Here is a 72089-nt window from a genome sequence, read left to right as displayed (position 1 = left end):
GTGACTTGGAAGCAAAATCACTCAATCAGAACAGCAAAAAGAAAAAAGAATAAAAAATAAGAAGATAGTGTAAAAAGCCTCTGGATCAACTTCAAGCATACCAACACTCACATGGTGAGGTGCCGGAAGGAGAAGAGAAAGGGCAAGAAATTGAAAACCTATTTGAAAAAATAATGACAGGAAACTTCCCTAACTTGGTGAAGGAAATAGACATAAAAGTCCAGGAAGCACAGTGAATCCCAAACAAGATGAACCAAAGAGGCCCACACCAAGACACATCATAATTAAAAAGCCAAAGGTTAAAGACAAAAAGAGAATCTTAAAAGCAGCAAAAGAAAAGCAATTAGTTACCTACAAGGGAACTTCCATAAGACTGTCAGCTGATTTCTCAAAGGAAACTTTGCAGGCAAGAAGGGATTGGCATGAAATATTCAAAGTGATGAAAAACAAGGACCTGCAACCAAGATCACTCTACCCAGCAAAGCTATCATTCAGAATGGAAGGGCAGATAAAGAGTTTCCCAGGCAAGAAAAAGCAAAAGTTCACCACTACCAAACTAGTATTACGTGAAATGTTAAAGGGTCTTTCTTTTCTTTTATGTTTTTATTGATTTCAGAGAGCGGAAGAGAGAGGGAGAGAGAGATAGAAACATTGATCAGCTGCCTCCTGCACACCTACTGGAGATCGAGCCCAAAACTCTGGCATGCGCCCTGTTGGAAAATCAACTGATGACCTCATGGGGCATGGCACAACGCTGAACCAACTGAGCCACACCAGCCAGACTAAAGGGTCTTCTTTAAGAAGAAGGAAAAGAGGGCCTATGTCACCACCACTGGAGGAAGAATTGGTGTGGTTGTTGCTCCCTCTCCTCCCTCAACTGGCTCCTGAGGCATGGGGGCCCCACAGTCCCTGTGGCTGCTTTGCTCCCCCGATGTTCTCCTCCATGGGCTTCCACGCCCTTGCTCCTTCCTCAGGCTGCCTCTTACTCCAGGGTCTATGGAAGTAATGTCACGACCCCTCAACCTGGCTCATCAACAGAGCAGATAAGATCATTTATTAGCTACAGGAAAATAGGAGGCTATTTCTTATCACTACAAGACTACAGCATATCTTCCTGAAGCCATGCAGCTGACACAGCCTGAGCAGGCGCATCTCTCACTGGAAGTGCAGAGGGACAGGCCCAGGAAGCAGCCCCCCTCACTTAGGAGGGTGGAGGAGGCAAAGCGGGAGGAGAGGCTGAAAGCCCAGCAGAGCCCTGACGGGGATGCCGCTGCCCAGTTCCAGGCATCTCTCAGGCCCTCTGCTGAGGATGCGGAAGGCCAGAGCTGCCTTCTCTCTCAGAAGCACAGCCCTTCCACTGAGAAACACCTGCCTGGAATTCCAGGGGTCTGTGACAGGGATCCAGACTCACTGCCGTTTTTACTTCAGCAAAAGTGTGAGCCAACAGAACCAAGCATTGGAAGCAAAGCCCCAAATGATGACAAAACAATTCTAGAGGAGCAGGCAGCCAAAACTGCGGATTTGAAGAGGCATGTGGAATTCCTCGTGGCCGAGAGAGAAAGATTAAAGAAAGAAAATAAACAGCTCATGGCTGAAAAGGCCAGACTTCTAAAAGGCCCAATAGAAAAGGAGCTAGATGTAGATGCTAGATTTTGTAGAAAAATCAGAGTTGTGGAGCTTGCTGCCACATTATTCAGAACCTGCTACAGTTTCTTCAACCTGGCAGAAGTTTGCAGCAAATACTGGGAAAGCCAAGGATATGCCAATACCCAAACTTCCTCCCTTGGATTTTCCATCTCCAGAACTTCCCCTTATGGAACTCTCTGAGGATATTCTGAAAGGACTTATGAATAATTAAAATGGAAGGCCACAGAAGAGGTGAGAAGGGGAAATAATAGTTAATCCAGAAGAAACAAAAAAGGGAAAAGCACGTGCAAGGGTAATCCCAGAGATGCTTCATCATCTGGCACACTGTGGAGAGGAGGCATCACCAGGACTTGGGAAACGGCCACTGTGAAACATGTCACATATCTGGCTTACTGACTTGAGCTAATGATTCCAGACTTGGCAGACGCTAAACTCTCGGAGGTTCGCTTTCTCCTGATACAAACCAAATGGCCACCTGGAATAATCTTTCAAGCAACAATTCTTATCTTCAGAGTTAAGATGTATAAAAGTATGTGTAATTAATCTATAATGCCATAAATGACAATGCAAAACCTAAATAATATGATGGTCTGAGGGGCTGCCTTGTGTTTGAAACATGTTTTCTATCATGCAGTGACTGCATGTGTTTTGTTATGCAATCTTCATTTGTTTAATAAAGTGTGTAAGACAACTTTCTAGATGAAACTCTGTGTGCCACACTTTGCACTACCCATAACATAATGATAACCTCAAGACTAGCAGGAGAAATATTTAAATTTCCATCTTATGAAGAACCAAATTATTAGTTATGCTTCTAAAAAACTCTACCAGCTTACATAATTAATCAGGGTGCATGTTAACGTTACCTGTGAATATTACCTTATGTGGTAAAGGGACATTACAGGTGGTAAATGTAAGTGGGGGATTTTGAGATGAGATTAGATGGGGTTATCTGGGTGGACCCAGTGCAGTCACATAGGTCCTTACAAGGGAAGGCAGGAGGCCACAGGAAGTAGTAGGAGATCTGAGGATGGACAAGAGAGGTGACAGTGATGTGTGGACGGGATCATGAACCACGGGATGCAGGTGGCCCCTCGAAGCTGAGAAGGCAAGGGAGTGGATTCTCCCCTCAGCCTGCAGAAGGCACCAGCCCTGCTGACACTGTGACTTTCATCCAGTAAAACTGATGTTGAACTTTTTGATCTGAACTAAAAGAATAAATGTGTGCTGTTGTAAGCCACTAAGTTTGTAGTAATTTGTTAGAGCAGCAATAGGTCACTGATACACCATCTTTGAGAAAGGACAGAACTGACCTAAACTTCACCAAAACTGAAAGGAAGCTTAGGGCTGTGGAGGGGCTTGATTTAGAGCCCTTGGAGACCACGCCTGCTCCCGCGGCAGAGGTGGCGGCAAAGGCACACCCGGGGCGTGCGGAACTGGGCTCTGACATGGAAGGCGGGCAGATTCAAAGGATGCAGAGGCTGACTCCCTGGTGGGCCCCAGCACCTCCAGCGGATTCCAGCAGCCAGGAAAGACTCCATAGGCCTTGGCTCTGCACAGCTCAACAGGGCAATGACATCTTCATTGACTCAAATTAAAACTTTCCAAGTTCTGTTACCTCTGTATTCGCCACATGAGGGTGCTGGTCTCCCACTCACGCACATGAAGGACTCGGGTTTCCTCCGGAACCCAGTGACCGCTGAATCGGCTGGAACCTTCAAAGTGAGATTTACTGAAGTCTGAGAGAAGGAAAGGAAAATAAATGTTTAGTGTCACAACCCAGTTAATCTGATTTATATGTCAGTTTATCACCTTCAGCTAACACTTTACAGTAAACAAGGAGCCTCTGGTCCTCGTTCTGGGGCTGCCCTCCGAGAGGGAATCGTGTTTAGCCCCCACCACCCAGAGGGTTCCTGATGGACACTTCTACTCCCACCTTCTCCCCTCCCCTCCTCAGGAGGGTTTCCTGTCTGCAGATTATACCACTCAGGGGTCGGCCCTGAGCATGCCTCTCCCACAGGGTGTGAAAAGGATCACTGGTGTTCAAACGTGGTGAGCCACACTCTTCCGAGCAAATACGGTTTCCAGGAGGTATGCACGTCTATCAGGAGGTTTATAACTGGCCTGGAGTGACTGAGGCACACGTGGATGTGTGTGAATCACGATGCCCAGGAATGATGACAGACCCCCAGGCACTCTCAAATATAAGGGGAAAACTGAAACCATTTTGCTACTGGGTCTGAGTGAAGATTTAGATAATACATGTTTTCCAAACTGGGAATAATTAACAGGACTAAGAAGTAGGTCTCCTTCAAAGTCCACTCTAGTCCACTCTTAGATTTCCTTCCACTGAAAACATAATGCAAATTGTCTTCTATTTATAGTGTATATAAGAAAACAGCACTATCTAGTGTACTTCTCGTGTGACTTCATCAAACGAGATTATTACTTGCAAAATATTTGCCTGTTCTAGACAAAGGTTGATTCTTTACCACATTTGCATTTTATCTTCTTGTCTAATGAACCAATCTGACACATAAAACATGATAGGAATTCTAATTTATTTTTCCAACCTGACAGATGCAGATAAACTCATCAAAACTTAGGTTTGATTTTACTTTTGAGCTGTTTCCATTCTGTTTTCAACAACAAGCGAAGGAAATGGTGAATTGCAACTTCACTTTGTCCTAACGTATGTGAGGTATCTTCAGGAAGGAGACCTCTGTTCAAGGCGCAGGGGTTACAAAGAACTAGGTATGTGACTGAATCTCCTCGAGAATTAGCTCTAGGCGACCCCAGTCACCATCGTCCATAGAATTAATATGATTTCTACATTTAGAGCATTTTTGGTGACATGTAGGAAAACAGCATACAATCAGCTTAAATCAAAGGGAAATTTTTTATCAGCATTTAAAGGTGACTCCCAAAATGTAGGAGCAGAGGTGCAGTCCAAGCTCGGTAATGAACTGAAAGCAAAGCCTCCGTTGCCCTCAGAAATCTTTCTCCTTCGTGGACTCTGCATGTGTGCCGCTGTCTCTCTAGCAGCCTGGACTTCTGTGCTCCTCACAACAGAGCAGAAGGTGTCTTCCCAAAGGTGCATTCGCTTCTGCCCTGTCTAGGAGACCAGCCGGGCTAAGAGAGTGGGAAGCCTGGGGGACCAGCCCAGTAGGTTATGTTCCATAAAACTGACAGAGCCCATGGTCTGTAACATGATGTGGCAATAGAAATGAACAAAATGTTAACATCAAATATTCCTAATCAAGTACCAAGAGGCAAGGTCCGGTGTGACCTTGTATTTGATACCTTAGAACAGTTTGTGTAACTAATGAGTATAATGAGATTGGCTGGTTGCTCCTAATTGCACTGGACAAAGTGGAGAAAGACAAGGAAGCATGCACGGATGTGAAATCCCAGCTGAATAAGTAACGTGAAGTTTTCTATGTCTGCCCTGAAAACCCTTATCTCCTGTAGCTGCAGAGCTGAGATTGCTGAAAAACAGACCTAGCGTTTCATCCTGAGGTAGGTGAATTACAACACAAATGGAATTCCCAGTCTCACAGGGTGTCTACCATTAACGTGGAACACTGACTGGAAAGAAATGGGATCCTGAAAATGGAAATGGGGATGCATGGGAAGATGCTGATGAAATGGACTATTGGCCCCTAAATTCTGTTGAGTCTTCTTTGCCAGTAGAAGCAGCCACTTCACCTCCATCTGAGATTAACCCTACTTTGCCCAAGGAACCTGTAATGGCCTCAATGGAGGTAGCTGCCTTGAAGACAATGCTGATTCTCCTCAAGGCCCCCCACCACTTGTCTCTGCTTCTAGACTTATAATTGGACCCAAGTCCAACAGGCCCTAAAGTTGAAGTATGGGGTCTGATTCATGAGGAAGCACACCACACACCAAAAGAAGTACATGATTTTTCTAATTTATACAGACAGAAATTCAAAGACTGTACGTGGGAGGAGGTATTAAGAGTGTGGGATAATGGTGGGAGGAACATAAGGTTGGATCAGGCTGAACTTATTGATGTGGACCCAGTGAGCACAGATTCTGGACTTAATGTTGCAGTTCAAGGACTTAGAAATGCCACTAATAATATGTTCAGCTGGTTGGACCAAAAGTGTGTCCTACACCAAATGAGACTGGAATTACAGAACTGCCTTGGTGCACTTAGAGGGAAGGATCCAGAGGCCTAGGGAGACTAGAGTACTAGAGTGGATTCATCATTGTAGACCTGCTCACCCACCTGGGTGCACCCAGAGGACACAGCTTCCACCATGACTATGAGAAATAAATTCGACAGGGAGCTTGGCGTCCGTGAAGGGCTCTAGTCATTCCCCTCCCTGTGTTAGAAATGACAGTGGGAGCTGCTGCCACCAAACCTGGGAACCTAAATGCGGTGGGGTTATTGGATCCTGCCAGGGGGCAGGCATCAAGTGGTGGCGTTCAATCACTGAAGGCAAGGTAGGCACAGTCGCCGTATGGACAGCAGATCCAAGCAGCCATTAGACTAATCGGACTCGCAGAGACTTATGACCTTAACTGATCATGAGGTCTTTAGACGTGAAATAGACCGACAAGCTACCAAATTTTTACTTGACCTGTATAAGCGGAAGAGTTCTAGGTCAGTGAACAGAGGTCTAATGAATTTTTTTAAATGGCCCCCCAAACAATTCCAAGATGTTAGCCAGCTTACGACCCATACCCCTTGAATGAAGAGGAGGCCAGGTCCCATTGAGGAAGGACCCTGCTATTGTTGACAATGTGTACTGTTTATCTTCCTCCCAGCTTTCCCCAGAGAAGCCTAAGGCCTGTTACCAGGGTGACTGGCACTGGGATACAGAAAATAATCAGACATTTTGTGGATTGTTGGACACTGGCTCTGAGCTTGAAATGATTCCAAGGGACCCAAAATGTCACTGTGGTTTACCTATCATAATTGAGGCTAACGGAGGTCAGGTGATCAATGAAGTTTAAGCTCAGTTCCAACTAACAGTGGATCCAGTGGGTCACCAAACCCATCTTGTGGTTATTTCCCCATTTCTAAAACTCCTAATTGCAACAGACATACTCAGCAATTGGCAGAATTCCCACGAAGGTTCCCAGATCTGTGGAATGAGGGCCATTGTGGTAGGAAAGGCAAGCAGAACTGCCTCTACCTAGAAAAATAGTGAACCAAAAGCAAAGCTATACCAGATGAGGTTTCATCGATTGAGCAAATTAATACATCCCTGTTGTCTAGCAGCAGCTACTGATCTGGCAAATCCTTTTTTCTCAATACTTATTAGAAAAGACCACCAGAAGCAGTTTGCTTTCAGCTGGTAAAGCCAACATTACACCTTCACTCTCTTACTTCAGGGGAACAATAATTCTCCATCTCAGTGTCATAATTTAGGTCCCAAAACCCTTGCCCTCCCTTGCCTTGCCCTCCCACAAGACATCACACCGGTCCACCACACCGGCATTATGCTGACTGGACCGAGGAAGTAAGAAGTAGCAGCTTCTAGACTTACTGGTAGGACATTTGCATGCCAGGGGTGGGAATAAACCCAATGAAAGTCCAGGGGCCTTCCGCCTCCATGAAATTTCTGGGGTCCAGTGACCTGGAGCAAGTCAAGATATCTCTTCTAAGGTAAAGGACACGTTGCTGCATCTGGCCCCTCCCACAACCACAAAAGAGGCACGCCTGTGGGACTCAGTGGTTTTCAGACACAGCATGTTCTTCATCGGGATGTGCTACTCTGGCCCATTTACCAGGTAACCTGGAAGCCACTGTTCTGAGAAGGGCCTGGACAAGAGAAGGCCCTGCAACAGGTCCAGGCTCCTGTGCAGGCTGCTCTGCCTGTTGGGCCACACGGTGCTTGGAGGAGCAGCGGCACACAGAGATGCCGTTCGGAGACTTCGGCAGAACCTTAAGATTTTGCAGCAGAGCCATGCCTTCCTATGGCTCCCGATGCCTATTATGGATAACTGTTCTCATTTTGAGAAACAGCTTTTGGCCTGCTACTGGGCCTTAGTAGAGACCAAACACTTAATCATGGGTCATCAGGCTGTCGTGCACCTGAGCTGCCAATCATAAAGGGGTGTTACCTTTACCCGGCACGATAAAGCTGGGCACTCCATCGCCAAAAGGAAGCACATGTGAGATTGGGCTTGCACGAGGAAGCCGCCCCAACGCCCACAGTGCCCTTTCCTTCTCCACTATCTCTGTCTCCCAGCCTCCACTTACGGCCGCATGGGAGTTCCCCACAATGCACCGGCTGGGGAGAGACTGCACGCTGTGCGGGCGCCACCCAAAGAGAGGACAGCTGCAGCACTCGGCACTTTCTGGGACACACCTGAGGGAGAGTGGTGAAGGGGAATCCTCCAGGGGGCAGGACGGCAGGACGTGCGCCTGGCTGTTCGCTTTGCTTGGAAGGACTGACCAGATGAGCACTTGGACGCAGATTCATGAGCTGTGGTCAGTGGTTTCGCCGGATGGTCAGACACTGGGAAGGAATATGATTAGGAAACTGGTGACAAAGAGGTGCGAGAGCAAGTGGACCCACCTCTCTGGGGGCGGGGAGGGAGTTGTGTCCCATGTGAATGGTTAGCAAAGGATGACCCCAGCAGAGGAGGATTTTAATTAATCAAATGGATACGATGACCAATCCTGTGGATACCAGTCAGCCTCTCTCCCAGCCACCCGTCATCACTCAGTGGGCTCATGAAAAGAGTGACTATGGTGGCGGAGGGGAGGTTATGCATGGACTCAGCAACACCAAGGCTGACCTGCCTCAGACACAACTGAGAGCCCAATGTGCCAGCACCAGAGACCAACACTGGGCCCCAGTACAGCACCATTTTCCAGGGCGGTCAGCCAGCTGCCCAGGGGCAGGCTGATTACATTTGCACCACTTCCCTCATGGAAACACTAGCATTTTGTTCTCCTGAAGTACACACTCTGGATACAGATTTGCCTTCCCTGCATGCAATGTTTCCGCCCAGCCCACCACCTATGGACTTCTGGAACACCTGAGCTACCATCATGGTATTCCACACGACATTGCTTCTGATCAAGGAGCTTTCTTCACAGCAAATGAAGGCCGGTGCAGTGCACACCACGGCCGTTCCCTCTCTTGGCACACCCCCTCCCAGCACCTCAAAGCTCCCCAAACCCTGTCAGTTAGGGATTTTGGAGGTTCCATTACACAGACATGGTTGATTAAACCACTGATCAATGGTGATTGTCTCGGTCTCCAATCCCTATCCCCTCTCCAGAGGTCAGGGTGGGAACAAAAGTTCCAACCTTCTAACCACATGGTTGTTTCCTCTGGTAACCAGCGCCCATCCTGCAAGTCACTTCATTACCATCAACTCAGAATGTTAGGAAGGGGCTTACTATGAACAAATAAAGATGCTCTTCTCATTGCCATCACTCCAGGAATTACAAGGGTTTTAGCAGCTCTGTGCCAGGAACTGGAGATCAAGACCAAATATATATTACTTCTTATATCACAGTTTCACAGTGCCTCTAAGTACTACCATGCCCTGTGATTAAAGTTAATGGAAAACTCTAACAACCCAATTCAGATAAGACTACTAATGGCCCAAACTATTCAGAATGGAGGTTTGGTTCATCCCCCTGATAAAGAGCCACAACGAGCTGAGGTGCTTGCTGAGGGTAAAGGAATATGGACTACGTAATGGAAGAAGTGGTCCTAATACCAGCTAAAAACCCGTGGGAAGCTGCAGAAATGAGGACGGTAATTGTCATGAATGTATCTTATTTTGTTACGAATATGCTTGTGTATGTGTGTGTGTACACATGTCTATATTTCTTTGTTTTCTTCCCTTTCTTACCTCCTTATCATATAGCATGGCAAGCATTAACTTTAAATAATAGTATTTAAATCACAGGATATCAAGAAGATCAAGGAAGTTAGGACTTTGCATAATCCTCTGGGAAAAGCGTTAGTTTTTTTTCAGTTGCACAAAGGGTAGTTGTATCATGTTAGGCAGAAGTAGGACTTTGTTATTGTCTTCATTTGAAGATTATGTATGTCTCGGGGGATATGTACAGGCACCAAGCTGACACAAGGCAGACTGTGATGCTTAATTTTGTCAATTTGACTAAGCTACGAGAGCCCAGCAGCTGGGTCAAACATCAGTCTTGATGTTGTTTTAAAGGTACTTTTTTAGACGTGACTAACATTGAAATTAGTAGACTTTGAGGAAAACAGACACCCTCCATAATGTAGGTGAGCCTCATCCAATCAGTTTAAGAGCAAAGATTGGCTTTCTGAAGATAAAGTGCTTCACCTCAAGACTGCAATATAGACATTCTGCCTGTGCTTCCAGCCTCCTGTTCTGCAAAATTCTTATTCAAATCTTTTTTAAAAAATATATTTTTATTGATTTCAGAGAGAGGAAGGGAGCCAGAGAGAGATAGAAACATCAATGATGAGAGAGTCACTGATCGGCTGCCTCCTGCACGCCCCCTACTGGGGATCAAACCTGCAACCCGGGCATGTGCCTGGGCCGGGAATCAAACCTCGATCTCCTGGATCCTAGGTCAGTGTTCAACTGCTGAGCCACACCAGCTGGGCCTGATTCAAATCTTACCTGCTGGCCTGACCTACAGATTTCAGACTTGCCAGCCCCACAATCATGAGTCAATTCCTTACAATTGATTTTCTCCTCTCCACCCCCCCCGTTTCTCTCTCTCTCTCTCTCTCCCTCTCTCTCTCTCTCTATATATATATAGATAGATCATGTTGACTAATACAACATTCAAAAAATTAATGAATTGTACACGCATGTTCATGCCAGCATTATTTGTAATAGCCAAAAGGTGGAAACAACCCAACTGTTCATCAACAGATGAATGGAAAAGTAAAATGTGATATATGTACATACAGTAGAATATCACTCAGCTTTAAAAAGGCAGGAAATCCAGTCATATGCTAGAAGCTGGATGAACCTTGAGGACATTATGCTAAGTGAAATAAGCCACACAAAAGGACAAGTACTGTATGATTCCACTTATATGAGGTGCACAGAGTAGTCAAATTCAAAGAGATAGAGAGCAGATGGTCAAGGGGCTGGAGGTGGAGGAAAAATGGGGAGCTATTGGTTCATGCGTATAGAGTTTCTGTTTGGAAACATGAGAAGAAATCTGGACATAGATGGTGCTGATGGTTGAAGAGCAGTGCAAATATGCTTAATGCCATTGAACCGTATACTTAAAGTGGTTAAAATGGTAAATTTTATGTTAAGAATACTTTAGCACAATTTTTTAAATGGGAAAAAAGATTTTTAAAAATTCAGCAATTAAGAAATAACTTACACATCCTCTGTCTCATCCCCTCAGGGCTTTACTCCTTGCAGTTGAATCTACTGTTGAACTTGTCAGAAGATATTTTGGGGCAAGAGGCTTTTTTCTTGGGCAACAAAGTGGTTCATATAGGCAACTGCACTCACAGGTGGAGCTGTCTCTGTGTGTATGTGCTTTTCAAAGCTAGCCTTTGTTTCAGTTTAGAATCATGGACACACGAGAAGCATTTTCCTTAGTTATACCACCAAATACTAGCAGATCATTGTTAAATAATAACAGAATGGAAACAGTAGTTCACATTTACACTTCCTTTATCATAGTCTCTAAGGCGCTGTGTCAGTCCAGGCCCAATAAGGAGACTGAAGCCACAGTGTAGGCTAAACAGGGGAAGTTTAATATAAAGAATTATTAAACTTGGATTAAAGCGTGATTAGAAAATATAAGGAAACTAAGACTTGAGGGAGAGTACCCAAGGAAGAGAACCTTGAAATGGGCCCCTCCCCAAAAACGTCTGGGGTGCAGACCTCAGTGGAGAAGATGCAGTTCGGCCTACCAGATAGCAGAGAAGCTTGCAGGCTCCCCCAAGACGGTCAGTGTCCAAGGTGCAGACAGTGCACAAGCTGGAAGTAGCCCCCCTGAGTGCAGGTGAGGCTCAGGTGGTCAGCCACCAGGGGCACGAGTGGGCGTGCAGGAGCAGCCAGAGTGCTGGAGAGTGACGCAGGCCTGTAGACAGAGTGGTGGCTGGATCGGAACCCTCTGTGGCACAGGTGAGGAACTGGGCCACTGCTGGGGGCAGGAGGGCTTCCGGGAAGTTTCCATGTCAAATGAGGTACAGGAGGGTTGTTGCTACATCAGGCCATGGCTGCAAGGTTGCTGAGGAAATGCGTGTCCTGGGCACAGGGCTGGGGCGGAGCTCCACCCAAGAACCCAACATGCAGCTGGAAACAGCTGGAGACCCCTTCCTCCTGCAAGCCCCCTCCAATCGCCCTCCGCTGAAAAGGCTTGAACGCCACACTCACTGTAAAGGAAAGCCGCTTGCAGGAAATCTGTTCAGTAGCACAGAGTATATACTGAAGGATTCATTTGGAGCTGAGAGGCAACAAAGGGCTGTCGCAGGCACTTTACCTCTCAGAGTCTCGTTGGTTCAGTAACGTGCTGGCGCTCCCCACCAATCCCTTCTAATTCCTGCATTTGCACGTGGCTACCATTCCTCCTACAAAATTGCTTTCTCATGATGTCTGAGTTTATTGCTCTGCTAAAATACCAGTGACTAAGTCATATGGCTCTTTATATTTGAAAATGAAATTGTCTAATCTGTAATTTGTACTTCACATGAAATACAGCCCTGAGAGCAGTAACGTAAAAGAAAACTTTCATTCATTTATATTAGTAATTAATTAGAGCTTGTCAAAATACAAGCAGCTGTTTCCTTTTTTAAATTTTATTTTATTGTTGACAGTATTACAGATGTCTCCCATTTTCTCCCTTTTTGCTGCCCCCCAACCCCTGCCCCACCCCAGGCCTTCCCCACGCTATTGTTTGTTTCCCTGGGATATGCATCTACGTATATAAGTTCTTTGGTTGATCTCTTCTTCCTCCCCACCCCCCACTGAGATCTGTCATTCTGTTCCATGCATCCATGCTTCTGGACATATTTTGTCAGTTTATTTTGTTCTTTAGATTCCACATATAAGTGAGATTATGTGATATTTGTCTTTCTCTACCTGGCTTATTTTGCTTAGCATAATAGTCTCCAGGTCGCTCTCTCAAAGGGTAAGAGATCCTTCTCTGTTATAGCAAACAGCTGTTTTCCTCTTTTATTTTTTTAACCCTCACCCGGTGAAATTTTTTCCGTTGCTTTTTCAGAGCGTGGAAGGGGGGCGGAGAGAGAGAGAGAAACATCTATGTGAGAGAGAGACATCGATTGGTTGCCTCCCGCACGTGCCCCAACCAGGGCCAGGGACCGGAATTGAACCCGAGACCCTTCAGTCCGTGGGCTGACACGCTAACCACTGAGCCAAACTAGCCAGGGCTTCTTTTTTTTAAATATTTTTTTATTGATTTTAGAGAGAGGGGAAGGGAGGGAGTTAGAGAGATGCAAACATCAGTAAGAGAGAAACATGAACCAGTTGCCTCCTGCACATCCCCTACTGGGGATCAAGCCAGCAACCCAGAAATGTGCCCTGACCAGGAATTGAACCGGTGGTCTCTTGGTTCATGGGTCAGTGCTCAACCACTGAGCAATATTGGCCAGGAGCAACTGTTTTCTTATTTGCACAACTATTCTGCTTTCCAGAACACTGCTTGAAATAAATGTGGTCATGTCTTTGGCACACTGACTGTTGTCAGTGCTACCCATCAGCCTATTACTCTCTTCTGGTCATGCATTTATTCCCAGAAATTCAAGACACTCCCTCTCTACTGACCAAAGGCTTTGGTGCTGAAATCCCTGCTGGCGAAGAGACTTCAATGTAAGCTCACTATTCTCTTTCCTTAATATCTCAAATTAATGACTCCCAAATGAGACAGAGGATGCAGATGTCAATTTGAAATCCCACACAAGCCCCATATGGAATTAGAAGTTTTGAAATAAACTCACACTGGCTCCTGGTCACCATTTTAAATGATCTCGGTTAATTTTTTAAAAATTTTTATTTATTGATTTGAGAGAGAGAGAAATATCGATTTGTTGTTCCACTTATTTATGCATCATTGGTTGATTCTTGTATGTGCCCTGACCAGGGATTGAACCTGCAATGTTAGTGTATTTGGACAATGCTCTAACCAATTGAGATACCAGGCCAGGGCCTATCTCAGGTAATTTGATAAGGGAATGGGAAAACAAGCTCTCAAGGCTGCCTCTGCCATGATACAGTTGTCAATAACCCTCACTTAAAATGAACATATCCTGTCTCCTTAGGCAAGGGAAGCAAAAAAAATAAACAAATGGGACTACATCAAACAAAAAAGTTTTGCACACCAAAGGAAACCATCAACAAAATGGAAAAGACAACCCACCGAATTGATGAAGATATTCCCCAATGATACATCTGATAAGGGGTTAATATCCAAAATTTATAAGGAACTCATACAACTCAACTCTGAAGAAAAAAAAATCCAGCCCTGGCTGGGTAGCTAGGTTTATTGGAGTGCTGGCCATGCACCCAAAGGCTGTGGATTTGATTCCCAGTCAGGGCACATACCTCCTAGGTTGCAGGTTCCATCCCTGGTCAGGGTATAAGTGCGAGGCAACTGATCGATGTTTCTCTTTCTCTCTCTAAAAATCAATAGAAATATATCATTGGATGAGTATTTTTTTAAAAAAAGATACTTCTCCAAAGAGGACATACAAATGGCGAATAGACATATGAAAAGATGCTCAGCATCACTAATCATCAGAAAATTGCAAATTAAAACTACAATGAGGTATCACATCATACCTGACAGAATAACAAGTGCTTGTGAGGATGTGGAGAAAGGGGAACCCTGGTACACTGCTGGTGGGAATGCAGACTGGGGCAGCCACTATGGAAAGCAGTACGGTGGGTCCTCAAAAAATTAAAAATGGAGCTGCCTTGTGACCCAGCAATTTCATTTCTGGGTTTATATCCAAAGAAACCCAAAACACTAAATCAAAGCAATATGTGCACCCCTATGTTCATTGCAGAGTTATTTACAATAAGCAAGATATGGAAGCAACCCAAGTGCCCATCAATAGACAAGTAGATAAAGAAAGTGTGGTACATATATACCATGGAATATTATTTGGCCATAAGAACACAATTTTAACATTTGCAACAGCATGGATCGACCTCTAGGGTATTATGCTAAATGAAATAAGTCAGTCAGAGAAAGACAAATGCCATATGATTTCACTTATATGTGGAATCTAAAGAACATATAAACAGCCCAGCTGGGTGTGGCTCAGTGGCTGAGCATTGACCTAGGATCCAGGCGATCAGGGTTCGATTCCCAGTCAGGGCACATGCCCGGGTTGCGGGCTAGGCAACCGATCATCATTGACGTTTCTATCGCTCTCTCTCCCTCTCCTTTCCTCTCTCTGATATCAATAAAGATATATTTAAAAATTTAAAAAAATTAAAAATAAATAAAGAACATATAAACAAATGAACAAAACAGAAACAGGCTCATAGATGCAGAGAACAGACTGATGATTGCCAGAGGGGTTAGGTTTTTATTTGCATTTCCCTGACAATTAGTGATATTGAACATCTTTCTGTGTATGTGTTGGCTATTTACATTTGTTCTTTAGAAAACTATCTTACTTAGTGCCTCTGCCCACTTTAAAATCAGCTTGTTCGAATATTAAAATTATTTGATATATGGTTTGCAGTTGACATTCAATAATTATGCTGGTTTCAGGTGTATGGCATAGAGGTTAGACATTTATATGTTATGAAGTGATCACCCCATAAGTCTAGTAGGTACACTTGTAAAATAGGTTTATTATACCAGCTCTTAAATAGTAGTACTGGAGGAATTTTATCCAGTGATGAAAATGTTCTATATTTTCATAGGGGTGTGGATAGCGGGTGGATAATGGGGCAAAACTCACCTAACTGGAGAGAGGGTAGATACCTGTTAGAGAAGCGTAAAATGTTAACAAGCATCTAGGTGGTAGATATAGGAGGGGTCACTGTGAAATTCTTTAAACTTTTTGGATATCTTTTCAAATGCCATGCTTAAAATGTTGGAAGTTTTTATTTAATTTAACAATAAAATTTAACTCTGCACTTAAGATCTGTACATTACACTGTTAATGATAACTCAGAAGAGAAAGCGGGGCAAAGCTGAGGAGGGGGTTGGGTTAAAAACAGAATATAAACTAAAACAGTAGTAACTCTATTGGAATCTAGACATGGTTGTCCTGGGTAAAATAATAATAATGAGAGAAAAAACCGATCCCTGGTAACCGGTGCTCCTGAATAGATAAGAACTGACGTCAGCCAAGCGGCTGGGGAGGGCAGGCACTGCTTGCTTCCTCCTCAACCCTGTCCTCGCCTCCGACCCTTCTCGCTTTTCCCACCAGGAGTGCTCGCGTCAGCGACGCTCCGGCGATCCGCTCTCTCCCGCGGAGCCGCGTGGAAACCCGGACCCGCGGGACCCCCCCTCGGAGCCCCGCACCGCCCGCAGCGCGCGTCCCCCCCGCGCGCCGCCTCCCCCCCTGACGCCACCCCCCCCCCCGCGCGCCGCCTCCCCCCCGCGCGCCGCCTCCCCCCCTGACGCCACCCCCCCCGCGCGCCGCCTCCCCCCCTGACGCCACCCCCCCCCGCGCGCCGCCTCCCCCCCTGACGCCACCCCCCCCCCGCGCGCCGCCTCCCCCCCTGACGCCACCCCCCCCGCGCGCCGCCTCCCCCCCTGACGCCACCCCCCCCGCGCGCCGCCTCCCCCCTGACGCCACCCCCCCCCGCGCGCCGCCTCCCCCCCCTGACGCCACCCCCTCCGCGCGCCGCCCCCCCCAGCGCGCCGCCCCCCCCGCGCGCCGCCTCCCCCCCGCGCGCCGCCACCCCCCCCGCGCGCCGCCTCCCCCCCCGCGCGCCGCCCCCCCCGCGCGCCGACCCCGCTGAGCACCGCCCCCCCCCGCGCGCCGCCCCCCCCTGAGCGCCGCCGCCCCCCCGCGCGCCGCCTCCTCCCCGCGCGCCGCCACCCCCCCCCCGCGCGCCGCCTCCCCCCCTGACGCCACCCCCCCCGCGCGCCACCTCCCCCCCTGACACCACCCCCTCCGCGCGCCGCCCCCCCAGCGCGCCGCCCCCCCCGCGCGCCGCCTCCCCCCCGCGCGCCGCCTCCCCCCCCTGACACCACCCCCCCCGCGCGCCGCCCCCCCGCGCGCCGACCCCGCTGAGCACCGCCCCCCCCCGCGCGCCGCCCCCCCCCTGAGCGCCGCCGCCCCCCCGCGCGCCGCCTCCCCCCCGCGCGCCGCCGGGACTGTGCCCGGCCCCGGTTGCCCACCGCGGCAGGCAGCGGTTTGGCACCGCCTGTGTGTTCCGCCCGCGCCGGACCTGCGCGAACCCGGGCCCGCGGAATCAGGAAGCGATGGCCGCCCCGGCCGTGGCCCCGATCACGCGGCAGGTCGGCGGCCCCACCGCCGCCACCCGGGTTGCGAGCTGCCCCACCCCTGTCACCGGCGGCGCCGAGCGCGGGCAACCACTGCCCGCCGCCGTGGCCGAGCTGCCGGTGCTGGACGCGTCCGGGCGACGGGTGCCGTTCGGGGGGCTGTTCCAGGAGCGCCGGGCCATCGTGGTGTTCGTGCGGGTGAGCGCCGGCGGCGGGAAGGCCGAAGCAGGGCGCTCGCCAGCAGGCTGAGATGCGGTTCGCCTCCAAAGCCCGGCTGGGAGGCACCCCGGGGCCCTGGGAGGGTGGGGTCCAGAGCGGGGGCCACCCGGCCCTTCCCAGGGCTGCCCACTAGAGGCGTCCAGATCGCGAGGCGCCCTCTCGCTCCCCGTAAGGGGAAGGGACAAGTAGGCCGCCGAGCCAAGGCCGCTTTCTCAGCAGGCGAGGAGCGCCGGCTGGGACTGGGTGCGCCCTGGGAGCCCGGGACACCTTCTTCTCCTCAGCTTGGGTGCTGGGTTAGAGTCATGCGGAAGGAAGCCCTTGGTCCTTTCTGAACCTGAGGGTGTTGGTTGCTAACTTGTTCTTTTCGCTGGGTTGGGATTTCAGCATTTCCTGTGTTACACGTGCAAGGAATACGTAGAAGATCTGGCCAAAATCCCCAAGAGTTTCTTACAGGTAAGTTTCCTGAGAGGGAACAGCCGCGTGCCCTGCCCCAGGGGACCTTGTGAAAGCCGCCTGACGTCTATAAGCAGTGCTGTGGGGGCCGGGTGTGGAGCGGCCTTAAACCCAGATTCTCACCTCCCCCCCCCCCCCCCCCCCCCCCCCCCCCCCCCCGTCTCTCCAGCACCTCCTAAAAGGGGAGAGCACCTCAGGGATCTGTTTCTGCATAAAAACATACTAACCAGAGCAATGATTTTCACTTACCCAGTGACCTGCCTCTTCACAGATGTTGACTGGTAATAACCAAAACCCAAATGCTGGCAATGAGTGACATTTCTTTCCTTTGTTTGTGTAATAAAAGCACTCCCAGTAGTTGCTCATTGTAGGAAAATGCTAATACATGTCCAAGGTGAAGCCCGTGTGTGCACCGGTGCGCATTCCCGCCCCTGGGACAGCCAGATGCAGTGTCGCGCTGCAGGCCACACAGGCCTGGCCCGGCAGCTTCCGAGAAGGCACCGGGCAGCCTTGTGAAACTCAGCTGTGCTCAGCAGACCTTACCGCCTGGGCTGGGAGAAATAAACTGGTTAACTAACGCTACGTTTAATAGCTTTATTCTTTTTTAAAGTACACTTTGGGGGGTGTAGAGAATTACTGACTCTATTATGTTAAAGTCCTTGCTTAGCGAAAGATCGGCGTCATTAGACCTTTGCCACACATCCTTTCTTGGGCTCACCCTGTGCGCTCTGCTCCATTCCTCTAGGAGCCCACACGCGGCATCAGAATGGAAGGGAAGAGCTGGAGGGGAGCTGTAGAAACACGATTGCTAATAGCGTGTTCCTGTGTTTTCTCCTAAAGGAGGCAGATGTCACCCTCATAGTGATCGGACAGTCATCCCCCCGTCACATTGAGGTAAATGCACAACCAACTGAGAACTACCCGGTTTCACTAACACATAAAGTCACATGGTTTGAACCACTGAGTGTAGGTTTTATCTACTGAAATTCAGACTACAATTACTTTTCTCTCATTTCTTCTTATAAAAATCCCAAATATTCTCTTTTTGTAGCCTTTCTGCAGACTGACTGGGTATTGCCATGAAATCTATGTTGATCCTGAGAGAGAAATTTATAGAAGATTGGGAATGAAAAGAGGTGAAGAAGTCACCTCCTCAGGTAACACATGACATGTCTCCAGTAGAAAACACTGGTGATGTATTTTTACAGTTGAATCTATACACATAGAGGAACACATGGTAAGTTCAAGAGTCAGACTGTTCTTCATGATTCTACTAAGTGGTCCAGATACACCAGAGGCTCCAAGATTCGTTTCTGGGGTGTGATGACGTGGAGAGCTGTCAAGTACTAAGTGAAGTAAAAAGCAGGTTGCAGGGCAGTGTTTTCAGTATGAGTCCAGTTTTGTAAAAGCAAAAACCATTCCATAAACAAAGCTCTGTATTGTGATTGTGTGTCTGTGTCTGTGTGTAATGAAAAAGGTTTGTTTGTTTTTTAAATATGTCTTTACTGATTTCAGAGAGAGGAAGGGAAAGGGGAAGAGAGAGAAACATCAATGATGAGAGAGTCATTGATCGGCTGCCTCCTGCATGGCCCCCCTGGGGATTGAGCCCGCAACCCGGGCATGTGCCCTGACCAGGAATTGAACCTCAGTCTCCTGCATCATAGGTCGATGCTCAACCGCTGAGCCACACCAGCTGAGCATGAAAAGGGTTTTAAAAGACATTGCAGTGCTAACCCCAGGGAATGGAAGTGAGAGAAATGGTTTTTATGTTTTTAAATGAGTACACTTTACTTTTGTAATTAAAAGAAAAATAATTGCAGAGCTAATATATTTTTATACCTCATCTTCATGACTTGGAATACTCTGTTCTTTAATTGATGAAATCTTAGTTTTCATTTGAAGCTTAACTCAAAGGGGCCCTTAATAGCTCTTCAAGCAGAAGCAGTTGCTTCCCTCACTGTATTTTAACAGCTCTTTGTTAGCTATTGCATGTAAAGTGGCTGGGAGAGTAGATAGTTGAAGAGTTTGATATTCTGTCTACCTTCGTGTGGTCCATATTCCCTGCCCTTAGCACATTCTTTATAATTAATAGATTTACTAAGCTTTAGGTGAACTGTTAATATGTGTTTTAGGAAGAACTTGGCTTCTGAAATGCCAAGTAAGAGAACTCAACTCGAACTCAAAACATTCATTCTCAGCAAATGTTATTGAGCTCTGGTTCATGGCAACCACTGTGCTGGATGCTCCAGGAGGATGGTGATAAATGAACACAGTCCCTGCCATCCCGAAGCTCATGATCTACCCTGAGGGACAGAAGCAAGCAGCTAATTACATTCCAGTTTAAAGATCTGTAATTGAGGAAAACATGTTCTGGGAATACCTGTGCCAGAAATGCAAGGGGAGAGAGTACCTGGGAAGGCTTCTCAGAGGAAGCGTTGTCCAAGCTCACCCTTAAAGAACTTAGCTGAGTGATATGAGGCTGGAGAAGGGTGCTGCTGACAGAAAGCATGTGAAAAATCATATAGGCTTTTGAAAAAACTTGATTCTTGGAGAAGTACAGGTCCCTGCATCTGGCCAGAGTCTAAGAGCCAGTTTGGGAATTGGTGAGCCAAGGGACAGGTTGTGGCCAATTCGTGCCAAGTATGGGGTGACATGCCAAGGAGTTTGGATTTGTTCTGGGGGCAGTGAGGGGGCCTTACAAGTATCAGAAGTGGACAAGTTATGATAGTCATGTATCCTGGGTGGAGGAGGAATTGGAACCCACCAACAGAGCCAGTGATATTTGTGACAAGGTTGTGGCAATAGGCTGGAAAGAAATGACAGGGCCTGAAGTTCTAGAGGTGGATGGATAGGAGGTGATGGATTGCGGAGCTATTTATGAGATAGAGTTGACATGATCCATTTACTGGGGTTTTTAAAGAAAGCCACTTAAACTTTACTAACACTCTTGGGGAGCCAGCATAAACACAGAGTTCGCTCTTTCTCTCCTTAGTGGAGGAAACTTCAACAGCACCAGCTGTGGACCTTCCCCTTTGCGTGACAGATTTCCTGTGCTGTAACAGAGTCTCAGCAACAGGCAGGTCTGAGGCAGCAAATCATCGAAATAAGAAGTTAAAAGTAAGTCATAAAAGACAGAGAGAGGAGAGAAATAAGTTACAAGGATAAAGTGACTGGGTTTCTTCAGTCCAAGGGGGTGGAAGTGAAATACCAGCCAGAGTGAGAAAGGAAATGGACACACTGAGCCCAGGGAAGGTGGTCAGGCAGCTGCAGTGGCTACAGCTAAGCCCCGAAGGCTAAGAGCATAACATGCTCGAAGGTTCTTTCTTTTACCTTTCAAAAGGGGTGCATCTGTTCGGGTGCCCTGCCTCCAAGCAGCCATTCGGGGACACGATATGGAAGGGCCATCTTGTGGCTCTGCCATCTTCAGCCCAAGGCTTCCCAGAGTGTAGAAAGAACATGGAGTCACTTGTGGCACGTTGTTGGGGCTGGGGAAGCAGCACACACCCCTTCCCTCGCTGGCTGGAACAGTGACATGGCACAGCAAACTGCCAGGAAGACTGGGGATGCAGTTAGCTGTGGGCCCAGAAAGAAGAAAGAGGTTTTGACCAGCACGTAACAGTCTGTGCCACAATGTCTCTTGAAAAGGAGGGTAACTACCTATTTATAGGTTAGACACTAAACAATGTATAAATGGGGAATTAAAAAGGAAAGCACTGCCAGTTTGAGAAGTCTATAGCGGATAGTTTTCTGTGGCAGAAAGTGACCTAGGTCTGTCATCACATTTTCCATTAAAGCAGAAGTCATCACCCTGGCCAGTTAGACCAGTTGCTCAGTTGGTTAGATGATCATCCTGATAAGCCAAGTTGCAGGCTCCATCTCTGGTCAGAGCACATATGAAAATCAACCAATGGCCCTGGGTGGTGTGGCTTCTTTGGTAGGGCATTGTCTTGTGCACCAAAGGGTTGTGTGTTCAATTCCCAGTCAAGGCACATGCCCAGGTTGCTGGCTTGATTCCCCATACAGGGCATGCCAATCAATGTTTTACTCTCACAATGTTTCTCTCTCTTCCTCTCTCTCTAAAAATCAATAAAAAATCTTTAAAAATGGAATTAAAAAAAAAAGAATCAACCAATGAATGCATGTATAAGTGGAACAACCAACCGATGTTTCTCTCTCTTCCTCCCTCTCTCTCTAGAATCAATCAATCAATCAATAAAACCAAAAAAATCCTTAACCAGGGACAATTTAGTCCCCCAAGGGACATTTGACTTTGTCTAGAGATATTTTTAGTTGTCACGACTTGGTGCTTGCTATGGCATCTAGTGGGCGCAGAGGGCAAGGATGCTGCTAAACACCCTACACTGCACAGGACAAGGAATTATCTGGTCTAAAACATCAGCAGTGAAAGGCTGAGAAACCATTCTGGGCAGGGAAGAAAGACAAGTCAAAAGTTAAGATGACACACAAGAAAGAGAAGTACTAACATTGTCTTTTTAATATCTAATCGAATATAAAATGATAACATCTAAAACACTTTCTAATATTTCAGGACCGAGCCCGCATATAAAGTCAAATACACTCTCAGGAAGCATTTGGAGCCTGTGGCGGGCAGTGACGGGCCCTCCTTTTGACTTTCAAGGAGATCCAGTTCAGCAGGGCGGCACCCTCATCTTAGGGCCAGGTAAGCGTCAGGGCCCAGGCCGTCCCGAGGCCACCTGCTTTCCTCATAGAGTAAAGAACACGTGAAAAAGGGCAGCTTGACACTGTACCATCAGGATGCTGTGCTTCCTTAGGGGCACCTTTTGTTTTCAAAGCTTGTGTGTATTTTGACGTCTGCCTGTTGGATGTAATGTGCCCATCATTTTATGCCCAGTGTTTTCAGGTGTTTGGGATGGGAAAGTCGGTGGTGCTTTGGTGAACCGTATATGGCTGGAACACTTGAAAAAGTTCACTGGAAGCCCTGGTGAGGGGGCTCAGCTGGTTGGAGCATCGGCCTGTGCACCAAAGGGTTGCTGTTAGATTCCCAGTCAAACCACATACCTAGGTTTCGGGTTCGATCCCTGGTCTGGGCGTGCATGGGAGGCAACTGAGTTTCTCACAGCAATGTTTCTCTCCCTCCCTCTTTCTCTCCCCCATCCTCTCTGTCTCTAGTCAACAAAGACATATCCTTGGGTGAGGATTTTTTTTAAAAAGTTCAATGGCGGTGAACGTTCCCAAATAGGAGAAAGCCATCAAGCACTTTTTGGGGGTCAATAGATGAGTCAATCTAGTTATTTGTATCTAACAAAACTAGGACACTTGCTCAGTGTCAGAAAGCAAGTCGGCCCAGAGACAGCTCGTTCAGCAACAATTACTAAAAGCCACATGCTTTAACTAGCTTTATTGGCCGGTTTCAGTTCGGAGCACCTGAAATTCCTTCGGCTCCACGCAGCTAAACGGTTGAGTGTTGAATCTCTACCATGTTCAAGTCTGCAGTCAGGGACAAACAGCCATACACGACAGTGCCAAAAAACACATCACTACGTTGTAAACGGTTTTTCTTCGTTCTTCTTCCTCTTTAAAATTGTCCACGTTAGTGTAGCTTCCAAGAGTTATAAAATTTACATTACTTTAATAAATTCCAGATAGCAAAAAGGAATTTAGAAAGAGGATTTTGACCAAGCGTCTGACTTTTGGGCTTTTGCATCTGGGACACTGCAGCTGGCTAACGCCTGTTATTAATCTCCCTTTCCCTCTCATGAATTTACACATTCGAGTGGCCCCAAGCAGCCGTGTGGTGTGGAGACGAGCACTGTGCCTTGGCCCAGAGTTACATGGAGCCGCACTTCTCGCTGGCTCCTTTCCACCCTCCGAGCCGCTCAGCGTTCTTCCAGTCCCTCCTCCCCACGTCTAGGCATCACCGGGCCTCTCCCTCAGCTGAGCAAGGAGGAAGCGCCCAGGGAGAGTGGCATTTGCGTCCCAAGCTGGGGACATACGAAATAAGGAGATTTCGATACTGCCTACTGGAAAAGATGTAGCTCCTCTAAGGAAAAAGCTAGGTGTACTTATTTATACAAATCTATATCATGGTTAACCTAGTATTTCATTTTGCCTGATTTGTATTATTTGATAATAAGCCAGTTTATGATATTAAACCTATAGTGTTGACTGTAGAGAGCAGATAAATACAATGCAGAAAACAGGCCTCTAACAATGTTTCCATAATTTAATGTTTTAAGTTAAAATTCTGATCTTGAACCCAAAAATCCAAGTAAACAGATTATGACTTGTTTCTGTTTGAGAAGATAAAAGGATTGTGGGCATGTAAATGTATCCTCATTGTCTTAATGTCCTTATTTACTCAGCCTATATGGTCTATAGCTATAATGCAGATAGCCTTTGTTTAAAGTTTTTTATTGAGGGTGGGTGGAGTTGGACAAAGGGAGGGGTAAGGGGAACACCTGCAATAATGTCAACATTAAAAATTGTTAATAAATAAAAAATAACTTAAAATAATAAAAATATATTTGCAAAGTGAAAAGAAAAAAGATTTCTTATTGATTTTTCGAGAGAGAAAGGGAGAGGGGGAGAGAGAAACATCAGTAACGTTGACCTGAGAGTGAAACATCAGTGGCTGCCTCCTGCACGCCCCTACTGGGGATTGAGCCTGAAACCCGGGCATGTGCCCTGGCTGGGAATTATATGGGCAGCCTTTGGGGCATGGACAATGCCGAACCAACTGAGCCACACCAGCCAGGGTGCAGACAGCCTATTAAATCCGTATTTCGGAGTGAATTTTTTTAAGCGAGTGATTTATTCTATTATTACATTTAAGAAACAGATGTGATTTTCCAGCTTGATATCTATGTTAGTTCCATTTTCTGCCGATCTCTTTGACAGGACATTTTATTTAATTACATTGAATAAAACCTAAGACGTTATAATTTAAGAATCTTTCCCCTTGCATCGCATAAAACATTAAGTATCACTCTTATTTAACCATATCCTTGTCATGCTTTATTACCTTAATTAAAAATTATTATGGCCTTACACATACAATATAATGTACTCTGGGTAATTAATTTTTCCCTTTGGACTAATTATAGGTTGAAGAGCTTCCTTGATTCTAGTAAGCCATAAACCTAATAGGTGATAACATATGCCAACCTCTGCCTTTTATTCCTGTTGTCTTCTAGGTCACTACATCCATTTCATACACCGGGACAGGAATAGGTTGGATCAGAAACCCATCAACTCTGTTTTACAGCTTGTAGGAGTTCAGCAGGTGGACTTCGCAGGCAGGCCTTCCATTATCCATGTGTGACAGCACAGACTCTGTCACTTCCAGATGGCCCTCGAGACAGGGTGTGAAACGTCAGAGTGCAGTGTCCTTGTGCGTGTCTAAGTCAGACGCTGAGGAGTCCTGAGGACTTAGAGACATGCACCAGCTGAATTGCATGCTGGGAAGTATCAACTGTCAAAAATGTGATGTATGTTTATAATGTTATGGCTTTTAAAGTATTAAAATAAAATTTTAGTTTTACAAAAAAAAAACTTTAAAAGCCATAACATTATAAATGCCATTCTTTATCTCATATCTGGTATATCCATTCAATGAAAGGGTTTTTTTGGCCATGAAAATCTTAAATTCTTATGAACATATAAGGGGAAGGTTAAGCAACTCAAAACCATTTTATCCATTGGAAAAGTAAAAAGATATTAAATTCTGATTTATGATTATTATATTAAACAATATAATCACGTTTTTATATGTGTGTTTATATTTTTACATGCTTAGAAAAAAAGACAAAAAATAAACACATGAGAGTCTTATTTAGAATCTATTCTTATTGTTAATTCTCACCCAAGGATGTTTTCCATGGCCTTTTTAGATAGAGTCGGGGGGAGGGCGGGGGAGAGAGAGAGAAACATCGATGTGAAGAGACACACATCATTTGGTTGCCTCCCTCGTGTGCCCTGACCAGGGCCAGGCAGCGAGCCTGCACCCCAGGTACGTGCCCTTGACCGGGAATCAAACCCGACACCGTCCGGTGCTCAGGCTGACACCCTAACCACGGAGCACCACCCGCCAGGGCAACATACTGGAACCTTCTTTGTAGGTATCTCTGTGTGGTAGGATTTATTTTCTTTTTCACACTTTTCAATATCTCCCAACTGTTGTCTAGTGAGCATTATTAATTTTTTTGGCCAGGAAAAGGTCCTTAAAAATCACATGAAGAATATATTCCTACCCAACAAGCTCTAGCTCCACAAAGGTGCCATTATATAGGCTGCAAGGCCACATATTTCTATCCTAATTGCTCTACTCAGAGGAAATGGGCAAACCACACCTTTCACGTAGTCTGTTCAAAGCAGCTTGTCACCGCTCATCCACTGTCCATTTCAGTAGGACTTTCGGGGGGCGGTGGGGGGAGTGAGCATTGGTCCATAAGTTTATGGACACTCAGGTTATTTCACTATGAATCACCCATTCACATCCGTTGCCAATTTTCCACTGGGTTGCCTTTTAGTTACTGATTTGTAAATCTGCATATATTCTGGATGCTAATCGTGTGTCAGCTGCATGCCTTGCACACATCTTCACTCAAGTCTACAGCTTGTCTTCTCACTTTGGTTGTAATGTTTTAGTATTTGCCAGGTTTTGATTTTAATATTGTCAAATCTTCCTTTATGATTTATGGGGTATTTTTGTTTTGTGTGAGAACTCTCTCTGTAAAAATGTTGTTCTGTGTTTCTTTTTAAAGTTGTACACTGTTCGTCCCCGTTTGGTCTTGAATGCATATGAGACTCACTGTGTGTGCTCCGAGAGAGGGATTTAATTTTGTCCACAGTGAGCCCTGGCCCGGAATACTTACTGAGTAGTCCACTGCTCGTTAGTACTCATAGCAAAGGCCGTGCCATTAAATTCAGCTTCCTACATACGAGTGGAGACCTCAGAAACCATGCCTCAGGATTTTTTTGAGGGGGAGGAGAAAAATATATTTTAGATATTTAAGACACATATTTAAAATATGGTGGGCATGCTTTTTCTCGTTGTTATTGTTAATCCTCACCCAAGGATATTTTTTCAGTGATTTCTTAGAGAGAGTAGAAGGGGGCGAAGACAGAGAAACATCGACATGGGAGAGACGTGTCGGTTGGTTGCCTCCCACGCGTGGCCCCGACCCCGCAACCACAGCAGGCGCCTTGCCTGGAACCACACCTGACTCTTGGTGCACAGGCCGAGGCTCTAACCACTGAACCAAACTGGCCGGGGGTGGGGTGTGACAGTAATGGCCACCTGAAAACTGGAGGACAGCTCTGTAAAGAAGCAACATCCCCTGCTTCACAGTTCGTAGTTATTTAAGAAGAGTGTCCCAGTGATGATTAGGACGTGCGGTTGCGGAAGGTACATTGACCTCATTCTGTGAATAATGATTCCGCATTAGATGAGCGTTCTGCTAAATTACTTTCACTCACTTTCAACTCCTCTATCCAGAAAGACTGTCATTTAAAACTGAAGGTGAAATTAAGAGCGTTCCAGACAAAAAAAAGACTAAAGAGTTCATTACCACCAAAGTAGCACTGCAAGAAATGGAAAGCGACCTGCTTTAATAAGAAGAAACAGAAAGAGAGAAACATAGGTACATATTGCAAAAATAAGTACATATCAATAGTAACCTTAGGTGTAAATGGATTAAATGCTCTAATAGAAAGGCTTAGGATAACTCAATGAATGAGAAAACATGACCCATATATGTGCTGTCTACAAGGGACCCACCTCAGAACAGAAGATTCAAACTGGCTGAGAGTAAAGGTATGGGAAAAAAACATTCCATGCAAATGGAAATGAAAAAATCTGGGGTAGTATTACTTATATTTGAAAAAATAGACTTTAAAACAAAGACCATCACAGGATCAAAGAAAGTCATTATCTAATACTGAAGGGATCAATCCAACGAGATATAACACCTTAAAATATATATGAACCCAATATAGGAGCATCTAAATATATTAAAAAACAACAACTCTTGGTGGACTTTAAGGGAGGGATCGACAGCAATACAGTCATAGTAGGGGACTTTAACATCCCAATGACAACAATGGAAAAATCTCCCAGACAAAAAAAAATCAACAAGGAAAGAGCAACCTGAAATGACACACGAGAACACATGGATTTAATTGATATTTAAAGAACATATCATCCCAAAGCAGCAGAATATGCATTCTTTTCAAGTGCACATGGAACATTCTCAACGATAGACCACATGTTAGGACACAAAACAGGTCTTACAAATTCAAGAAAACTGAAATCATGTCAAGCATCTCAGATCACAATGGCATGAAACTAGAAATCAATTATAATTTAAAAAAACTCCAAAACATTCAACAAATGGAGGCTAAATAGCATGTTATTAAACAATGAATGCCTTACCAATGAGATCAAGAAAGAAATATAAAATTCCCTGGGACAAATGGAGATGAACACACAACCCAAAGTCTATGCAACACAGCGAAAGCAGTCCTGAGAGGAAGTTCATGCATTACAGGCCTACCACAAGAAGAAAGAAAAGTCTCAAGTAAATAATCTAATTCTACACCAAAAGTAACTAGGAGAACAACAACAAACAGTCTAGAGTAAGTAGAAGGAAGTAAATAATAAAAATCATAGTGGAAATAAATGACAGTCTAAAAAAAATACAAAAGATCAATGAAACAAAGAGTTGGTCCTTTGGAAAGATAAACAAGGTTGATAAAATTTTAACCAGACTCATGATGAAAAAAGGAGAGAGGACCAAATAAATAAAATCAGGAATGAAAGAGAAGTAACAACTTACTCCACAGAAATATAAGGATTGTAAGAAAATACTATGAGCAACTCTATGCCAACAAATTGGACAACCTGGGTGAAATCGACAAATTCCTAGTAGCATACATTTTCCCAAAACTGAATACAGAAGAATCAGAAAAACCCAAATAGACCGATAACAACGAATAAAATTGAAGCAGAGCAAAAAACTCCCAGCAAACAAAAGTCCTGGACCTGATGGTTTCACGGGGAAATTTTACCAAACATTCAAAAAAGAACTAACCCCTGTCCTCCTCAAGCTATTCCAAAAAAGTGAAGAGGAGGGAAGACTTCCAACTCTTACTATGAGGCCAGCATTATCCTAATTCTAAAACCAGATAAAGACACGACAAAGAAAGTAAATCATAGGCCAATATCCCTGGTGAATGTAGATGCTAAAATCCTCAACAAAATATTAGCAAATCAGATCCAGCAATATATTAAAAACTATCATACAACATGACCAAGAGGGATTTAGTCCAGGGATGCAAGCCTGGTACACTATTCGCAAATCAATAAATGTGATACATCACATAAACAAATTGAAAGAGAAAAATCACATGATCATATCTGTACGTGAAGAAAAAGGATTTGATAAAATCTAGCACCCACTTATGATAAAAACTCTCAGCAAAGTGGGAATAGAGGAAACATACTTCAAGATAGTAAAGGCCATATATGACACACCTACAGCCAACATCATACTCAATGAGGAAAAACTACAAGCCTTACCCTTAAGATCAGGAAGAAGACACCACTCTTATTCTACATAGTACTGGAAATCCTAGCCACAGCAGTTAGACAAGAGGTGGAAATAAAAGGCACACAAATTGGAAAGGAGAAAATAAAACTGTCAGTCACACATGACATGATATTGTACCTAGAAAACCCTAAAGAATCCACCAAAACACTACTAGATCTAATAAATGAATTTGGCAAAGTAACAGTATATGTAATTAATATTCAGAAGTAGGTGGCATTTTTATACACCAATAACAAACTATCAGAAAGAGAAATTAAGAAAAAAAAACACATTTACTATTGCAACAAAAAACATAAAGTACTTAGGAATAAACTTAAAGAAGGAGGTAAAAAACCTGTACTCGGAAAACTGTAGGATATTGAAGAAAGAAAATGAGGAAGATACAAATCAGTGGAAGCATATATTGTGTTCATGGATTGCAGGAATTAACATCATTAAAATGTCCATACTACTGAAAGCAATCTACAGATTCAATGCAATTCCTATTGAGAAAAAAAAAAAAAAAAGAGGGAGAGAGAACTCCTGGACATGGAGAACAGTGTGGTGATTGTGAGGGGTGGGGTTGCTTGTAGGTGGAAGAGGACAGACGGGATAAAAAGTGATGAAAACATAAAATACAAATTTAAAAATAATAATATCAAAAAAACATTTATTTCACAGGTGTAGAACAAATATTCCAACAATTTATATGGTACCAAAAAAAACCCGAATAGCCTCAGCAATCTTGAGAAAGAAGAACAGAGCTGGACGTATTACATCACCAGATGTCAAACTACACTGTACCGCACTGGAATCCAAGTGACCTGGAGCTGACACAAGAACAGGCACACAGATCAACGAACAGAACCGAGAGCCGAGAAATCAGCCACACTGTCATGGACAACTGCAGTCTGGCAGAGTAGGCGAGAGCATAGGATGGAGAAAAGGCAGCCTCTTCAATAAGCTGTGCTGGGAAAACGGGACAGGAACATGCAAAAAATGAAACTACCACCACCAACTTACAGCTTACACACAAACTCAAAATGGGTAAAGAACTTAAATGTAAGTTATGAAACCATAAAAATCTTTGAAAACATAGGCAGTGAAATCTCAGACATTCCTTGTAGCAATATTTTTGCTGATATATCTCCTAGGGCAAGGGAAACAAAGGAGAAAATAAACAAATGGGACTACATCAAAATAAAGAGGTTCTGCACCACAAAAAAATACCATACACAAAATGAAAAGGGATTCCACTGTATGGGAGAACATATTTGCAAATGACACACCTGATAAAGGATTAATTTCCAAAATATATAAAGCACTCATACAACCTAAAATCAGGAAGACAAACAATCCAGTTAAAAGTGGACAAAGCACTTGAATAGACACTTCTCCAAAGAGGAGATACAGATGGCCAAGACATATGAAAAAATGCCCAACGTCACTAATCATCAGAGAGGCAAGTTAAAACGACAGCAAGGTATCACCTGTCACCCACCAGAACTGCCATCAATAAATCAACAAGTACTGGCAAGGATGAGAACAGGGGACCCCAGTGGTGGGAATGCAGACTGGTGTAGCCACTGTGGAAAACAGTATGGAGTTGCCTTAAAAAACTAAAAATGGAGCTGCCGTTTGACCCAGGGATCTCCTTCTGGGAATATATCCTAAGAATCGTGAAACACCAATTAGGAAGAATACACTCACCCCTGTGCTCATAGCCGCGTTATTTACAATAGCTAAGATCTGGAAACAGCCCAAGTGCCCATCAGCAGATGATGGATATAGGAGCTGTGGCACATTTACACCATGAAATACCTCATGGCTGGGAAAAAGAAGGAACTCTCAGGCTTTTCGACAATATGCGTGGACCTGGAGATTATTATGCTGAGTGAAACAAGCCAGTGAGAGAAAGAAAAATCCATATGATTTCACTAATATGTGGAATCTAATGAACAAAATTACTGACAAACAAAAGAGAACCAGAGGCATGGATGCATGGGACAGACTGACAAATGTCAAGGTGGGGGGACTGAATAAAAGAAGGTGAAGAGATGCCCTGGCTGGTTTGGCTCAGTGGTTAGAGGGTCGACCTGCAGACTGAAGGGCCCCAGGTTTGATTCAGGCCAAGGGCCTGTACCTCGGTTGGTTGCAGGCTCGACTCTGGCCCCTGGTCAGGGCCCTGCAGGAGGCAATCAATTGACCTGTGTCTCCCAGTGATGTTTCTCCACCGCACTGCCCCTTCCACTCTCTGAAAAGCAAAAAACAAAAATATCCTTGGGTGAAGATAAACTAAGAAGAGATTACCAAAGAACATACATGCATGGGCCATGGGCACCGACAACACCGTGGCCAAAGCCGGGGGGCAAAGGGAGGCAAAATGGGGGCACCTGTAACAGTGCCAACAGCACCAAAAATAATGAAAATAAAATAAAATGAAACAATGGGCAGGCCTGTCTCTGGGGTGGAGGTTTCCCAAGAGGAGTGACAGTCTCAGCCCCACACCACGCTCCCAGCCCAGGGTTCCTGTGAGTGGGAAGGGAAGTCCCCATAACTTCCGACTATCAACCCAGGAAGAGGGGGGCTGAGTGAGACAAAGGGCCCCTCCTCCCCAGGAGCCCCCGCAGACTCACCTGCTGACGGACCCACCACCCTGCGCCCCAGCACTGAGGCGCAGCTTGAAGAGCACCAGAGGCACGGAGAAAGCCTGAGAGACTTTTTGTGTGGGCGCTGAACCCACAGAGCAGAATACACTTTAATGGGGCTCTGTTGCTTACTGAGCCCACTCTTTGGGTGTGTCATTTGAGGTGGTAATTTGGTGGTGCCCTGTTTTGGTCTAAAGCTCATAGCTCATGGGTTGGTTTTGGGGCCTCTTGGGAGGAGCTCTAACGCAGGCCCGGCTCAGCCCCTGCTTGTGCCTGGCCGTGGGGCAAACTGGTATGAGCTACGAAATGACCTGTGGCTGGTAGGTGCCTCTGCTGGGCTTGGAAGCTCCAGTGAGAGGCTATGCTTCAAACCAAGGCCAACTGCCCCTAGCGCAGGGCTGGGGGCCACTTAGTACAGGGCCCTCTGGACCTATCCACTGCTTGTTTCAGGTTTGTGGCTCTTTCAGAAAATGTAGGGCAGTCCACAGCGTGGGCTGAGGCCAGCTGCTTGTGAGTAACAGCTGCTGAAAGAGGTCTGGGCTATGGGTCAGTTGGGTGGGGGGAGCTCAGGGAATCACCTAAGCGGGGGGGGGGTCGGGGGGGGGTGGATGAAGAAGCAGATTTGGTGCCCACCTGTGCATACAGGCTGTGTTGATGGAGGGCTCTGCAAAGGGACAATGGCACCTGCCAGCACTTTAGTCCAGGACAGAGCTGCACCTCCCGCCCTCACCCTGAAGCTAGACAGTTGGGTTCCTCCTTGTATATACCTGGTGCTCTCTGAGCTGCTGCTCCAGCACTGGAGCTCAGAAGGAGTTAGTTCATCAGCAAGTAGGTGTGTCCACAAGCCTCTTAAGAAGACTATCTGGGACCTCAGCAGCCCTCTGTGTCACCCAGGCAGAGTCAGTCCCCTCTCATTTTCACATCCGGGTGTTATGGGGACTCCTCTTCCCTGTACTGGTGGTCTAGGCTAAGGAGCCTGGTGTGGGGCTGGGACCCCTAACTCCTCAGGAGAAACCAAGGGGAGATATCCCTCCCGATTCTTAACCACCACCCGTGGCTGTGGGACCAGTCCTTTTTCCTCTCCGCCCATCCTGTCAGTCTGACATGGCTTCTTTATATCCTTACTTATAGGTGTTCTGTTCAGCTAGTCTTCAGTTGCTTCTCAAGGGTGCTTGTTCAATAATTTAGTTGTAATTTTGATATGGTCTTTATATTCTGCAAGTTTACTGAATTCATTTATTTATTCTAATCTTTTTGTTTTTTTGGTGGAGTCTTTACAATTTTGTGTTAGTCAAGGTGCTCTGTGGATGTGATTGAACATGGATGCCCATCTTATATAAGGGATAAAACTTTCACATTTCAATCAACTTTTGCACTGCTAAAAATAGCTCATATTGAGAAAATTTTATTGTGGCTTATGTCAAACACAATTAGAAATGACTAAAAGGAAACAAAGTTGTAATTTGGGTAACTGCTATGCTAGAACATTTATTCTCCCCAATGCAGACACACATTTTTTTCCTGTGCTTTGCTTTATTGGGCTCTGCAGATACTGTGTGCTTATTGTGTTTGTTTGTTTTTTTGTTTGGTTTTTACAAATTGAAGTTTTGTGGCAACCCTGCCACAAAGTGTGTGTAAGTCTATCAGTCCATTTTTCCAACAGGTTCCGAAGATAGCATTTTTAGCAATAAGTATTTTTAAATTAAAGTACGTACATTGTTCAGACGTAATGCAATTGCACCCTTAACAGGCTACAGCATAGAGTGAACACGACTTCTCTATGCACCTGGAAGCTGAAAACGCCATGCGACTTGCCTCATTGTGACACTCAGTCTGTTGCCGTGTTCCCGAACCGAGCCCGCAGCATCTCCGAGGTGAGCCTGTGACGGGCACTGGAGGGAGACTCACAGGGCAAGTGCTCCCGTCGGCGCCTCACTGGCTGTGCGAGAGCAGTTGTCCCTTTACCTTCATTACAGGGGGCGATGCGGGAAATGGAACGCAGTGGCCAAGCATGTTATTGAGAACATCACGGGAGATGATGCCATGGAGCCAAGTGCTTTAGTATTAACTAAAGAGTGCGTGCGGTGGAAGGTTGGAAACACGGCGTAAAGAGGCATATTTACATCAGGAGTTTCCTGTTAGTGCTCTAGTTCATAACGCAGTCTACTGAGTTAGGCCTAATCAATCAGGAGTTTTCAGCTAGTCCAACCTGAGATGTTAAAAGAAAGAAAAGAGTGGGGACAGCTCTGGCCGGTCGCTCAGTGGTTAGAGTGTCTGCCCGGGGACTGAAGGGTCCTGGGTTTGATTTGGGTCCAGGGCACGCACCTCTATTGGAGGCTTGATCCCCGGCCTCGGTGTGGGGGAGGCAACAGGTCCATGTGTCTCTCTCACATCGATGGTTCTCACTCTCTCTCTCCCTTCCACACTCTCTGCAAAGCAATGGAAAAAATATCCCTGGGTGAGAATTAAAAAAACACACAAAGATTGGGGATTAAATTACACAGAAAAGCCAAACAACAACCAACCAACCAAACAACTGCTCTGAGCATTTTAACACAACCTAACTTGCAATACTTTTAGGCCTTAAGAAAAATTTCTTCTGAAAGCCTCACCAAAAGTACACGACACTCATGAAAGTAAGTTAAAAAGAGCTTCCTTGCAAGTGGCTCTAATTAGTGCCCTCTTGGAACTTACGAACTCAGCTTGGTTTTTACCCCACACCACCCACAATCTTGCCTCCTCTCGACACTGCTGTTCTTTATGGAAAGCCCATGAAGCCTCCCTTGCTCCAGAGTTAATAACAATTCCTCTAGGCAGGGTTTCCTCCAGCACAGGGAATTAAACAGCTTTACTGTCACTCAAAGAAGTCATTCTCAGATAAACTAAGAAGTTGCTCGAGAGATAAAAATTACATTTCATCATCATTAGATCCTTTGAACAGTATCCACATGTGATAACCTTTCTACTGATACTTTACTCTAGGGAGGAAAAGGAGAGAAATTACGTGTGAGCGTTTGAGCTCTATTTGACTTCCACCATCAGAAAACTTGTCTCCTCTGAAACTCCCAACTCGATACACTAAGAACGACTCACACTCACAAAAATGAATTTAATGGATACCTAATTCTCCATTCATTTTTTCCTTTATCAGCATTTTGATTAGAAAGCCAGTATTACTCAGTAAGAAATGGAAAAGTGCTTAAAATCAGGCTTTATATATAACAACTTATTGTTTCATTTAAAAAAATTATACAGCTTTGATTTCAAGGGATCGAACGTGGAGGACACTGGCTGCAGCCCCGCTCAGCACATCAGAGCTTCCTCTGGGGAGGGCAGGATGAAGCGAGGTCTATCCGTCCCTCCTCCACCAGGGCATTTCGTGACGTCTCCATGTGGTGGGCGCTGGACGCTGGATTCACCGTTTCCATTCCACTCTCCTTCTGGCCCCAGTGGTGGAAGCTACAGCTGAAACTACATCTTCGTGTAAATTGAGGTGATGAGATTTGGAAGGTGGCAGTGAGACAAGGTCCTCCGTCTCCCCCATTCAGCTTTTTCTATCAGGAAGCAAAGTCTTGGAAATGTTAGGTTTTCTTTCCAGTTCTCCAGTATCCCTTCTCCACCCGGAGGGGTGAGAGGCTATTAGAGCAGCTGCAGCACCTACTATCAATTCTGGCTTCCTTCCCCTGCATCACGGCTCCCGGGTGTGTCTTGAAATCTCACTACGGGAGGTAATGAAGGCAGAAGCTCTGCTAGGCAGTCAGTTCTGTCTTATTCTGGGTGGGATTGTGCAACAGTTTGAAGGCCTTAAAATACAGAAAACTAAAGAATTCTCGTATAACATAAATAACACAGGAATCATCTTTCCACTGGAAACTTTGTTGTTATTGGGTTGAAACTTCAAAAAGCTTGTTAGGTGAACATGGCATAAGAGGAAAATTGGATAGGGCTTTTGCACATATTACTCAGAAATGTGTTTAATAGAACCCCATCCAAACTGTCGTAGACAAGTGATGTCTACATTATCTGAATCTTCCATAACAGTGTTCATTTAAAACAGTAAGTATTGAATTTTCAGTTACAAAATATGATTACAACTACAGAGTACATATTTCCAGTGAATGAAATACAGAATTTGCATCCAGTTATGAGACATGAAAATGAAGTAACAAGAACCCAGGCTATAAGAAAACATCACACACATCTACCCAGGGCTTGGCTTCCCTTCCAACTAGTAGCCTTTTCATGATTCAAAGAAACCCCCTTCACTTCCGTTCTAGTGAAGATGTTTCAACACTCTCCTTCACGCCCCATCCAACTACTTTCCCTCTTGACTTGGTGATGCTCCAATTGGCTGAGCTGGAGTCAACTGCCCACCCATCCGCTGGGGGAGCAGAGGGCGTCTAAATTAAGAACGCCCCAAGACTGCACACAGGTAAAGTAGCTCCTCCCAAACAAGGAGGGAAGGATGCCAGTGGCCAGAGGATGCGAACTCCTAGGCATGGTGTATGTGACCCGTCACAGCAAGGCCCTGCCAACTCTTCATGATGCTCTCCTCCCTCCTCTCTTCATTCCCTCCCAGCCGTCCCATGTGCCGCCCTCTATGGCATCTGCCTACTTTTGGACTCTCCTTCCCTACACCTGGCTTGATCCCCTCCAGTTCAATTTTCAAGACCCTGTTCAGCTTTCAACTCTTCAGCAAGTCTTTCCCGACGACTCTCTCTTCCTCCCTCGCCGCCCCTCCAGGGGGGATGCCCTTCTCACGTGTTCCCATGCCACCCAGTTGTCATGATATGATCAGATTGTCTGTGCACTTTCTTTCTCCCCATAGATGGTGGGCTCCCTAAGGGCAGGGCCATATCTAATTTACCTCACTAATCCCTGATGCGTAATGGAGCAGCAAGTATACAACAGGCATAAGGCTACTGAATGCATAAAGGGAGCTCCAGACTTATCAATAACCCCTGGTCTATGCTGGGAAATATCAAGCTCAAACTTTTCCTTTTTTTTTTTTTTTTTTTACTTTTTACCAAGCATGTTTGCTTTTACAGCACCATACGGGTATTCTGACATGACTATTTTTTCATTGGTGTGTCATGCGAGGCCTGCTTCCTGAGCTACAGGGCAGCGGTCGTAGCCTCCTGTTTGTTGATTTTTGTCAGCCTTAGACGGAGGGGCCTTTGTGGACTCAGCACACAGAATCCTATTCCTTAGGCCCCTGTGCTTGCAGTACTGTGCAGCAACTCGTGTCAGACGGTTTGGTCTATCTAAAGGGTCCTCTGCATTCTAGTTTGTCAGCATTACACCTCCCAGTGCTCATCTGCACCACGGGGCTGGGAACGCCTGCCCTGAGGGGTAAGCAGGACCATGTGTGCAAAGGGCCTAGGGCACTGTGAGTCACAGACTATGTTTTTCCTCATAAGTTGTTGAGCACATTTATTTCCCCTGAGCTTTGTGTGTGATAAACACCCCCCTCCCTGCAAAGGTTAAAGAACAACAGGATGTAGTGGGGCCTGCAGGTTGTCTTATGCAAACGCATTCCTCCCTTTTTGTGGAAGGCGATTGTATTGAGGGCAGAACTGTGCTTAGACCACATCTACCAGCTAGGTGAGGCCTGTGGCTAAATTGACAGCTACGGGATGTGGGTAGAAGTTGTTGGGGTTCAGGAAGGGCCCTTTCTAAGTGAGGGTGTGATGGCTGGAGCTCCAGCCTCCATTCTGGCACAGGAGGGACCTTTGAGGGTGGGCGCCAATATGTAAAGATGAGAAAGCAGGAGAGTTTGGATCCCTGGGTACCTACCTAAGACTTCCTTTCATGACAGAGTTTTTAAAACCTCATGGGTTTAGAATATCGAAATTTTGGGGTTTCTGTTACCTGCCTGTGACCCAGCAGCCCGTCTGTTGCACAGCAAGCACAGGGTGCCCGCTGGGCAGGGCTCCCAGCCCAGCACCTCCCATCCCTCCTGGAGTCCTCGAGAAGGCCCTAGGCCAGCGGGGGCTGGGTGGCAGGGTCCCGCCAGGATGGCATCAGGGGCACAGAGGGGGGAAACTGGCAGGAGCGCCGCGTCCCGGGCGAGAGGCAGCTGAAGCCTGGCCGCTCCTTCCCCCCTTCTCCCGCCCACATCCAGTCCAGTCTGAACTCAGTGGGAGTCAGAGCTGGACCTGGGCTCCCGCAGTCCGGCAGAGGCGGGCCCGCACCCGCCAGAGCCTCTCACCCCGCACAGCCCGCACCCTGCTCCCTGCACGCTCCTGAGGCCCAAGGCCTGCGGGGACCGGGCTTTGAGGCACCCAGAGCCTGAGGCTGAGTCACAGCCGCCACGGGCTGACATTGGTCGGTGATCCCCTGCCCTGGTCCAGGTCCAGGGAAGGCGATTAACTTTAGTCCATGGGCCTCATTTCCTTGGAGCCCTCAGTGCTCATCAGAACCAGGCAGGGGAAGGCCCCGGAAACTGCTCCACCCGCTCCCTGAGGTCAGCAAGCCCATGGCTTGTTTCTGGGTCGTGGGGCAAGAAGGATTTGAAATCTTGTAGTTTGGAGGTCTTGCTCTTCACCTCCAGGCCAATGTTGACCCTTCATCTATACAGTGCACCACCTTCCAGAAGTCATCCTCACGAAACTGTCCAGAGGTCAAGGCTGGGGCCCCAAGCCGAAGGCCCCCCGGAGTGATGGCACTTGGGTCTCCAGGACAGGGGTTCCTGTTGGCTGTGGTGGATACAAGCTCCAGCACCCGCTCAGCCCGAGCCCCATCCAGGCCCTCGGGCCGCAGGTCCACCAGCACTAGGTGGTTGTCAGGCCACCAGACACCAGGGAGTAGCCTCGATCTGGCAGGACACCAGCCACGGCCCGAGCATTCTTCAGAGCCTGCAGGGGTACTCCCGGAACATGGGGTGCGGGCCTGCTTTAGGGCCACAGCCACTGCAGCAATGGCATGGTTGTGGGGGGGCCCTGCAAGGACGGAACACAGCAAAGTTGATTCGGTCCTCAAACGTATAAGGGATCCCCGGCCAGTCTTGGGGTCCACAGACTGTACCCCCTTCCGGTAGAAGATGAGTCCTGACGTGGCCCCTCGAAGCGCCTTGTGAGTGGCAGTGGTGACAACATGCGCATGCTTGAAAGGTGAAGGGATCACCCTGCCAGCCACCAGGCCACTCATGTGGGCCATGTCTGCCAGCAGGTGTGCTTTGGCCTCCTCACACACCTCTCTCGTGCGGGCACAATCAACGAGGCGGGCACAGGCGCTGCTTCCAGCTATGACGGGCCGTGGTCGGAAAAGTCGAGCAGTGATTGCCAGCCGGGCATGGTCAGTGAGGCCAGTTTGGGGACTCAGTTTATAGGGCATAGACTCAAAGAAGATGGATGCGGCTGAGATCCTCTGGACATCGGACATACAGCCACGGGCGAGATGGCCACCGTCAGGCAGGTCCAGCCCCATGATTGGGTCATGAGGCTGCAGAAGGCCTGTATAGGCCCCAGATTGGCTGGGGACCCCGAATAAGGCTGGACATTGACTCCCCACTGTGCAGGATCCAGGTCAAAGGCCTCCAAGGCCCGGCGTTGACACAGCAGCTCGATTTCATCCCCTACCTCTGCTCCTCCAGAATATCTCTTGCCAGGATAACCCCCGAGGACTTGTTGTTCAGACAGGACCCCAGGGCTTCCAGCGCAGCTCGACTGCAGAAATTCTCTGAGGCAGTGAGTCCAGGCCACGACATTGCCTGCCTTCTCCCTTTCAGGAGCTCCCACAGCTCAGGGTCACTGTCTGACAGACTCTCCTGGCCCGTCCAGCCCCTGGTTGCTTCTCCAGTCTGGGTCTGGGCTGCGACTGGCGGGGAAGGCCTGGCGGAGGGGGGCTCCTCGGCTGTGAGGCAGCAGGACCAGGGGCTCCAGGCATCCCGACCTCCAGCTGCTGCGCGGTGAGCCTGGGGCCCCTGCATTGCGGGGAGGGGGCTTCGGCTGCAGGTTCTGGGGGGTGGGTCCGCACCGTGGCCACCAGTTAGCATTCCACTTGTGAGGTCTTCTATTTCTTTCAAAGAATGTTTTGATATTTCACATCAATACTGCAGGTGATTAAAAAAGAATTAAGTTAGAATTAAGTCTGTGTATAATGATTACCTGAAAGAGAATGGAGAGAGCTCTTATCTTCCCCTTTCCTTTAACTGCTTTATTAACACTTGAAAATTGGTCCACATCAAAACAGTAGGTTTGCATCTATAAATGCAACAATGCTGGCTTTATTATATACAAAGGCTTCACAAAAGTCAGCAAAGAAACAATAAAGTAATTTACCAATTCAAGCAATTCTACCTGAAAAATTCTACAAACTGTATAATTCTATATACTGCATATTTAAAACCTATTTAATCAATTATATGTATAAGCACTGCATTTACTATCATTGATCATCCTGCATTGAGGAAGCAAACACAAGTTAGACACACCTAGAACTAAAATGACCATTTTGAGGTTACCAGGCGACACTGAAATAATAATTTACTGGAGCAATTATCACATGTAATAAATGATCAAATGTTATTTTACCTATTTTCCTGCTATTTCGTATATAGTTTCATTCTTTTTTACCTTGACATGCCTTTCTTGAAGGTCTTAGTTACTCATTTGGACACTGTCTTGCACTCTACTAATAGTGAAACTCTTAAGGAGTTGGCTTCTATCTACAAAACACCAAGAGCTTTAAGTTCCTTGTTTAGTCTCCTCTCCAGCTCTGAGTCTACACCTTGCCCATCTGTGTATCTGTCACTGACGGCCTTACTCTCCCTTATAATTTGGTGCTCCTCACGTGGTGCTGGGACAGGAAGTGGCTCAGCTAGTGGAGGAGTTTGATGGAGGGAAGAGCCCCCAGCCTCTGAGAGGGCTAATGGGCGCAGGGCTGCGATGGAGAAGCAGCAGGTGTGAGGCAGAGGATGGTGGTGGCTCCAGCCTTGGGTGATCCCCAAACCCCTCAAGGGTTTCTAACCTGAGCCCGAAAGGACGAGCAGCATGAAAGCTCACAGGAGAAAAGGCAGAAGAGATGAGTGTGTGTTCAGGTCAGAGGGCCCGGCTTGGGAAAGGCCAGGAGGCCAGCAAATGTGAGGAATGTAGGATGGGAAGTAATTTGCGTGGTGACTTCAGCGGAGCACATGTGACAGAGGAGAGGTGAAGCTGGAGAAGCAGGCAGGGGCCACCCCAGGAGGGTCTGCGAGGCCGTTCTTGCCTGCAGCTTGGTCTGGAGAGCAGTGGCAAGTCTGATGCCCTTCAGCTAACGGAGGGGGAGGGGGCAGGGCTGGGGGACAGGGGTCCCCTGGAAGACATGAAGACCAGAGAGAAGGAGCCAAGTAAGACACAAGAGTCATCTGAATTTTTCTCTGACCTCCCCCATCATTTAGGGGCAGAGTGGAGAAGACCTGACTGTAGATTGAGGAAGAGCAGAAAAGAGAGCAAGTCCAGGGCGCCCCCCAGCTCCCCTGCTTGCAGATGACACCCACAGCATTTACACACACACACACAACAAACAATACCACCCACAGAACACTCCAGGGGCCTTTTAAATAAGGAAACTAGATGAGGCTTAGTGCACAGATTCTGTACCTTTTATTTTGCTGGTTCAGGGCTTATGTGGTTGTCAGGGTTTTTCTTGATTTTCACCTTTGTTCTCAATTAGTAATATTGTGATAGAGCTAAACTCTCAGGCATGAAATTATAATACCCTGTATGCTATTTCACACTGTTTTTTAAAACCATTAATATCTATAAAGAATTAAGAAGCATTAATAACTAATGATGATCCATTTTATGTAAATCATTCAAAAACCTGACTCTTACAAGATATATAATAGAATAACTCATCAAAATGTATCCAATCAATTCCATTTGTTTCAACTTTTAGTGTTAGTAAAACTTTCCACAGTTCTGAGCATGTCTTTAATTGTATTTTAGACTAAATTCCTACAAAATAAAATGGTGGGTATTGACAATAAAATATTTAAAGTTCTTGATCAAAAAAAGCAAACTATTTCCCAGAAAGCCTACCAACTTATATTCTCTCAAGACACATTTGAAAGTGTTTATTTTACCCCACAATCATTATTTATTCTATTTATTTTGAAAAATTTTAAGCTGAAATATGTTCTCATTTAATTTTGTATTTCATTCTCTAGTATATTGATAAAAATCCCCTCCCCTTTTTACTGCTGGGAAACAGAAAACATTTCATTCAATCATTTCTCATCCACATGTATTCATCATCTGTAGTATGGCACTCAGGGTTATCAGGCAGTGGGAAGACCAAATTTGGGTGTTACTGAGTTTAGTGCTTTGAACACCATTTCTGAAAATCCTCCACTGAGAAAGTAGTCACCAGTGAAATGAATTTCCTCTAAAAAATCCCTCACACTATAAAATTGCATCTAAACTTCTAAAAATCAGAATTACAGATTTCACCTAAACTTTCTTTTGTTAAAGGTACATTGAAAAAATCATTTTTTGATAAATTTTTAGAAAGCGTTGCCAGTTTGGACGCTGAAATTATAACTGGACAACTGTGGGGAGCCGCTGTGGCCCCAGGCACAGAGGAGCTGCCTGGGTGAGCTGCAGATGTGCTTTCCTGCTCCCTGACTCAGACCTTGAGGCACCAAGGCAATACTAATTTAGCTTGCGGCCTTAAGTTCCAGAAAAGCTTATCAGGATGTTGGTCCCGGCCTGAAGGGTTAAAGGACAGTCAAGCCACATACCAAGCCAAGGACTCAATCTTCCCCGCGAGTTCCCATTAGAAGCCGAAACAAAGATAGGCACCAACGTCAGAGCTCCTGCAAGAGGCAGGGTGTTTACTCTGAGATAGCATTCAACGGCCTTGAAGGAACTACTCAAGGGGTAGGAATGCGGAGCGGGGTGCTATTCAGCAAAATTAACAGTGTCTGTATAAACTGGGCTGGCAGCTGCCAACAGGCATGAGCTGCAGCCCTCCCGATCCCATCGTTTTTGTGTCTGTCTTTTCTTCATCCTCACCCCTTCCTCAGGACCGTTCGACTCTGCCTGTGGCTCCGGCAGACAACATACTTACTGTATCTTCCTGCCGCAAGTGCAAAATAACCCGAAGACCTGAAGTGCTCTGCAGAGGACAGCTAGCCAGGACACCTGCCCTGTTTGTTTGGTGTCCTGAGATGGCGTTGCCCCAAAGCTCTGCTTCCCTAAGGCATATGATGATTGTGAGGGGACAGAGTGAAGGGAGAAGGAACAGAAGAATGGACAGAAGAAAAGTCTTCTCTTGGGAGTGCTCCCCCTTCTCACTTTCAGCTCATTTCTGCCCCTGGTCAGGCTGCTGCTTCTGTCCCCCCTCCGCATCCCTCCACGCATTACCCAGGCTTCATCCAGCTCCAGATCCTCTGTCCAAGCTGCGGCAAGGAAGGCGGAAAGCCATTCCCATTGAAGGGGTTTTAGCCATCCCATGTTTGAACCCTGAGTGACAGCTTACAGAATTTTAAATTCTCCTAATTTGAGTTTCAAGGAAGATATTATCCATATATCAGGAGTCATCTGGAGATTAATGATTCCCTTCAGAGCCTAATGCAAATTTTTAATCTCTCTCAATCAGACTTAAATAATTTTTGTTCCATGAGGCAGAAACCACTGTTGGCATTAGGGACTGAGTCCAACATACTGGCCAACTAGAGAGCTAAACTTCTGTTAATAATAAAAATGAAAATAATAGATTCAACAACACAATAAGAATAATGCTCAACACTTATTTATCACTTACAATGTGCCATGCATTACACTAAGTGATTTACATGGGTTAAACATTTGGTCCCCACACAATCCTAGGAAGGAGACATCATTATAATTCCTATTTTACAGACAAGGAAATTGAGTCACAGAGAGTAACCTGCTTATAAGCCAGCCCCTGTACTTTGTAAGCCAGCAGTGAACTGAAAGGTGAGTCTCTGCAGACAAATGCTGACCTCATTCCACTAAGAAAATACAGCAGAAGGGACATGCCTCACTGCTTTGCAACAACCTTCAAAGCTAGTACCGAAAACGTCAGGATTTGGGGAAATATACTTTTATCAATTTAATATATCATAATGTAATAATTTTCTCAACTTTTCATTCAACACACATTTATTGAGTACTCAATATGTATTAGGCACTGATGTAGGAAAATTCCTACCCTAATGGGATTTAAAAGTAAACTGCTACATTCAAATAAATATATTACCAAAATATGGAAAAGAGAGAAAAATTCACTAATAATAAACCATCTCAACATAGCTACTATTATAATTTTGAACATCTTTTTCTAATCTTTTACCCATGAGTATATTTGCTTTTAAATAACTGCTTGATATCCATACCATTTCATTTAAAACAGAAAAGTAAAGGTGTTCATTTTTGACAACTATTTTACCTATTTGTCATTTAATGGATTTTTTTATGGTATTATATTTTGGATGTTTTTTTTTAAAAGATAGTCTCAAGAGAATGCACTTAGAGAGTGCTTCCTAAGTATGGTATATACAGTAATTGAAAACTTTTCTATAGAATGTCTAGTATTCTCTTTTCTTAAAATGTAATTATAGTAGATTGCTTTTTTCATATCCAATTATTAAATATAGTATGAGGCTGGGCAGACAAGATCAAACTATAATGCCGAAGAAAAGAAAATCCTAATTGACTGATTAACCTGTCATGGAATTACTAGATTATATTAACTATATAGTACATTGTATTTATCAGTGTTCTAGTGCAGGCATCATTATTGTTATATTATTGGAGAACATCACATAATGACTTTGGTCATTTTATTTTTTATACACATTTTCAAAATGTTGTGTAAACTTCCAATTTTCTGGGTTCTATTTGTTTCTTTTTATATAATTTCTATCTACTTCATAGTACATTATTCAAAGGCAAATCAAATGACACTCATGTAAACATACTCTAGGTCCAATAAAGATATTAAAGTCCCAAACAAAATGTAAACATTTTACCTCTTCTCCAACCAGTGATATGAACCACAGTGTTTCCCAAAGATGTTTTATCCCAACCTTGACATTGAAGTTTCTTTAGATTCACATTGAGTTGTGTAAGATCTTCATCCAGGTTGATAGGTGATTAATTGCAGCTCCATGTTGAATATTTCTTTCTCCAATTTTTTTGATTTAGTGCTCCCCAGAAAAGGAAAGTAAAGGAGTTAGTTTTATAAATTACTATGCAAAAGCTTAATTTTATGTTCTAGTTAATCCATGACATTAAAATATGTACAGTACTATGAAAATTTAAGCCATCTTTGAACCAGTTCATAGAACAAGGATGCCTAGATTTAGATTCTGGGTTTTAATACAAGAAAGGCCTATAGAACTGTTACTGAAATGCAGGTTCAGCTGCCTGCCGCATCAAAAGCCAAACTTGTGAAATAGGTGCTGGTGCAAAAGGAAAGAGGAATATTCAGGTGCCTCAACCTGGCAGAATGGTGAACTTTATTCTCAAAGACCATCCACCATACCTGCTCAAGCCTGCCATTCTTCTAAGGATAGCGAGGGGAGGCCTCTTTCTTTCTCTATCCAGTTATCTTTCTAACTTTTGGTGTTCTGGACCCTATTAATTCCTCTGTTTAGTTTTTGGCAAACTCAGACCCTGTCCATTCATCTTTGTAACTTTTGACATGTTCAGTATAAGAATCTCTCTTTGCCATCTTGGCCAATGGGGAGACACCCCATGCTCCCTGACTGATTATGGTAACAGACAAGACATCAATTGCAGAAATTAACACAGCTTTCTTTAGGCACCACACTCTTGGAAATCAGCAGAAAGCCTAATTGTATTATAAGGCAGTGAGTGCTAGCCCAGAGTTCCAGGTTGAAAGGTGTACAGATGCTATTTCTGACTTCCTTGGCACTCCTCATAGGGATAGCCCCCTTCTCTCATCCTTCTCATCAAATGATGTGGTTTCATTTCCATCTGCTCAGAGTCTTATTGATAAAAACAAAATTGCCAGCACATCCTTGAAATTCCCAGCACATTCCCATTTTTCTAAAAATGAAACCTACCAGGTTTTATTATTTAACATTGAAGAAAATAAAACAGGCCTTTCTATAAAGATGTTGGCTTAAGGTGCAGTGAATACTCACCTGTTCCACAGAATGAACAGTCCTCTAAACCAACACTGCCCTGTGCAGCCATCATTGCACCCCCACCTGAAACTATGAACCATCCTCATAACCTTATTTCACTGGACGTTGTGTAGCTAGCACCCCAGCAGTGCTAAGCACAGCAAGGCTTTATTTACAGGTCTATTAAAATATATGAAATTTGGAAGTCCAAGTCTTAAACTTTTTTCTGGCTAAACCAGCATTCCTGCAGATCCCATGAAAGAGCAGATTGGCAGCACAGTTTCCAGCATATATCCTGCCCAATGCTTTTCTTTCCGAAAACAAGTTGAGTAAGACAAGATTTCACATGGTTGACGTTGAGGGAAATCATAAGTAAGCACACCCTCCATACCACCCTAGTCTATGCCACTTACTTCTTGTGGTAAAGCAATCAGTGAGGGTGGACTTTTGTGCAAGCTCTCATTATGTGACAAAACTAACTTTGCATACTCGAGCCCAGGAGAGAACTAATAATCACTCATTTCATGAAACTCCCTATATATCCAGAGAAAATTAGGTAATTCATCTCCTACTGAGGCATCTACCAAAACCGACAGGCGCTGAAATAAAAATATAAAAAATCTAACTCTATTCCTAGAGAGTGCTTGAGTGTCATGTGCTTTATAAATACACACAGAGATACACATGCCAGCTTCTGGGAGCAGCTCTAATGATTTGAGTAATATATGTCAGTTTCACTGTAAAGAATATTGGTGTGATGGCAAGAAAACACTGCTGGTTTTACTAATGTCAGTGCAAGAGAAGCAAGAGGGAGAAAACACACCACAAATCAGAAAGGCCCTTTGTATCGCTTAAATTTTTAATACAGTGAAATAAATTCTAAGACTCTCAGGAAGAGTGGTACATGGAAAAATAAAAGTTTAAGTCTCGAGCAACATTGCATATGATTTATAAACCTGCTGTTACCCATTGAGTTTAGTGATCATCTCTATGTGGATTCCAAGTTGGTTCATCAAAACTGAACACTTGATTTCTGCCCTGATACCAGCTCCTCCTACAACCTCTGTCCTCCTGTAAACTTCGAAGTCATCCTGATGCCTCTCATTCCTGCTCAGCAAGCCCTTAGGGTATATCTTCAAATCATAGCCCTAATCAGACCTTTTCTCATTTACACCATTACCACCCTAGCCCAACATGCCGTCATCATCAGCCTGTCTTGATCTTCCACAAACAACATTGCTGTCACCTAGGAGATTAGGAGAGTCAGGCTGTGGTCTTACTAAGTCTCAACCTAATTTTAACACAATTCCCAGGAGTTTCACACACACATTAAGTTTGGGGAAGCAATGGTTTAGATATCTCCAATGCTTCTACCTGGTCTCCAACTTCCCCTCGGCAAACTCAGGCCCTGTCCATTCATCCTTGTAGCTTTTGACATGCTCAGAATCTCCCCCTTCCATCTTGGCCAATGGGGAGACCCCCATACTCCCTAAAAGTCCACAGTAACAGAACAACACACCAATTGCAGAGATGAACACAGCTTTCTTTCGCCACCACACTCTTGCAAATCAGCAGAAAGCCTAATAGTATTATAATTCCACAACCCTGTTCTTCACTGACATGGTAGGAAGGATCCTGAAGTGCCCAAAATTCACACACTCTACATGTCTAAGAGCTAAGAGAGGCCCCAGGCTGACGTGCAGTGAAGGAAACAAACAAGCCAGTCACAGAAAGGCAAACACTCTGATCCAGTTATATGTGGCACAGACAGTTGTCCAACTCACAGACAGGAAGCAGAATGCTGGTTACCAGGGGATGGGAGGGAGGAAGGGAAATTGTTTAAAGGACACAGAGATTCAGATCTGCAGGATGAAAACATTTAAAGATGTTTCACAACACCGTGAGCATACTTAGCACTCCTGAACTCATACTGATCAAATGGTTAAGATGGTCAATTTTATGTTACGCATTTTTTTACCTCAACAGAAAAAAAAAAAATGATTAGGATGGCAAAAACAAACGATACTCAAATATTGGGAACCTGGACCTCAACCTTAAAACCACAAGGAAGTGAATTCTGCCAAAACCTGCACAACCTTGGAATGGACCCCGCACTGCAAATGGCATCTTGATTTTAGACTTAGAGGATGCTGAGCAGAGAATCCAGCTAAATGGCCCCTCCCTCCCAACTCTGATCCCTGGCAACTCCGAGATAATAAGTACTTGTTGTTTTAAGCCACGAAATGTCAAGTAATTTGTTAAGCAGCGTGAGAAAACTAATGCAATCAGTAGATAAATAATTTCTTTAAATATAGATCAGATCGCGTGTCCTTCCTTCGCTCAGGTCCCTCCAATAACTTCTCATTTCACTCAGAGTAAAATGTAAATAAATGGTTCCCATGGACAGCACATACTATATGCTATGACCCCCACATCCTTTCTGATCTTGTTTCCTACCGCTCTGTGGTGATCACTACTCTAGCCACACTGGCCTGTTTTCTCTTCCCTGAGCATGGGAAGAGGCCTCAGGGCTGGGCACTGGCCACCACCTCTTCCAGGATGGAACACTTCCTGAGAAGCTCAGCCTCATGTCTGCAAGGCTCCGCCCCTTCAATCAGGCCCCTGCTGAAATGCATCTCCCTGGAGAGGCTTTCTCTGGACATCCTGTACAAAATACAGTCCTGTCCTTGGTCATTCTCAGTTCCTTCTCTTTAATTCATTTTTGTTCTCCTAAGGTATTAATTACGTTTATGTTTTCCACATCCTAGAACCTGGGGGAAAAGGCCTGGTAAATAGAAGGTGTTCAGTAAACCTTCGTTGAATGACTGAATCAGACAAATAAAAGATGATGATGTATTTTGTTTTCTGAATTTAAGCTCACAGGGATCTAACACAAAAATGGGAACAGAAAAATAACATCAACAAAGAAAAACATTTCTAAGTTCAACTGTAGGTCATATTTTCCTACTTGCTATATGACACATTTATTGAGTAGTTCCTACTAAACTTCTGCTGAAAGATATCAAGAAAGACATGACGTTCAACCTAAATGTTGTCTGACAGTTTACAGCACAAAGATCCTGAATAACAAGATTATGTTTGAAGTGACTCAAATTGCTAAACTGAGTGTGGACCTAGTTTCAAAAACCTACTAGATCATGGGGTCAAGTACAGGTTCAAGAAGCCTCCTTAATGTTTGTGAGTAATGGACAAAAAAAGAGAGACAGAATAGGAAAAAATATTCTTTATGAAAAGGTATAAAAGAGAAAAACTACATACAAAATAATTTTAAAAGTCTATAAAACAAAAGTCTACTAAGGTTCTCTTTGCAAAGGATGCTGGAAATGAGGTTTTTTGAAATCACCATAAGTAGAAAACCAAGGGAAGTAAACTAATAAAGTGTTCAAATGGTGCATAAGGATAAACATAGATGGAAACAGCATTAAATGACTTTACCTGCCTGTAATAATGAGATATTAGGTTAATCTTATGCCTGTTTGTGTTTTGGGAGCTAAAAAGAGCAAAGCAGTTTTTGAATGTGGAGAATGGCTGCTCTGAAACCAGATCAATTGCAAACAATTTCAGATGAGAAGCCGATTAGTCAGGACTGCATTTTCCTCCCCTATCTGCTCTGATGGGACACTCCCATCAGGACAGTAGAAACCCTCTGCAGCCTGTCGGACATATCCAACTGACAGGGGGGCGCATGCCAGGGAAGGCAGTTACTAGTTTGTTTAGGAAATTGCTAGCACAAATGTTCCTTAAGCTTTATGATATTTAAGGAAATTAGTCACTGAAGTTTACTATAACAGAGAGAAAGGTCATAAATTATTTCAAAGTTCTTGTTTAAGATTTTAGAACTTTTTAAATTACAAAAATCCACATCGTACTGACCAATGTTGCTCAGTGGTTATGATACCAGGAGTTCCCTTGCCGGGTTCTTTGTCTCGTGGGGTCGAAGAATGAAACTCAGGGACAGTGTGAGCCAGGGACAGGGCACCAAGGGCTATTGTAGAGAGAAAGCAAAGCTCTCGCGACTCTCGAGAGGGGTCCGGGAAAGGGCTGCTGCCGAGGCTCACAGTCCAGGGCTCTCTGTCTCCTACAGTTGCTCTCCGCGGGCCCATCCTAAGGACTCTCCCTGAGGGACAGCGAGGCCTCCCTGCTTTCCGAGTCCCACTCGGCGGGCGGGTGGAGGGCAAACTGGTTGTCCTCAGACCCTGCTGGCCCGACACGTGTCACCTCTGCGTGGCCAGCCCGACACTGCCCGGCCATGCCTGAGTCCCCAGTTAGAGCACTGGCCTTGCTCCAAAGGGTCGCAGGTTTGACTCCCAGTCAAGGGCACTTACCTGGGCTGTGGGTTCGATCCTTGGCCGCTGTCAGGGCCAGGGCCGGAGGCAAACGATCAATGTTTCTCATCCCCCTCATGTATGAGAGAAACATGGATACTCCCCCCTCTCCCCAGCCCCGTCTCCCCTACTTCCTTCTGTACCTTCCAATGTCTGGGAAGTAATGGAAAAAATCCTCAGTAGAGGATTGACAACAAAAAAGTCCAAATAAACAACAAAAATGCAAAAATAAAAACTGCTGCTCTATAATGCATCAACACCTTAAGGGTTTGCAAGAAAACTGGAAGCAGGGTCTTTAGCTGTGGGAGAGGCAGGCAGGAGAGCGGGCCTGGGAAAGCAGTGAGGGATGAAACAGGGGCACCTGCGCCGGGGGAAAGCACCGAGGCTCTGCTCCATGGGTTCTGGAAGGAAGGCGTTGGAGCTCCCTTCCCCACTGGCCACATCTCACACCTGCTATGGGGAAAGGCAATGTTTTTAAAAAGCTATCAAGCACCTACAACCAGGGCGTGTTCTGTCATCTTTCATTTTAAGCTTCAAAACGACTGCGCGATGGAGACGAAGCCCAACGAGGCAGGGTCTCCACCGCTGTAGCCTGTTATCAAATCGTCACTAACCGAATCAGAAGCCACAGCTGAAACTGAAAAAGCCCCAGAAACCACGAAGAGTTCTTGTTGCTCTGCTGCCTCCCCGACAGGCCACCCCTTCTAAAAGGGAGAAAGGCTCAGGGGTAGGTGCTGTGATTAATGTCATGACCTTTATATTTGTGTGATTCCAAATGAACCGGCTTCAGGTTCCAGACCAAAGGCACTGCCCGCTGATGAAGTGCAGGGCTTTTCTGCAGCGTTTGCTGTTAACTAATCTCCCTAAAAGGCAGGCAAACCTCTTGTGGAAGGAGAGAAACAGTGGGATTGCTCTGCTGCTGCAGGCTGCCTACCACCAACGATGCAGCAAATACAGAACCAAAAAGCCCGGGAGCCTGGCCAGTGCGGCTCGGTTGACTGAGCGTCACCCCAGGCCCCAAAGGGCACCGTTCCATTCCCAGTCAGGGCCCACGCCTGGGTTTCGGGTTTGATCCCCCATCCGGGCGTGTGTGGAAGGCAACCGATCGATGTTTCTCTCTCACATTGATGTTTCTCTCTCTGTTTCTCTCTCTGTTTTCCCCTCCCTTCCTTTCTCTCTAAAATCGATTTTAAAAAAAGAAGGCCCTCGAAATTTCTCCTTGGTTTGAGGATTGAAAACTCTTCTCATCGAATGGCTCTGAAAGTGCCTTAGAGTCACTGTGAGCTCCCCTGTGGTCACCAACTCCCCTCTTCAATAACTGAGCCTCCAGGCTCTCCCAGCGGGAAGCAAGGGCACAACAGAGAACAGGGGCTTCTGGCAGTGACACCACCATCCCGTCTGCCCCCGAGGCTCACTGTCCACACACTTACTATTGACACGACCTAATAAGTATGATAGCAGAGCTATGCATGGGGAATTCCAGGGCATAAACGGTGTACCTAGGCCAGATGTGACAAGAGACAAAGAAGACTTTTGAATGACAAGATACTTGAGAAAAGTCATAAATGGTGGGCAAGGATTATCACATTGGGGTGGGAAGGAAGTCAGGGGAAGGTATCTAGAAGGAGAGAACCGCCTGAGCACAGCATGGTTATTTGGGGACAACAGCAGGGAGTTCTATGTCCTAATATATAAAATGCAAGGCAGGGAGGGCAGAGGAATGGGTAGACTGAGCAGATTTTGAGGTTTTCCTGCCAGATCAAGGGGTTTGAACTTTAACTGTAGGTTACTGAAGGGATTTAAGTTGTAGGTCGTTCTCAACTGGGCTCCTTTGCCCTTCACCCTCAAATGCCACTCCCCCAACACACAAACCCCTGAGGTGTGGTCCTCTCACTTCATGTAGGACCATCCTCAAGTTTCAGTGAAAGGGGTTAAGCCTCTTCCTAGTGGAACAGTCATTTATGGTTACAAGGTTTGCAGCGGAAGCTCTGCTCCTAATTTGTTGAGATTTGTGAGTGAACTGGGTGGTGGCTCTTACGAATCCCTGGGCAGTTCCCCACATGCAAGGCTAGTGTGTGCTCCACCCAGAGCACAGGCACAGTTGCTGTGAGCAGGAGCCTCCAAACACAGTCCCAGTTCCTCCAAAGTGAAAGGGGTGGTGTAACTTGGGAGATCGAGGCAGGGGTTTTGACTGAGAGTACACATTTCCCTGAAAAAATGTCTGGTGCTATTCCCCCCATAGCACTACTGCTGGGGACGGGGTGACCAAGGACTTTGTATGAATGGGAGCCCAAAAGCCAGCCAGTCATTGCGGGTGTTGTGCCCTCCCCATCACTCTACCTGTGGTCTGGAGAGTTGGGCTGCAAGTGACCTGGTGGCATGTGGTGACACAGTGGCCTCTCCCAGGTGAGACATCTTTCCCTGTGAGGGCACCACCCGTGTTCCACCCAGGTGGGCCCCAGTTGTACTAGGGAAAGTGGGAATAAGAGGTCCTTCCACCCGGGGAGGGATGTGCCCTCCCATAGCATGACCTGCATTCTGCACAGGTGGGGTCTAGGAGCTTGGAAATAAAGTGCAACTACAGCTGTGTCTAAACGCAGGGATGGTGCTGGGACCTGCATCCATAATGGATGTGATGTAGCCAGGAAAGCCCCTGGGGTCTGATAAAAGGGGAAACAGACAGGTCTCAGGACGTACCTTTCTTCTCCATGGTGGTGGCTGCTGCAAGTGCAGGAGGTTTTCTATGTCCGGGTGGCCGCAGGTGCACTGAGGGCAGGTGTGAACACCAGGCCTCCAGTCATGGGAATGGCGTTACACTCTCCCATGGCCATGCCCCCTGGGATATGCACAGTGGGCTCCAGGTGATCGGACTTGAGGTGGAACCAGCAGTGTCCCCAAGCACTGGGAGGGGTGCATGCCCCTCCTCCTGCAGCAGCCAGGCTGTGGCCAGATGGATCCCCAGTTATATGGCTAAAGTGAGGCAGAAGCAGTGCTCTGCGCCTCCCTAAGTCCACCTCTCAATTGGATGCTCTGGATGTCTGTGAGGGAGTGGGGCCTGGGGTGGAGGTACTGACCTCATGGTTCCCCCCACCCATGGGGACTGCCGCAGGGCCACGGGGAGGACTGTGCATTTTCACGTCCTCATCATCTGAAGTCGACTGAGAAGAAGAGCCAGTGGAACTAGTGTCCGTTTCACTGCTGTCATCATCTGAAGTCAACTGAGAAGAAGAGCCCATGGAACTAGTGTCTGTTTCACTGCTGTCATCATCTGAAGTCGACTGAGAAGAAGAGCCCATGGAACTAGTGTCCGTTTCACTGCTGTCATCATCTGAAGTCGACTGAGAAGAAGAGCCAGTGGAACTAGTGTCCGTTTCACTGCTGTCATCATCTGAAGTCATCTGAGTAGCATTGCAAGGGGGACTAGTGTCCATTTCACTGTCATCATCTGAAGTCATCTGAGTAGCATTGCAAGGAGGACTAGTGTCCATTTCACTGTCATCATCTGAAGTTATCTGAGTAGCATAGCAAGGGGGACTAGTGTCCATGTCACTGATGTCATCATCTGAAGTCGGCTGAGAAGCATTGCAAGGGAGACTAGTGTCCATGTCACTGATGTCATCATCTGAAGTCAGCTGAGAAGCATTGCAAGGGGGACTAGTGTCCATGTCACTGATGTCATCATCTGAAGTCAGCTGAGAAGCAGAGCAAGGGGAACTAGTGTCCATTTCGCTGATGTCATCATCTGAAGTCAGCTGAGATGTCAAATGTGCAGATGCACTGGCTGTGATGGGATCAGGGACCTGCCCAGTGTGAGTGGCCAGGGGCAGGGTGTCTGCAATCCCCGAGCCAGGGGGAGGGATAGCAGGGGCAGACTGAGTGGCACTGCAGTGAGCCCTGACCTCTGTTTGGGCCTGCAATGTCCCTTCACTCTGATCCTCAGTGTCAGTGCCCAGGCCTTGGTGAGCATCAGTGGCCAGGCCTTGGTGAGTATAAGTGGCCAGGCCTTGGTGAGTGTCAGTGGACAGGCCTTGGTGAGTGTCAGTGCCCAGGCCTTGGTCAGTGTCAGTGCCCAGGCCTTGGTCAGTGTCAGTGCCCAGGCTTTGGTCAGTATCAGTGCCCAGGCCTTGGTCAGTGTCAGTGCCCAGGCTTTGGTGAGTGTTAGTGCCCAGGCCTTGGTCAGTGTCAGTGCCCAGGCCTTGGTGAGTGTCGGTGCCCAGGCCTTGGTGAGTGTCAGTGCCCAGGTCCTGGTCAGTGTCAGTGCTCAGGCCTTGGTGAGTGCCAGTGCCCAGGCCTTGGTGAGTGTCAGTGCCCAGGCCTTGGTGAGTGTCAGTGCCCAGGCCTTGGTCAGTGTCAGTGCCCAGGCCGTGGTCAGTGTCAGTGCCCAGGCCTTGGTGAGTGTCAGTGCCCAGGCCTTGGTGAGTGTCAGTGCCCAGGCCTTGGTGAGTGTCAGTGCCCAGGCCTTGGTGAGTGTCAGTGCCCAGGCCTTGGTCAGTGTCGGTGCCCAGGCCTTGGTCAGTGTCGGTGCCCAGGTCCTGGTCAGTGTCGGTGCCCAGGTCTTCCTCAAATGCAAGGCAAGGCAGCTTAGGAGGTGGGGGCAGCTCACCTCGACCCCACTCCAGGGGGGGCAGCGGGAGCTGGGGTGGCAAGGGCATTTTCCTCTTGGACGCCCTCCTGCCTGCAGAGGCCAGCGGAGGGGGGCTCCCCCCGGGCCCCCCAGCATCCGCCCCCTCACAGGCAGGCGGGGACTCCGGGAGGCCGGGCGGAGGGTCCTCACAGGCCACCCCCTCCGTGGGCCTGGGGGGCAGCGGGGAGCAGCCTGGGCTGGGGCCCGAGGGCGCGGCTGCTTCCCAGCCTGGCTGCGGGGCGGGCAGCGCGTCTCCCACGGGGCCCCCTGAGCCGGCGAACCCCCGGCCTTCGGGGGGCGCGCCCCTGGGGGGCGGCTGGGCGCTCCCGCTCAGGCCGCCTCCTGGGCGCTGGGGACTGGAGTCCAGGGGCCCAGGGCCGCCCTGGCCCGAAGCGAGGGCCCCCGGGGTCACCAGGGGCCTGGGGGTCAGCGCCGGGCGCCCGTTGGCACAGGGGCTGCTCGGGGCACCCTGGAGGCCGCTCTCTCCCCCCCTGGCCGCCTTCTCTGACCTCCCTTCTGGGGACTCTGCCTGCACCCTCCCCCCCCCTCTCTGGGCAGGTCCCGGGGGGTCCGGGCCTCAGGGCCCCGACTCCCTGCCGGGGCGGAAACCTGCGCCCTGGGGCCGGGGCCGAGGCCGCCCTGCAGGGTGCCAACCGCCTGGCGCTGCCAGCAGGGAGCTCGGGCCTCCCCGGCGGGGCCTCCGGGCTGACGGCGGGGCGGGTCCCCAGAGGGGAGCTCGCAGGGTGGGGGGCCCAGCACGGCCCCCCCTGAGAGCCGGGCCAGCCACAGGCTGCGGGCGCAGGGTCCCCGCGGAGGCGCCTGTGCCCAGGGCCCAGGGCAGGGGCGGGAGCCGGAGCCGCCGGGGGCTCGGGGCCGGGCGGGGGGTCAGCCCTGCGCGCAGGGACAGCCCCCGGGCGACGGCCACCCGACCAGGCCCGGGGGCGGCGCTGGACCAAGAGGCACAACTTGGACAACACGTTGCCCATCTGTGCCCAGTTGTGCCCCAAACGAACCAAGAAGGAGACTAGACGCGGGGCTTCTCCCGCTCGCTGCCCCTCGGCTCCAGCAGCGCTGAGCCACCTCCAAGGAGCTGCTGCTGTCTCCATGGGAACGGCCGAGGGGGTGCACGCGCAGGGCCAGCGCCAGGGGCACAGGTCAAAGGGCAGGGGTCAGGCCTCAAGTGCAGGCCGCCCCTTCAGGGCTTCCTAGCGCCTGGCCCCCCCGCTGGGGTGCAGCTGTGGCACCCGGGCCCCCAGGAGGCGTCTGCACAGACCAGGAGGCCCATCCGCCAGGCCTCCCCGCTGCCGGGCTCTGTGGGCGCCTCGGCCCCTTTCCCAGGGTCCAGGAGGCCCGAGCTGCTCAGGGCCAGAGCGGCAGCCCCCAGATCCTGCCGGGTGCAGGATCAAAATACATATGAATCTTATTTGTCACACACTTGTATCAGTTTTGTTTGATTAAAACCCTCCCAAGCCCTTTGTCATTGCGTGGTCGGCCCTGTTTAGTGCCAACTGGTCTCTGTGCTTCTCCTCCCAGCTCCCTCCCTTCTGTCATACTGAAGTCCAGGGGTGTCCTGAAGAGGGCACCACACCTCCCAGGTCGCACCTCCCAGGTCACTCTTACCCATGCTCTGTCCTGTCCCTGGCATGTGCTCCCTGCTCTCTCCATTGGCCTCCTCACTCCTGAAGACTCAAGTGGGCGTCGCGCCCTCTGGGGCGGCTCCCTGGCTCTGCCTCGGTCCTCGCCAAGTCTGGCTCTGGCCAGAGCGCAGGCCTGTGCCCTGGTGGGAACTCGGTGCCCATAGGGTACAAGATAAGCGATGTGCACGTGCGGCTGTGTGACTGCCCAGGCGCGCCCATGTTCTGGGCATCCAAGCCCCAGGGCGGTGGGCACAGAGCGGTAACTGCCTGCTGCCTCATTGTCTCCCCCCCGACCGAGCCCCAGGAAGGGACTTACTGTGTCCCCTCTTTCCCTCTGCCCTGAGCTGAAGCCCAGCCCTCACTCACCGGACATTTAACAAATGGCTCAAGGACTCCCTTTCCACAGAAGGCAAATATGGCAGGTGACCCTTAATGGCTGTCTATTGCTCCATGCAGTGTCCACCCAAATGTCCTTCTGATTTAATGTGGAGCAGTGATGTTTCCACAGTGAAGTGGTGAATCCCGAAAGTAATCGTAACAAAAGCAGTAATAGCTACCATGTCCTGTGTGAACCAGTGTGTTCAACCAGGCACTGGCCTTACTTTCCTCACTTTACAGTTTGGAACCGTGACACTAAGTGGCTTGTCCAAGTTCACAGAACTGTAAAAGACCGAGACAATATTTGAAGCCAGGTCTTGATTTTAAAGACTCTTAAAGCTCTCTCCACTATGCTTTATATGGGAACATAATTTCTGCCTCTATAATTTTATAATAAAAACTGATGACCTTAATGCTACGAAATTTTTCAAAAATAGTATTTTCTTTTTTCCCCAAACTGGAACATCTGAATTCTTGCTTTTCCTCATGAGTACTGGCCTTCAACAGGCACTTACGTCATTTGCCCTATGATGGGTTTTTCTTTATGGATACACTATCTCCTTTCTACTTTCTTGAACTGACTTGAGAATAAGAATTTAGGAGATTCCGAGACAGCAATGAATTAAGTGCAAGCTACACTGACATTCTCCGGGGACCAAACTGATTTCAACTAAAATGTAGAAAAACAACTCTGGATAGCCAACTGAAGACTGGGTGAAGAAGACCTTCATGACCAAGATTGGGAAGTGGAGACCTATAGAGCAGAAGAATTGAGGTTTGCATATATGTTCAGTTTTTTTAATTAAATCTAATCTGAAAGTAAGTTTATATTCCATGAACTTTTTTAAAAGTAAAGAATAGAAATAAGAACACAGAAGAAAATAAAAATCTCTTGTAATGTCACCAACCAGAGACATGACTGCTAGGAGGATTCAGGTGGGTATCTTTCCAGACCTTTCCCTGAACTTGAGAATATGGCATTATTTCCACAAAAATGAAACTATACCATATATAATTTTATTGATTTTGTTTTACTCAATGATAAAAATATATTATTAATACACCATTTTTTATGTAGCAGTTCATTGTATAGTCATAATAACGTGTTAAACCACCTTCTCAGATTTGGATATTTGGGTTACACTTATATGTTTTACCATTATAAATATCTAATTTATAAATATCCAATTTGTCAATCTGTAAATAAATATCCAGCTTATATAGATTTGATAAATTTTATGTAATATATAAATGTCCTCATTTCACCAAGAGAAAAGTAAGAGTTGGAATAAAAATTTTCAAAATTATGTTCTCAGTAAATGCAATGTACAAAAATATCTCTGCAAAACTCCATTGCAAATCCTTGCAGCCGCCATGTGAGGCCTGAATATCCATGTAAGCCCCTTGGGAGCAGAGGTCCCGCTGCTGCACTCTTGCCCTCATAGAGGAACTGGGTGAGGGTCTGTGCGCGAATACGTTTCACCAGAACATTAGTCCCGGAGTTTTGCGTTGTTTATGTGGAGCGGCCCTTTACTGGAAAGCCGTGTCTTTTTGGCTCCATGGAATGTTCACTGGTTTTCTAAGAGTCACAGAATTTAGTGGAACCGTTGGATGTTGCAGGAGTTAGTAAGAGCTGTCTTTTAGAGAACATGAGAGAATAACTATAAGAACATGCTGTGAGTGTAAGGTGGGCGGGTGAGGTTCAAGTTTGCCCCAGGCCTTCCAGGTGCGGGCGCTCCCGGGCCCTCCGCCCACCCGCAGACTCCCCAGGAGGAGCAGGGCCTGGAAGCACAATGGGAAGGCGGGGGCTCTAAAGTCCCCCAGGCTTTTGCTTTCAAGGGCCGGTGCCAATTCTTATTAGTTACAGAAAAACTGTCAATTTACTTAATTTACCAAAGTCTCAGCTTCTTCACCTATAAAGTGACAGTTCAAATGCCACCTTGTAGGGTTGTTATGGGGTTTATATGAACTAAACTTTGCAAAGCACAGCCCTTGGGGTTGGAGGAGCCTGGAAGTAGGCGCGGGCCTCTGTGAGGCAGCGGCGCCAGCGGCTCCCAGGCCTTCGCTGCTGCGGTGAGCCTGGGCCCCTGCACTGCGGGGAGGGGCCTCGGCCACAGGTTCCTGGGCTGCGGGTCATGCTCCGCGGGCACAGACCTGGTCTCCAGAAGCTGAGTGTCAGACTCACGTGGAAGCTCCTGACTTTCTATTGTTGGCCACTAGTTAAATTAACTCATTGAACGCCTGGGAAGCCAGGGGAGACCTTTGTGACAGTTGAAGACCCGGTTCTGCCCTGGTTTGTGGTGTCACCTGACCTGTCGCCTCCCAGGAGGCTCCCTGCTCACATTCTTGGGGGCAAATAGGACTTGGTGCAGGGCCCGTGCCCTCCCAGAGGCTGCAGAGCAGAAGCAGATGTGCAGTGTCTCTGTGAGCCTTTGGTGTCCTGGGGCAGGGGATTAGGAGAGAAAATGTCTAGAAAGGCTCCTGGGGGGAGGCGGGGACCACGAGGAAAAGGTGCGAAACTCTGCTTTGGGGAGAAGCAGGCGGTCCCTAAGGGTTGCATGTGCATTAAGGGATCAAGGCCAACCGGCATTCACAGGTAGGGACAGACATAGTTTTCCGTGGTCATGACAGCAGGGAAGTGTCACCCCACTTCTGTGTGAACACCCGAGGCTCAGAGGGCTTGGGTGACTTGCTGCAGTCAGAGCAATTAATGGAAGACCTGAGATTTAAACCCGTCTGCATGGCTCCAAACACACCCGCCCATCATGCCATCGCTCAGCCTCCAGCCCAGGTGCGCCCAGACCTTCTGCACAAGAATTCCACCTTGTGACTTTTAACAGATGCAGATTCCCAGCAGCCCCTTCAGAAATGTGGATTCAGTATCTGGAACCGGGCCTGGGCACCTGCATTTTCACCATTCTTTTTTGGTGATTCCACTTTGTTGATCTAGGGAGAATTTTGAGAACAACTGCATCCAATCCAATTTCCCACCCAATTCTCATGGGGTTGCACCCAAGAGACTCAACATTGCCCTTCCTGAGCAGAGATTCCAACTCCTCCTCCAGGCAGGAGGCTGACCAAGCTACGGGAGGAAATCCTGTGTTGAGAGAAACCAAGGCTGATGAGGAGAGAGCACCTTGCACTACAGAACAGCTCAGTTTGAGAAAGTGCTGACAGTTGCTTTCCCTTTTCTTTTGTAGAGCTTCTTTTAGCCTTATTCTGACCTTCCTGAAAAAGAAACAAACAGGTGCAGGCATTTATTTTAGAGTTAATATTAAACAAACTTTAAAACACCATGAGAAGGTTTAAAAACCACAGATCATCCATAAATGTCACCAGCCTAACAATTATTTTCATGTTCTGTTGTTTTCTCCTGTGTATTGACAATCTCCCAGTTGTTAATCACGTAGATTGTTCTGCTTCACAAAGTTTAGGAAATTCTTCCAAGAATGGGCTTGACCTTGAAATTCCCATTGGAAACCTGAAAATTATCCAGAAGATAAATCTTAAATCACAGTTCTGTTAAAGGCATATCTTCCTCTTTTCAAACTAAAAATGCCCCAAAGTGTGAAGATACTTAGTTCTATAATAAGTGGTAGAGTGGATTTGAAAATGTATATACATTGAAATATTTCTTTTCTAGTGACTTTATCTGTTCTTTCCCATATCACTTCAACCTCACCAAAGAATGCATTTATTTTAATTACTTAATTTACTTATCTATTTCCTGTTGTAAAAATTATATAAGTTGAATAATCTAAACATTTCTTTGCTTATAGTAACTGTATCACTTAATGCACTTAGTGTATGTTACTGGAAAAAGTTATTTTTTTTTTCTTCTGGTTCCTGTCAAGACAACATGGGGCAGAAGACATAAAGTGGGCTTTGGATTAAGAAAAAGATGTTCTGATTCCAATTGTAATACTTTCTTGACCTTAGGCCAGTGACTTCCCCTCTGATTCTCACTTCACTCATATTTATGGTTCCTCCAAGGTTTTATCTAAGAAAGCATCTCTAAAACCCTAGTAGAGTAATAAGCACAATTATTTTTCTATGGTTAGTTCTTTCCGCTTCACTCTCTTTAGAGCAATTTTGTGAGCTCCAACCCTGCTGTGATATTCGAGGTCATTTTCATTTCCAAAAAGATGCAACTTTTTCCAGGAGCTACTGTTTGTGAAGCATCTTTTAAAAATCCATAAAATGTAATGACCCAGCTTTAAAAAATATTTTTGAGTAATCTGAGGGGATACTGTCTAGCTTTTTACCACACTTTGCTATGACCAAAATCATCCATTTGTTAATTCAGTAAATACTTAAGAACACTTATTAGTACCAGGTACTAGGTTAGATGTAGAGGATATACCAGCGAAGAAGACAGGGTCCCTGATCTTACAGAAATTATGTAGGGAAAAGACAGTAAGCAAATAAAACAGGTAATTACTGATTGTGGTAGATGCCTGAGCAGTGAAACTATACAGTCTCTGAAAGTTACATGGTGAGGAAATGTGTTCCTCACTGAGTGTCATCTATTACAAAATGTTGGTTAGAAAAGTCTCTTAAATTCATGTCTCAGTTAAGATTGTGCAGATAAGTTGTGTGTCAGGAAATGGGAAGCTTAAGGAAATTAAATTAGCTCATTAAAGATTTTCCAGGTCTGAAATACTGTTTACAATTGATCCAAGAGATGTAGTTTCTGTTTGTTCTGTAAAAATGTCAGTGCTTTGACAGTCCTTTGGCTTAACTTCTAGGAAGTTTTAATCTTATTTTTCTTGCAAATTATTGCCTTTAATAGCAATGAACATGGGCACCTAGTTTGGTAGAAAATTATGTCCAAAAATATCTTTCTCAGCAATTTCTGTAAAATTTATTAATTATTAAGCCCATGAGAATTTTAACACAAACAATGAGTATGGACTTTTAAAACAAGTGTGTGAGAGAACAGCTAGCCCAGTAACCTTAGACAAATTTAGAAGTTACATACCCTAATTTTTATCATTGATCAAACAATGATCACAGCAAAACAAACAGACTGGGTTTTTAAAGCACTGAATTTTGCAAGTGACTAGTTGTAATGATGAAGATTGAAAATCCCCTAACTCCTGACACTTGCATGAAAAACAACTTAAAATATGAATAGGGATTGTGGCGTAGCATCTCCTCAGTTTATTAATTTTGCTTTCCAGCTATCTAGGTACACATTTGGACATTACTTTTTTGTCATGGTTTAAAAATCTAGCATTTGGCCTGTTTGGTGGTAAACGTTATGATTTTAATCCACAACCGCTTGAGTGGCAGTTTCCGCCGCGGTCACCTGGCCTCCTTCTGGCTGCTGTGAAAGACACGTCCTCTCTCTTCCTTCTGTGTGGGCCTGAATGAGCATAGTCTCTGGGTCAGGCTTTTCGTCTGGGTGCTGCAGTGTTTGTAGCACAAGGAGCTGGCAGTGCCAGTGGGGAACAGCTAGGAGAAGGCCCAGGTCGTCTGCTGGAGGGAGAAAGGCCTGCCCTTTTCATCTCTGCCTCATGTCTATTCGCTGCAGTCCAAGCAGCACCTCCTCTTCTCCAGCAGATTGATCCAGTGATTGTGGCATCCTGCCCTTCACAGGAAAGTCACCCGCCCCCCCACACACACCCACCACTGCCCCGGGGACTTTATTTCATCAAAGGATTCTGAGCACTTACTCTGTGCCAGGCGTTGTAATGGATTAAATGGATCTACTTTAATAGATTCAATGGCAAGTTTTTGTAGGTTTCAGATGAGCCATGTGATCTTAGCTACTCACGGAAACATTTTTTTTTTCTTTTTCATTCAGAACCATGCCTTTGCAAAGTCATCATTGATAAGTTACTTTTATGGCTTATAAAGATTAATTCAACTCTGGGTGCAAAAGGTTCTAGAGAATGACATTTTCTTCATTTTCAGAAATCTGTTTTAGGAATTAAATTGACCAGTAGTTTAATTACTGTTGTGACTGTGTTTTATTTTATTTTATTCCCAATACTGTTTCCCAAGAAGTTTGCATGTAAGTTATATGGTCTTTTAAGCATAACTTTTTCCTTATAAATGTAATATGCATTCAGTGTCAAATATTGCAAATCAGAAAATAAAATAATATACACCCTGTTAATATTTTGATATATAGTCTTTTTATCTTTTGTCCATGTACATATTTTATTTATATTTTTATAAAAATGAGATCGTACTCTGCTTTTCAATCACATGATTCCAGTTCTTTTAAAGCAGTTGTTTTATTGCTAGAATAGAAACCAAAGAATCCACTTATTAAAACTTGCTCTGCAGGATAAATTCAGAAACCCAAGCCACCCACCCAGGGAGAAAACCCACTTCTCCTTTCCTTCCTGAGTTCTGATCCGCTTTATCCTAGCCCCCCAACACAGGAGGGTTTCCTTGGGAGAATCTCTGAAGGGAGCTTTATCTAGTCAGCTACACATAGTTAACATTTCAAGTTCTCTTCGCAAACCTTTTCAGCCAGTCCTTCAGCATTTTTATTTTTTGCTTTATTTGCTCAAGGCAAAACCTTGAGAGTAGTTTGGAGGTTTTGGAGTAATATGAAAAATAAAAACATATGCTGGGATTCTTTCTCAGAATTGTAGGTAAGGGGGAGGTACCTGAATAAAAATGTGTGTAGAGCTGAGTAATATATATTCAAGTTTAAGTTTTTTCTGTTCCAAAGAAAATGGTCCAACTTTTAAACTCCATTTTGCCTTTTGTATATTAACTCAAACTTTCTAGTAATTTTATTATATCTGCTGCTAATGTGCAAACATATTTGACTATTAAATTATTCCCACTTTCAAATATGCAGTATTTTTGTTCTCACTCTTAATGCCTCATAGTCTATGAGAAATCATATATCAACGACTCAGGCCACAGATTAACTTTATATTAGATATTTAAAACAATGGGGGGAGTACATTTTAAAATGTAGGGTTTAAGAAAATACCTAAAAATGTATGTAATAGTAACCTGTGCCACTACAGAATTTTTGAAAATAGCAGTTTCATTCCTATTAAAGTCAAACATTGAGTATAGAAATTTGGAAAATACCAATAGGCAAAAACAAAACAAAAACAAAACACCAACCCCACCCCTGTTCATATTCCATTAGTTTACTAATGTAACTTGCCTTTCTCTTAATCTATAGTGGGTTCTATTTATAGTGGTCATATAAAGTGCCAGCTCTCCTATTCCAGCTTTGACCCTGTTCATTTCAGTTGAAATTTTGAACCTGTTCCATGCATGGATGGGCTTATTCCTATTTTAAAGTCAAACTCTTATCCTTGTTCATAAACCACGGTAGATTCTGACTTCCCTTGGATCTCTACAGACATCAGGCCTATCATAGGTATTTAGGGAAAGGGGTGAGTAAACTAGTTTTTTGGGTTCTTTTTCCATTGCTTTTCAGAGTGGGAGGGAGGGAGGGAGGGAGGGAGGGAGGGAGGGAGGGAGGGAGGGAGAGAAAAGAGAAACATCGATGTGAGAGAGACACATTGATTGGTTGCCTCCCACACCCACCCAGACTGGGGATTGAGCCTGCAACCGATTTACATGCCTTCGGCTGGAATTGAACCCAGGACCCTTCAGTCTGCAGGCCCACGCTCCAACCACTGAGCCAAATAGGCCAGGGTTGAATAAACTAGTTTTTTAAGTTTGTTTTAGTCATCTGAGTGGTAACAAAATGAGAGAATATAAATTAAACTGGAATACAGTGGTACCTCGGTTTTCGAGTATAATCCGTTCAGGAAGACCGAGTTTTGAAACATCTGGAAACCGAGGGATCAACAGCCCACAGCCAGGCTTAGGATCTTGCCCTCAGTGGAAGCCCTGTGGCATGTTCGGGTTCCGAGGGGTGTTTGAAAACCGAAGCATTTCCTTCTGGGTTTAGGGGGTTCGTAAACCGAAATGTTCATCCACGGAGACGTTCGATAACCGAGGTACCACTGTACACAGAAACATTATAAAGGAATAAAAGTCAACAAGATTTTTCTGTGCCTATTTATTTTTTACATACTATGTGCAGTTTTTGTATTTGACTTTCTTTAGGAGAAGTGCTTTACCGTTTTAAGTCAATTTTTAACATTTTAGCATGTTGCTGGAATAATGTAGTGCAGCTAATGCCAGTGTCTGTCTTCCCAGCTCCTCCACCCGAGGCCTCCTGCAGGCCAGGTTCTTCCCGGATGCTGACCATCCTGACCTGGACTTTCTAATGTGACTGTCAGCATTGCGCTCATTTCTTGAACCTGTGTTGTGTCTCTGTGCTTTATATTGGCAGCTTACCGGAACGGGCTTGCCTTCCCCATGGCCTAGAGCACATTATGGGACCGCTGTCCCCTTCTCCTCATGGCTGAGTTCAGTTTCTCAGCCCCAGTGCTGACTCACCTCTACATTTCCTCTATTCTGTCAGCCTGTTTTGCAAAGGTTCGCTCGCATCTGCCTAATTTTATCAGTAAAGGGCTTTATGCAATTAGCTGACTCTAGTTCAGGGTTTTCTTTCCTTTGAGCAAAACTCATTGAAAAAATAAGTGATAAGCAGGACCACAGGGGAGATTTTCTTCTCTCCTTGATTAGTTGTGTGTGTTTCCTGGTGCACATGGGAAAAGTATTCTCATTTAGATCATTTTCTTCTCTTACATCTGATGCAAATGATTAGATATTTCAACAGGGAATTGTGGCTTTCTAAAGTGTGAACACCCTTAATGGTCTAAACTGCTATAAACAGATTGTAGAATAATTACGCTTTTAGCTTGTACACTCCAGGGTCTTGTTCTGTGATTGATTATTACTGGGATCGGTGGTAGACCTTCTTCTTTTTATTTCTCACCCAAGGATATTTTTTCCATTGCTTTTCAGAGAGAGTGGAAGGGGTAGGGAGGGGGGGAGGGATAGAGAGAGAGAGAGGGAGAGAGAAGCATCGATGTGAGACACATCAATTGTCTGCTTCCCGCACGTACCCCGACCAGGGCCAGGGATCGAGCCCGCAACCAAGATATGTGCCCTCGGCCAGAATCGGACCCAGGACCCTTCAGTCCACAGGCCAACGCTCTAACCACTTAGCCAAACAGCTTAGGGCACTGGAAGATCTTGATACACAAGTCAAACTTTAAAATTTTTCACATTGGTGAAGATGGAAATAAAATTGATATATTTTTCTTTACATTAAATTTTAGACTTTAAAATGTTATAGCTTTTAAAAAAAACTAACCTTTTAGGGTGATTATAACAATATAGTATGAAAGTAATATAATTTTTGTCACATAAATGGTAGAGTTCATTGGTTTCAGCAGAGTGAATCCTGTTTTACTGGGCATTGGGGGAAGAGATCTTAATGTATATTAATCACTAATTTGGTGCCAGACATTGAGCCCAAATCAGCCTGTTACTCCATCTACCCTTCATTCCGAAGCCTGTCCCTCAGGACATGCTGAACACCTCTGACTCTTTTCCACACAGCAGTCCTTTACATATTTGGATTTGTTGTTCCCTCAGTGTATGCTTTCATTCTGTCTACCAGACAGTGGCCTTTTATCTCCTCCTTGCCTCCGTCCCTTCCCCTTCCCCTTCCCCTTCCCCTTCCCCTTCCCCTTCCCCTTCCCCTTCCCCTTCCCCTTCCCCTTCCCCTTCCCCTTCCCCTTCCCCTCTTTCCTCCCTCCCTCCCTCCCTCCCTCCCTCCCTCCCTCCCTCCCTCCCTCCCTCCCTTCCTTCCTTCCTTCCTTCCTTCCTTCCTTCCTTCCTTCCTTCCTTCCTTCCTTCCTTCCTTCCTTCCTCTTTCTTTCATTTTGACCTTCACCTAAGGATATTTTTCCCATCGATTTTTTTTTTTAGAGACAGTGGAAGAAAGGGGGGGGGGCAGAGAAGACACACTGAGAGAAAGAGGGAGAGGGAGAGAGGGAGGGAGGGAGAGAGAAACATTGACGACATTGATTCGTTGCCTCCCACATGCACCCGACCAGGGCATGGGATCAAACCTGCAACCCAGGTATGTGCCCTTGACCAAGAATTGAACCTGTCACCCTTAGGTGTGCAGGCTGATGCTCTAACCACTGAACCATACCAGCCAGGGCCAGACAATTACCTTTTAGAGGTCAGGGACTATTTGATTTGTCCTTGTATTCCCCGTACGTCTCATAGTTCTTGGTACCTGGTAGGGGCTCAAGTATTTATCTACTGAATGGGACTGTTGTTCATGTGAGTCTCTAACTCTCCTGGCCTCTTCCCCTGTAAACATACTCCTGTGTGTCTGTCCCTTTGAAGCTATGTTCCTGGTACATTCTGTCTTCCTACTTTGGAAAAAATATACCTGCACAAGAACACGATTTTACATGCTTTAAAGAGGGTAAAATATCAAAGCTTTACCTAATTTTGTTGTCATTGAACATGCCCAAGTTTTCTGTTACGAGACATTTACACCTGGAAACTGCATTATTCTGTTGCTCAGATTGTTCCATCTTGTGCTGTTGGGGACTCTTTCAGTGGCCTGGAGCCCTCTGGTATATTCCCAGGAGCTTGTGTTTTCAGTACCTACCTGCTCTCTGGCACTATAGGGCGGATGCTCTAGGTTCATCCTATATATTCTGTTCCAGCCCTAAAATCAGCCACTTCAGCAAGGATCAATGGATCTTTATATTGGAGAATGATTTTAGAAACCAGGATTTGCTCTGATGTGCTCGTTATTAAATGTATTTTCATAATACCAGTCTAATTAGGTTTTTGGTGCTCTTCCTTTGTGTGGATTTGAGTTACTGTTTAGTGTTTTTTATTTCAGCCTCTCACGTATCTTCTAGGGCAGGGTCTGCTAGCAGCAAAAGCTCTGAGGTTTTTTAAAAAGTGGTTTGTTTTTAAATCCAGAGATATCTTAATTTCTCTTTTATTTTTCAGGGAGAGTATAGCTGGATATGGAATTCTTGATTCAGTATCCGTTTATTGCAACACTTAGAAGATGGTCATCTCACTGTCTTTTGTCTTTTCTGATAAGGTTCCACCCTGCAGTACCCTGTTCATGGTTGTGTAGTTCTGGGCTACAACTTCCTCAGCTCTTGCCTCTTCACTTTCTTTGTGTCTTTCTTTACTTAATGCTTGCTTTCTTCCAAAAGCTTACTGAGGTAACTATTCCATTGATCTCCTCCTCCTCCTTGCTCTGTGGGCTTATTCTTTTTAAAATTATTTTGCACCAGGGCTTAGGAGGAACGGGAAGCTAGTGCGTGATCTCAATCCACTACTTAAACCAGACATTCTGTGTATTTTTCATGGAAGGTCTGATGTAAGCCTGTGAAGTCCCAGGAGCCATGTACCTGCCTATGTTTTAAGTCATCCAGACTTGTCATCCAAGTACTTGAAATATGTTTCACGAAGTAGTTTTTTCCTAGAGAAATAGTTCAGGAATTAAAAACATAGAAAATTTTGTTATCCTTCCTAGTCTATAACTAAATGGGAATAGTGAGTAGAGAACTTATATATATATTAAAAAATTTTCAGTCAAATCTAAGTCTCTTTGGTAGAGATCCCTAACTCATACCAAACACATGAACTCCAAAAGTATTATAGACCTAAACATGAAAAACAAAACATTTATACTTTCATTTCCTATAGGAGATTGTCTTTATGAAATTGGAGTAGGAGAGAAAGTCTCTTTTGTTTGTTTTTAAAAAATATATCTTTATTGATTTTAGAGAAAGGAAGGGGAAGACATAGAGAGAGAGAAACATCAATGATGAGAGAGTCATTGATCTGCTGCCTCCTGCAAGACCCCTACTGGGGATCAATCCCACAACCCAGACATGTGCCCTGACTGAGAATCGAACAGAGATCTCCTGGATTCGAAGTTGATGGTCAACCACTGAGCCACAGTGGCTGGGCTAAGAGAGAAATTCTTAAATAAGATTTTAAAGAAAACAAAAATCTTAAAGGAAAAGATTCAGGCATTGAATCAAATCAAAATCTATTCATCAATGGTCAGCAAAATGGGAACTAGAGAAAAGATATATGCAATGCACTTAACAAGAAAAAAGATTTAATACCAAGACTGTATCAGCTCAAGCCCGTTTTGCTCAGTGGTTAGAGTGACGGCCCAGGGACTAAAGGGTCCTGGGTTCTATTTCAAAGAAGGGAACGTACCTCGGTTGCAGGCTCAAGCTTCTAACTGAGGACAATTCTGAAGAGACAGCCTGGATCCTCAGCTCCTTTAGGAGCTGGTGTTTTGGGACCTGCCTCAGAGTTCAACTTTCACTCTGCCAAATCCTGTTTTCTTTTTCAATCCTCTCACAGGTGTTGTTCAGTAAACATCTTCTTCCAAAGAACCCAAACTATGACAACACTCATCCAATAATGATTTAGCAAACATCAATGACCTCCATGCAAAGGCTCCATTTTGCATTGTGCATTCTAGTGGAGGAAACAGATAATCAACACAAAGCTGTAATGGACACAGACGCACTCACACTCACTGCATTGGGAGATGTCCAGTCAGTAATTTGATTAAGGGCTCATGATCAACTGGAATCTTCAGACAGAGCTGGGGAGGGTGCAAACACAGAATTCTGAGTTATTAAAATACAGTTCGTGGTTCAGACTATGTTTCTGCGGTGTTTCCAGAAAAGAGGTCCAGCCTTCTTAAAGTACTACAATGTTTTGACATGTTTGTTATTTAAAGCATGGGTGAGCTATGGGAAGGACCTAGAGCACTGACCTCCAAGCTGACATTACCTCAGTGTTCCCTCCTACTTGCAGCCACAAGAGGTGAGTCGGGCTAAGGGGGATGGAGAGAGGGGAATCTCGACTTGTTGGTAGGGGCCTTCATATCCTGATCTACTGTTTCCAAATCTTCCTACAGAGTCACAGCCTACCTTCAGCCCCATCCAGGCTCCCATCCTCTCCCTGCTCTGTTCCACATGTCTCATTGAGCCTGTTCAGCTTTTCTGGGCCTTGCAGGCAGCAAGCCTCATCTTCTGGACCCAGGGCTCCTACAGCAGATATCAGAATGGCCTCCTTTGCAGGGACAGCTCCTTAGTGGCTACACAGCCACCTTCTGGGACTCCTCAGACCCACCACTGTGTCGCTAAAGCGCCCCTAGGATCCCACATGCCAGTGTGGATGAGAAGGGTTCAGAATCTTTTTCCAATCAATTTTTGGGAAGTAGAGCATGTAGAGGCTTCTAACAGCAAGGCCATACAGTCCCCTTAGTAAAGAGCAGAGGATTCTGACCTTCCAGATGGCAGAGTAGGTAGACACTCTGCTCACCCCCTCCACCCACTACATCAAAATCACAACTAAATTACAGAACAACCACCCCTGGGAACCACCTGAAGACGAGCTGAACAGAAATCCTATAAATAAGGATATAAAGAAGCCACATCGAGGCTTGTAAGAGGGGCAGAGACTCAAAAAAATGTGTCAGAAACACATGTGGTAGTTCAAAATCAGGAGGGGAGAGGTTCCAGTTTGCAGCAAAGTAGGTGGATCTTTCTTGCACCTTCTCCCAGAACCAAACTGGAATAAAACTAAGATTGGGAACAATCTCCCTGAATTACAAACTGAAGATTGTCTGCAGAGGAGGCTCTTAACTAAGGACTGGCAGAGGAGGCCTGCTCAAGACTGCCCCTTACAACTGCTTGCATGGCATAGTCAGAGTGGAGCCTCATAGTCAGCCAGTTTGAAGGTGGATCCCAGCCACAAATGAGCCAACAGCAATCAAAACCCAATTACAAAGGGAAGGCCCACATAACACACACAAGGGACATTCCTAGAACACACAACTCAGAAGATCAATAAGACTGCACCACTGGGTCCCACAGGACACCTACTACATAAGGACACCCCAGGGAGACTGAGTGTCATAGCATTTCTATCTAATGCACAAAAACAAACACAAAGAAACAGCCAAAATGGGGACACACAAAAACCGGCTCCAAACGAAAGAACAGGAGGAATCTCCAAAAAAAGAACTAAATGAAATGGAATCAAGCAATTTATAAGATAGAGTTCAGAGTAACGGTTATAAGGATGCTCAAGGAATTTAGTGAGAACAACAACAGCATTAAAAATTACATGGAAACCATGAAAAAGAGCCAGTCGGAAATGAAGAATGCCATCAAGAATACACTGGAAGGAATAAGAAGTAGGATGGATGAAGCAGAGGATCAGCAATTTAGAACACAAGGTAGAACAAACACCTAATCAGTACAGTAAAAATAAAAAAAAAATTCAAAAGAATGATGATCAGTTTAAGAGAATATGAAATGTAACAACATCTACATCATAGGGGTCCAGGAGAAGAAATTGAACAAGGGACTAGGGAACCTGTTTGAAGAAATAATGACAGAGAACTTCCCTAACCTAGGGAACAAGAAAGTCACATAAGCTCAGGAAACACAGGGTTCCAATCAAGATGAATCCAAAGAGATCCACTCCAAGACAAATCATAACTACAATGGAAAAGGTTAAGACAACGAATTAATTTTAAAGGCAGCAAGACAGAAAGAGTTTGTTAAGGACAAGGGAGTTCCCATAAGGCTGTCAGGTAATTTCATAACAGAAACACATCAGGTCAGAAGGGATTGGCAAGAAGAATTCAAAGTAATGGAAAGCAATGGCCTGCACCCAAGACTCTTCTATCCAGCAAGGTTATCATTTAAAACTGAAGGTGAAATTAAGAGCTTTCCAGACAAAAAGACTAAAGAGTTCATTACCACCAAACTAGCACTGCAAAAAATAGAAAGCGATCTGCTTTAATAAGAACAAACAGAAAGAGAGAGAAACATAGGTACATATGGCAATAAATAAGTACATACCAATAGTAACCTTAGGTGTAAATGGACTAAATGCTCCAATCGAAAGGCACAGGATAACTGAATGAATGAGAAAACATGACCCATATATGCGCTGTCTACAAGGGACCCACCTCAGAATTGAAGATTGAAACTGGCTGAGAGTAAAGGTATGGGAAAAAACATTCCATGCAAACGGAAATGAAAAAAAAAAAAAAAAAAAAATCTGGGGTAGTAATACTTATATTTGAAAAAACAGACTTTAAAACAAAGACCATCACAGAGTCAAAGA

General features: G+C 45.9%; 1 protein-coding gene and 2 pseudogenes across 1 annotated transcript; 2 read left to right on the top strand and 1 right to left on the bottom strand.

The window, feature by feature from the left end:
• The first annotated feature begins 908 nt into the window (after positions 1 to 908).
• On the top strand, positions 909 to 2338 carry LOC107544670 (nuclear receptor-binding factor 2 pseudogene; annotated as a pseudogene).
• A 14652-nt stretch (positions 2339 to 16990) lies between these two features.
• Positions 16991 to 25215, top strand: PRXL2C (peroxiredoxin like 2C). The gene is made up of 6 exons (XM_087823131.1): positions 16991 to 17242; positions 17648 to 17716; positions 18557 to 18610; positions 18768 to 18873; positions 22266 to 22397; positions 24892 to 25215. Exons 1-6 carry the CDS (start codon positions 17024 to 17026, stop codon positions 25017 to 25019), a joined length of 708 nt encoding a protein of 235 aa, XP_087679257.1. The 5' UTR covers positions 16991 to 17023; the 3' UTR covers positions 25020 to 25215.
• A 13124-nt stretch (positions 25216 to 38339) lies between these two features.
• LOC148091768 (serine hydroxymethyltransferase, mitochondrial pseudogene) lies at positions 38340 to 39864 on the bottom strand (annotated as a pseudogene).
• Positions 39865 to 72089: the final 32225 nt, after the last annotated feature.

Source organism: Miniopterus natalensis, chromosome 12 (assembly GCF_054644295.1).
Source record: "Miniopterus natalensis isolate mMinNat1 chromosome 12, mMinNat1.hap1, whole genome shotgun sequence".
Classification (NCBI taxonomy): Eukaryota; Metazoa; Chordata; class Mammalia; order Chiroptera; family Miniopteridae; genus Miniopterus; species Miniopterus natalensis.
This window is presented reverse-complemented; position numbering and strand designations above follow the sequence as displayed.

What these genes read in the sequence shown, in the direction of transcription:
- PRXL2C (XM_087823131.1), top strand. Translation starts at nt 17,024, where the DNA reads ATGGCCGCCCCGGCCGTGGCCCCGATCACGCGGCAGGTCGGCGGCCCC. An exon ending in TCCCCAAGAGTTTCTTACAG is followed by an intron (nt 17,717 to 18,556) that starts GTAAGTTTCCTG and finishes TTTCTCCTAAAG; the next exon opens with GAGGCAGATGTCACCCTCAT. An exon ending in TGAAGAAGTCACCTCCTCAG is followed by an intron (nt 18,874 to 22,265) that starts GTAACACATGAC and finishes CTAATATTTCAG; the next exon opens with GACCGAGCCCGCATATAAAG.